The sequence below is a fragment of the Sparus aurata genome, chromosome 1 (assembly GCF_900880675.1).
Source record: "Sparus aurata chromosome 1, fSpaAur1.1, whole genome shotgun sequence".
Lineage (NCBI taxonomy): Eukaryota > Metazoa > Chordata > Actinopteri > Spariformes > Sparidae > Sparus > Sparus aurata.
The window spans coordinates 21,662,719-21,733,747 of NC_044187.1; the positions used below are offsets into that span (position 1 = coordinate 21,662,719).

The 71,029-nt window shown below is 40.5% G+C and overlaps 6 protein-coding genes across 7 annotated transcripts in view; 3 read left to right on the plus strand and 3 right to left on the minus strand.

The window, feature by feature from the left end:
* Positions 1-1,027: 1,027 nt before the first annotated feature.
* pane1 (proliferation associated nuclear element) lies at positions 1,028-6,110 on the minus strand. Its single transcript, XM_030431416.1, has 6 exons — positions 5,899-6,110; positions 4,835-4,911; positions 4,094-4,192; positions 3,296-3,375; positions 2,959-3,050; positions 1,028-2,055 (listed from the first exon to the last, which is right to left on the minus strand). The coding sequence occupies exons 1-6, from the start codon at positions 5,953-5,955 to the stop codon at positions 1,906-1,908; spliced, it is 555 nt and encodes a 184-aa protein (XP_030287276.1). The 5' UTR covers positions 5,956-6,110; the 3' UTR covers positions 1,028-1,905.
* Positions 6,111-7,552: 1,442 nt separating this feature from the next.
* On the minus strand, positions 7,553-16,187 carry LOC115585975 (putative RNA-binding protein Luc7-like 1). The gene is made up of 10 exons (XM_030424681.1): positions 15,590-16,187; positions 15,017-15,111; positions 13,655-13,753; positions 11,401-11,511; positions 11,068-11,211; positions 10,568-10,744; positions 10,268-10,446; positions 10,152-10,181; positions 8,993-9,148; positions 7,553-8,648 (listed from the first exon to the last, which is right to left on the minus strand). The coding sequence occupies exons 1-10, from the start codon at positions 15,648-15,650 to the stop codon at positions 8,423-8,425; spliced, it is 1,278 nt and encodes a 425-aa protein (XP_030280541.1). The 5' UTR covers positions 15,651-16,187; the 3' UTR covers positions 7,553-8,422.
* Positions 16,188-17,159: 972 nt separating this feature from the next.
* Positions 17,160-19,295, plus strand: smdt1b (single-pass membrane protein with aspartate-rich tail 1b). The gene is made up of 3 exons (XM_030424694.1): positions 17,160-17,377; positions 18,691-18,849; positions 19,046-19,295. The coding sequence occupies exons 1-2, from the start codon at positions 17,216-17,218 to the stop codon at positions 18,826-18,828; spliced, it is 300 nt and encodes a 99-aa protein (XP_030280554.1). The 5' UTR covers positions 17,160-17,215; the 3' UTR covers positions 18,829-18,849; positions 19,046-19,295.
* Positions 19,264-31,468, minus strand: LOC115585969 (rootletin-like). Its single transcript, XM_030424669.1, has 18 exons — positions 31,383-31,468; positions 30,864-31,012; positions 28,946-29,106; positions 27,698-28,827; positions 26,682-26,818; positions 26,111-26,264; positions 25,949-26,026; positions 24,985-25,017; positions 24,704-24,772; positions 24,436-24,525; positions 24,130-24,224; positions 22,700-23,321; positions 21,860-22,094; positions 21,587-21,692; positions 21,268-21,427; positions 21,001-21,114; positions 19,685-19,771; positions 19,264-19,582 (listed from the first exon to the last, which is right to left on the minus strand). The coding sequence occupies exons 3-18, from the start codon at positions 29,028-29,030 to the stop codon at positions 19,436-19,438; spliced, it is 3,342 nt and encodes a 1,113-aa protein (XP_030280529.1). The 5' UTR covers positions 29,031-29,106; positions 30,864-31,012; positions 31,383-31,468; the 3' UTR covers positions 19,264-19,435.
* Positions 31,469-43,159: 11,691 nt separating this feature from the next.
* LOC115584807 (ATP-sensitive inward rectifier potassium channel 12-like) lies at positions 43,160-54,393 on the plus strand. Its single transcript, XM_030422622.1, has 3 exons — positions 43,160-43,553; positions 50,471-50,649; positions 52,007-54,393. Exons 2-3 carry the CDS (start codon positions 50,558-50,560, stop codon positions 53,643-53,645), a joined length of 1,731 nt encoding a protein of 576 aa, XP_030278482.1. The 5' UTR covers positions 43,160-43,553; positions 50,471-50,557; the 3' UTR covers positions 53,646-54,393.
* Positions 54,394-70,318: 15,925 nt separating this feature from the next.
* LOC115591783 (transcription factor Sox-10-like) overlaps positions 70,319-71,029 on the plus strand; it is a 4,158-nt gene continuing 3,447 nt past the window's right edge. For both annotated transcript variants that reach the window (XM_030434097.1, XM_030434106.1), the window contains exons 1-2: positions 70,319-70,454; positions 70,843-71,029. The exon at positions 70,843-71,029 is cut by the window's right edge and continues 475 nt beyond it. The gene's annotated coding sequence lies outside the window, so the exon portion shown is untranslated. The remainder of the gene's footprint in view (positions 70,455-70,842) is intronic.

Sequence of the window (71,029 nt, forward strand, 5' to 3'; positions counted from 1 at the left end):
AGCCTCTTGTGTGAAAACAGGGTTAGTATTCTGTCCGAGGTAGTAAGTCTTTAAATTGCCAAGTTGCACAGCAATAAAGCATCCTACATACATAGATACAAACTACACAAATATGAATATCTTACATCTTTCTTCTGTCAACAAGGGGGACAAATGTTTTAAACTGTTCTGTGGAAAAGATGCACTGAACAGAAGGAAACTAGAGGGTTATTTTAGAGTAGATTAACATTTCCGTAAACACGTCATCTGTCCATCCATCTATTCAAGGCAGCCACACGATGACATAACTGAAAGAACACTTACTGCAACATTCTAGTGGTGTCAATAAAAAGCAATTGGGTCAATGTGCCATATCACAACGTAGTCTTACAATCCCACACGAAGGCACAAACTCAGAATTAGCAGAACAAAAACGATGCATCTCAGTTATACGCTCCATATACGTTGGCAAACAGACTTACTATATCTGCCAAATCCCTAAATTAACATCTTTTGGTGAGAAGGCTCAATTTGGAACGCATCACACCAACACCACGGTTGGCATTCGAGGGTAAAATTAATTGCTTCAGATGCACGTGCTTCCTCTGGAAGTGGCAGCCTTATTTGCACAGAGAAACATTCAGCAGAAGTAATGGACGCACACACAAAATAAGGCCCCCCAATGACTGCAGTCCTCAATCTCATCTAAGTCTCTCCTTGTCCCAAAAGCCCTGACGGATCAGCCATGCACAGAGGAACAGACACAGGTAGTGAGAGCAAATTGGACTGCAGTACAACCTAGAAATATGAATGGGAAGCATTAAAATGATGGGCTGGATGCAGAACAATGGGCCCCACCCTAAACAAATGGCATGCTACTTCCTGCTTGGGGAACAGGGGAGAGGGAGAAGAAAGAACACAATATTACAACCTGACAGCAGACGTCTTCATATAAATGTATGAATTTACATTCCAATTAGAGGTGTGTTAAAATTTTATGTATGTAATGTAGAAGTTGAAAGTGCAGAATAATAACAGTCCAGCCTGCTTTTATTGATCACGGATATTTTTTATTTCCTTGTTTGACACTAAAGTTTTCCTGTTAAAGCATCATAAAAAAGCAATACATAGAAAGCATACAGTATTATAACTACAGACATTATGTAAACCTGCAGCTTTGAATGGAGCTATGCAGCATCATGTTTATGTTGGACAGCAGGAGCCTGATATGTGTTGATATCACAGCACAGTGTAATTACACGGCCCTGCACACCCACACAAGTGTTTTCGGTTTGGATGATTACACCTCTGCTCAGGTTGAAGGTGGACAGAGCAATGCTGAAAATTATATAAATGTCACCAAGCTGTCGATCGAGCACAGACTGTACACACCCACATAGTCCTGAGACGAGCAGCTGAAAAAACTAAAATCACCTGTGTGGGTGCACCATGAGTGTCTGTAACTGCTGAATTATGCAGAACAAAAGGACCACGACGAACCAGTAAATCAGATGACTGACAGTTACAGCTCAAAGGTCAATGTTCTCCCAAATCTTGTGCTTCATCTAAAGTCATCAGTGTCAGAGGTCTGAGAGAGCTCAGCTGAGTCTGAGTGTGATTTGTAACAGTAGAAAAAGCACAGGTTTTATCAATAACATTAACCATCGCTGCTGTCGCTTTCTTTCTATATCAGGAAGGGGCACAAGACAAATGATTCCAAATTTGAACTCAACAAACGGTTAAGAAACTCGTTCTCGTGATCTGGAAGGAAAACACACCATTACTGCAGCAGCTAAAAGTCAGAGCACAAACATGTCATGTAAAAATAATTCGTGAAAATAACATGCTGACGTGTTACATGCATACGCACTACATATAAATATATACATGAAAACATCAGAGAGGCATTCCCCTCAGAGAAGACAGTTAATCAAAGCTCGGCTGCTCGATGTCTGGCGGTGCCGTTCTGCGAGTCAGGTTGGACAGGTAGAGAGCAGTAGCCATGGGAACAAAGCCGGCTGCCACCTTCAGGATGGTCAGCAGCCTCTCCGTAGCATTGGTCACACCGTCCGGGGTCTGGAGGGGAGGAACGTTACACAAGACTGCTTTTACAGAAACATTTAATGAAGCACTCAGGTACTTAATCTACACAATAAGCTTTCTTTGGGTTTCTGCAGGGTTACATTTAAGACTTTTCTAAATGCAACTATTTGAGAGGCAACTTTCATCTTCATACTGGCCACAAACGTAAGATGGAAAACAGGAAGGAACAATGTGACTGAGAATTATTAATCACTATCTTATATGGCAGTTCTTTAGTACTTCCAAGGAGTATGTTACAATAATACCTAAAGATAAAATCAATTACATTCATGTAAAATATTGTTTAGTTTAGCATTTAATGTCTGCTGACAGGCCTGTCGGATACAAAATGTATTAAACCTGATAAAGATGCAATGATTAAAACGATCAACAGAAAATCACTACAGTTTTGATCATTTCTACAGGCACACTTTCACTTTAGTCACCTTGAGCAGAGAAAAGCTTAAAATGTACTGCTTTCAGCATCTCTGTGCTTTAAAATGTGACAACTTGATGCTTTTCTTCCTTAAACCAGTAGTAAAATTAATCTTTGGACTTTGGCTGCCGTCACCAAATTTTTTTTTTTTACCAGACAAAAAGATTGACTGAGGAAATGACCTACAGATAATGACAAAGATCATAAGCTGCAGCCCAGATATCTAACATTACGGTCTTTGTAGGCACAGGAGAAATATATAAGCCCTCTTAAGACATCCCGAGGGCTCATGTTGGAATTTCTTCGTTTGTTATTCAAGTTTCCCTGTCTGACTTTGGCCATCAATAGCAAAAATCGATGGCTTGCCACCACGTTACATTTGTGGTTCTCATGAGATTGCTCTGAAATTATGTCTCTGGTTTAAACTGTCTGCAAAGTTTGTGACAAAAATGTATACGAACCTGATCCTCTGCAAACAGCATGGGGCAGTGGAGCGATGCGGCCAGCTTCCTGACAGCGTCCAGGCGCTCTGTGGGAACTGAAGCGTTACGAGCTAAAAGAGACAGATGCACAAGAGGGCAGCCAGTCAGAAAGAGACACACAGAAAGGGCTGAGCTATAAGTGAGTCATTTCACAACAATAAAGGATTGGACAAGGTATATAAAGAGTGAAAATGGTCAATCTTTGACAATTCCTGCTCCATTTAATCCCCCTGACTCCTGTTTTGACCTCCTTTATGTGATTCACAAAGCTGAGGACAGAAAACAAACTCTTACAGAATTTAACCCATTGACATACCATTAGTGACCATAAAGCAGACTTTTCCGAGGAAATATCCAGGGTCCAAATTTTTCAGGGACACTTCTGCTGACTGGAAACTATGACAAAACAAATAACACAAGTCACATATTGAACAGTGAATAACATTATTATGAATAACTGGAGAAAGCAGTGATTAATAAAACACACACGAACCACGCTTAACAAATCAGTAGTTCTTCCACACTCGAGGGCAGTGCCATTGTTAGATTATCGAGTCCTGATTTGTAAAGGTCAGTTTCACGGCCTGACAAGTGTCATTCAAATTTCATATCCTTCTTAAAAAAGTTGACCAGTATCGGTTGGATGATATTATTGGCTGTCATTGGCCTAACACTGACATATAGGTCCCTGTGAAGTTTACTGTTTCAGTTCACTGGTGTAATTTGGTGTAGAGTCGTAAGGGCAACTTGTGGGTCGTTGACCCAACTGGCTTTCATGTCAGCGACCCACAAGTGGCCCTAACAACTCTGAAACTCAGAGCTCACACACGTCCTGAACTACTCTGTAAGGACACTCCCACACAGAGTTTAAAAGCCTGCAACTCCCCTCCAGTTAGTTAGAAATGAAGAAACCTCTTGGATGAAAGAAACTGAAACAAGTTAAGTTGCCTACGATACAGCATTAAGAATTACCATGACTGAGAACCTTCATCAACATGCTTATGTCAGAACAATACATACACTGAATTAAGTCTCATTCAGACAAACCAAAACTACAATACAATATAATGTGTAGTATTTATTATATAAAATGCATTGAGGATTTAAAAGATACCTGAGCTCTGAGGTGAGGTTGATGATGAACACCACCAGGTCTATCCTTGGACGACTTTCCTCATTCTCCATGGGCAGAGGCAGACTCTTGGCTAGTCTCCTGATTGAAACAATTACCATGGTTATTGTTAATGTGAACATGATCAATGATATGATCATAATCTCAGGTGGTAATTTTGTTTGGCCTTCATATGGGATAGATGAAATATTCCCATGTTTTCAACGTGTTCATGTCATCAGACGTCTCCCGACAACTGGATGAGGTTTAAAAATACTGTGCATTGACAATAGAACACTATACGTGTATTATTAAGCTTTACGCTTTTACTAAGTTTCAAGTCTGATATTGAATCTTTCTCAAAAGGTTTCCCTGCTGTAATAATAACTCAGTGTGAACTGGTGATTACAATAACTCTGATATAAAGTGAACGCAGCTTCACTAATCTTGAGCCAAACCTTTAATTTCCTAAAATATGCATATACTCATGGTGATTATACAGCAGTTCCAAAGAAACAAACGGAAGTAAACAGACAACATGTTCACTGATCACAAGGTGTTTGATTAAAATCAAACATTGGGAATTTGGTGCTGTTGTATAGGTTAAAGATAATATTTAATAAAATAATAATCCAATTCAGGTCTAGTTCCAGTAACAGAATAGAAGATGAGGTTTCCAGTTGCCTAATGACTGTCTCCTGTAAAGCTGATTTCAGCACTTTAATGTGATGGAGCAGTACTCACACATTCACAGTGAAAGCAGTCTCCTCCACCAGAGTGTCGGCTAAACTCTGCTGAAACTGTTCCTCGCTCTCCACCAGCTGCAGAAAAAAGACTCGAAGTCAGTGCAAAACATTGGAATATGGAAATTAAATTAGCTCAAATTCACTCAAGCACTTAGGGTGCTGGTACTCTCCTGCAGAGTTTACAATGAAGTAAGGAAAGACTAAGTTCTTTAATTACAATGTATTAGCATGATCAGAAAAGTTATCAGATGTCACTGGGATCACGTAACAAATAAATGTTGTACCTGTGGTACCCATTGATCAATAAGTCAACCCTCTAAAAATAGCCACTCTTAAAAACGCATTCTTGGCTTTTTATTCAAAATTAGTGTAATTCTATCTACCTTGTGAAAATCTGAATATAATACCTTTGACTCTACACTGTGGTGTTTTGATTAAACACAGCTTTGATACCATTAATTGTCAATAAACTTTGGAGTCTGCAGTCCACTCCTGATACGCTGAACATGTGAATGTACAACCATAAATTTGTGTGTTTGTATGTTAAATAATGTTTTTAGAGATTTTTATAGTCTTAAAGAGGTTACACTTCCCATCCAGACTTATGATGGAAGGGGGGGGGGGGGGGAAACTAACCCCGGGTTGGGACCCACTGACTAGTGAACACGTGAATGATATCGTAATGCTTTTGTTTTGAAACTTTGAGCCGAGCTTTGTGTGACATAAAGTATTTTAACCTTCCCTTCATCATTGTGTCAGCACAAGAAAAAGTTAACTGTGCTTTGGTTGGGCAAAATAAGTCTTTATTACTGACTAACGTTACAAGAACAAGGAAATAAGACACTACACTGACGACTGAGCTATCTAAACTTTGGCTCAACCTAAAATACTTTAACTTGACTGCTAGCTCCTCCTGAAGGCAGCTGAAACAGTGACGATGTGACCCAGCTTTTACATAGACACCGACACAGTAACCGTTGCTTTATCTTTAATTAGGCTAGCTAACGTTAACTATGGTAATATCATGTCGTGTCTGTAGCTGTCAATGAAACGCACACTCACCAAGATGTTCGCTGTATTCAAACACGGCAGCTTGCTAAATGGCTTCAACAACGCCATCCCAATTTAATCACTTAAAACCTCCCCAGTAACATGAATTAAATCATTAATCCACCGTAGGGTCAACTCATGTTTACTCGCGCTTCTTTTCCGAACATGCGTCTGACGTCATGACGTCTTTCCTGCAGTTGACGGCATGACGTTCTCCTCTCATCTGAAGTTACTTCCTGCCACCTACAGGCTGATCGGTGCTCTGTGATTGACTCCTCGTCATCTTTTTGCAAGTACAGATTGTACATTTTGAGCAAAACGCTGTTATCAGTAATTTATGATTGGAGTGTAGCAGTTTTGAAGGTAAGTATCAGCTGCAAACGAGTCACAGCAGCAGGAAATAATTCTGAATTCTGACACTTCGGCAGGGCAGGTAGATGAACACCTCACCTTTATCGGGAAAATTTTTCATCAAGCTTAACCAATTTTAAAAATCATTGAAAAAAATGAATTAAGAAAACTATTTTAGTATCAGTCTAAGCGCGAGGATCAAAGGGAAAAAACCATGTGTATGAAATGTTTATTTAGCTTATGGGTTTTGTTAATTAGGCATGGGACAATTTAAAATCAAGATTATCCTGATTAAAATAATTGCAATTAACGAGATTATTCCGATAATTATTCAGATATAATATAATCATGTTGATGGAAAGTTGGGTGAAGTTTTGTTGTCGACAAAACATTTCTGGAGCTTCATAGTGAAACAGTGTTGCAGCAGTGTTGTAAATGATTCAAGTAGATTGGGATTTTGAAATGTAAGAAAATCAATAGAAAAATTAACAAAAATTTCTCCATAAATTTTGTCCTGCGTAGTCAAAGCCTCTGTAAGCCAAACTGATTTGAAAAGACGTTATTTAGACACTTTTCAAAGTCAAATTCACTGTAGCTGCTAAGCTTAAAGCATTAGAGAGCACCACCGCTTGCAGGAGGTATAAATAACATAACTCCATTTTAATTTGGGATTTCAAGCTCAGACTGCATCGAGCCATTTTCTTTGTTTTCCCTGTTGTTTAAAACAAGTCCCCATCTACTTTAGTTGTTTTTGAGAATGCTGCAACACTGTTTTCCTGTGAATCCCAGAAATGTTTTGTGGACTATGTTGATGTAAAGTGATGTAAACATACTTGAATGTATCTTTTTATTCCATCACAAAGAAGTCACACATAATTCACTTAACTTTTTTGTGGCGGCTGCGAAAGGCAACAGAGCCTTTGGCCATGTTGACAGGGTTACAATTTTGTAATTAGTTGAAAAATGTGGCCTACCATTTCAAAATAAATCCTGAAATAAAGGGCTATGGGTGTTGATCTAGACAGCTTTTTCAAGTCACTTGTGAGGATATTAATGATTATCCTGATTAACAATTATCCCGATAATGGAAATCCGATCAAGTTATCCTTGTTTTTATTGTGATACATAACATCTTGTCTCCTCCAATCACTCGCGTCAATGTTTGGAGGGAAAAACTGTTACTCGGGCAATAGCAGCAACTCTCAATATTTTTGCTGTGACTCAAATGTAATGTGCTGCCTGCTTTGACATTAATGTAATTCAGTGTATGCATAAACAAGTGAGGTTAAAGAGAAATATGTATAAACACAATCCATTTGAATCGAAGCAGAACATTTTATTCTCTTAATGGTGGCACAGCAAAGTAGATTTCCCCAGTACATCCAGGTTGTATCACAGCAAACAGGACACAAGTCCCTGGGCCTTTGAGTGTCAGTATGCAAAGATGCACATCATCTATATGCATTCAACATGTCAGGAACTTAGGTGGAAATATGTGGAGGACTTCTTGCAGGGGGACAAGTGGAGTTTATTTACGAGCTCATCACTGCATCCTGGATTAAGAGAAGGCTCAAGGAAGTGTAGCCTATTGGATTTTCCAAATGAGATTGTTATGGCTTGAAGGCAGCGAATAAAACACAAACATCAGAAGTGCCTTCAGTCATTCACAGCTCATTTCCAACATTACTGCAACGGTTATGCCACATTAACGAGTCCAACCCGTGTAAATGAATCTACTGCTCGATTAGTAATAGAACCGGAAAAACAGTATTAACATTTAGGGTCCAACTAATGATAAAAAAATAACAGCAAATCATGAGCGAAATGAAAAACAGACTCAAATAAGGCTGCTGTCTCTTCACTCACTCATCCCTCATCACTGCCAAAAAAACTCAGAATCAATGACTGTACATAAGATTGACAAGATGGCATAAAAAATGACTATACTGCTTCCACTAGCCTCACTATTATCTTATAAAAGATGGTTTGCGTGTTCCTTGACCGCCACCACTCAGGCTTATCCCCAATCCCCAAAGTTAAGTTTCCACTGTCCACCCCTGCTAATGTACATGTCCCACTTTTAACATGAACACACATACAAAGCCGACACACACACTCGCACCAACACACACTCATCTCTCCATGCTCCTCTTGCTAAACAATATATCCAGAGACTTCCTCCTGTTCATATCTCCCCGGACTCTCGCTCCTCAGAGCTGGAGCGTCGGTCCCGCTCGCATGACAGGGATCTCTCTCGTTCCCTGCCCTTGGCTGTGTCCGCACAGGGGGACCTCTCCCTGTCCTCCCAGTCTCTGAACTCCGCCTTGTCATCACGCCACCCCTCTCCACATTTCTCCTGGGACGGCGAGCCTTCTCTTTCACGGGTATGAGATGTTCTTTCTCTGGAGGACCTGAGAAAAGCAACAGCAATAGATTAAAAACATCAAGGGAAGTAAATTCCCAGCACTAGATTGAGGACCTGATGTCCTTAAATCTGGTTTCGCTAAAGAGATGAAAAGCTAAGGGTTAATGTCCACATGTAGAAAGATGGCTCTTAAATCAAATTATATTAGTAATCTCCTCTAATCTTAGGAGTAATGACATTTTTTGCAGCTGAACTACAAGTATTTTCATTATTGATTCATCTGTCACACTTTTATGTGATTATTTGATCATTTCACTGTATGTAGTTAAGATACTTATTTGTCATATCCCAATGATGCTTTATTAAGTTTGATGCTTTTAAAAGCCACACCTCTTCCTTTTGTGCCTGTGAGAGTGGGAGCGTGAGCGATGTCTTTCCTTGTGACGATGTTTCCTCTCTCTCTCACGATCCCGGTCCCCACCTTCTTCTCTAGAATGAGAGGAGCGATGGCGTCTCGAACGATGGGAGGATGAACTGCCTCCATCCCTACAAACAGTTTCACAGGGAAAATACAAGTTTTTAAAGTTTAAATAAAAATAAACAAAAACAGGTAGGCTGCAGTGCTTTAAGCTAGAGATCAGATACTTTAAAGCTGAATCATCCTGAGGCATCTTGTCTTGTGACTGGGGCTGGACATAGATAGACAATTATTGTGATATGGCCAAGTGCATTATCCAAATCACAAGAAGCTGCAGGTTTTTTTGCTAAATTGAAGGTAAAATGTGGGACAAACGGCATTAATATCAAGCACTGTAATGCAGCAAAGATGCCCTGGCCTACAGATATTGTGCTCAAGATGTAAGAAAACATGTTTGTTTGGTACAGACCCAAACAAATGTCACATCATCATGATTTTTTTTTGTGGAAATGAAAATTTTGATGCAAAATTATCAATGACACTAATAACGAATCATGTCAAAATAATCACGAGATAAAATGTCTCATAATCCTATGGTGCAGCCCTACTCGTGACCAATTGAATTAGTAGATGATGGCCTTTACCAGTCATCAAATACTAATGACGTTAGAAATGGTGGTACATCAGATCCACGTCAACCTCTGAACTGTTTGTCACCACACAACCTAACTGCCTTTACACCTGCTCACGTTATCATCATTTTTAGAGTGTTCACTCGGGCAATATTTACTAAATATGTCACAATTTTTCCAATATATCAACAATATATTTCAACAATGCTGTATCACAGCCGGCTTTGTGTACCATTAAAGTCCTGTGTTTGGATTTGACTAATGCTAAAAAATACTTCATACAATATCTGACTATTATATAGATAGCGACATCGGGACACACAAGTGGCCTAACAATAGACACTCGCTACATAGTTTTGTGTGTAATTTACACAAATATTATCAAAAATCTTTATTTACGAGTATGGACCCCGAGTCTGTGGTTTTGTGAAATTATAAATAACTCACATGACTGACAGAGACTTAATGTATGAGGTGGTTCTGGTCAAAGCGGACATACCTGTATCGCTCACCACTTCTAGATCTTGACCTGAGACAGAAAGACGAATCAGTTTCCAGATGACACCAAACTTTTTATTTGAACACACTAACAGTCCAAGTCAGACTGTTTCTTACCTCCTACGCTCCCGCTCCCTGTCTCGTTCTCTCTCCCACTCTCGCTCTCTCTCGCGTTCCCTTTCCCGCTCTCGTTCTCGCTCCCGCTCCAGCTCCCACTCGCGCTCTCTTTCATCTTCTCTTTCGCGTTCCTCTCGTCTTCTCATTCGCATTCTTTCTTGTTTCTCTACAACTGCTTTCTGTATGAAACAAAAATAGCAAGAACGTCCAAAGTTGAGTACAATGCAAATAATGTACCGTCAAAAAATGTCATGCAAGTTTAAGTAGTTCTGTGAATGCCTGTTACAGCGCAGCCCGTACCCGTAGCTTGTCAAGCTTCTCCCGGATTTCAATGAAGCCGAGGTGCAGTTTGCCCCCAAAGTGGTCAGCCAGACGACGATCATTGTCATGAAGACCCAAGTAGGCAGAGCACACCTCACACACCCGTAGTTTTTGTTGTTGAAAGCTTGAGGCTGGCATTGAGTTCCTGTACACATCCTGCAAGAACAAAGGTTATGAGACTATGAAGCTGGAGCAAATAAACTCATTAAAAGATTTAAATTTGTTTTTCAACAAGCCTGCATTACAGAATATCAGCTATTCTGGGAACTACGAGACCTATCAAAACCATTGCTGACTCTAGATAGACGTTACAGAAGGAGAATCAATTCAGTTTCCTCTTCCTGATTTCTGTCACTGAATTTTGAGAAATCAACCTCTGTAACCAGTAAACCTACATCTTCATGGCGCATAAATAATATTGTAGATAAAAATATCTTAAAATAAACTAGTCACAACAAAGAAATTATTTAAGTTCTGACCTCTGCTTCTTTTTTCAAGCCCCGAGTCTTCTCCACCATTTCCAGCAATTGCTGGGCCTCGTCTACGTTCCCCTCGCCCCCGAGCTGCTCGGCACGAGCAAGCATCTTCCCAATCTCTTCATTCAGCTCGTGAACACGTTCAGCCTTTTCATTGAAGGAGAAAAAGAGACAAACAAATGAGCTCTAAGCTTTTAAAAACATTTCTTTGCAAAGAGTCTTGATAAGAAGATGGTGAGAATTTTAATTTTCGCAGGAGATTAATTATCCCATTACAAAGCATTCATAAAGATCTGATAACGATCCCACTAGCAGTGGCAACAGTGAGTTTATCACCTTTGCAGCTACTTCAGCGCTGATCTCATCCTGCGTCTCGGCTAGTCTCTTCTTTGCCAGCTCGGTCCTGCGATCGCAGTCAGCAATGAAAGACTGAAGGTGCTCAGCAGCCTGCGAAAAAATACATGAGATAAATGCAATTTGTGGGCATAAAATGAACACCAACATCTCTAGTGGGAAAAGAAAGTTTACAATGTTACTGTACTAAATTAATCTTAAATTAAAAAAGATTCTGGAAATGAGAGTAACACAAGCAGAAAGCCAGAGCGTGTCTCTAAGTTAGACTCGTGGTCTAGTCAAGTCAGGGTCATCAGTTTAAATTTTTAGCCCATCTTCTTTAACTATCCCATCATCCGGTGAAACACAGAGGAGATGGCAACCATGTCAGGTCACTTTTACACAGTCAATTAATTTACCGTCATCCAACGTGATATCTTTAGTTTGTCACGAAACTAAAGACTTTCACTTTCTCCAACACTGGATTTATTTATGCCAACGGTTTTACATGAAATCGGATTTTTTGTGAATATAAAATAACTAGATGTTTCTGATGCTCTTCAACTCACCGTAACAGTCAGTCATAGGCGACATTTTTGTCATTTTGGAACTAATTCATGGCTGCTTCGGAGCGGCACACAGACCCACCATCTGCCACCGTGTGTGTGTGTGTGTGCGCGAGTGGAGGAGCCTCTGAGGGCGTGAAGCGCACTACTCCAGGTTCGAAAAACAGCTTCATATTTTTTTTTTCACTAATACAGCCCTGAATTAGCAGTACTGAAGTCATTAAAAGTAATGCAAACAAAAGAGACTGACTGAAACATTGGTATGCATTGGAAAGGCGGAAATATTTTTACACAGGCCGCCACAGTCTCGTCAATGTATCGGAAACACTGTTGGTGATCTCCAAAATAGACAGAGGAGGATATGCACTATTGGAATCATCAGCTACTGAGACTGAAAATAAAAGTGTGAGGAAAAAAAAACAAGGCGCTGCGTTGGTGTTGTTTTAAGTATGGGTGAGAAGATGAAATATGATCCATGAAGTAAAGCTTGAGTTAAAAATCTGAGTGTTGAAACACTGCACAGTGGTTTATAATAGAGCCCCACCAATGCTCGATCTTTGAGGCTGATGCCGGTAAAACATTGGGATGGGATGGTTTACTATACACACATTGTTTTGCAAGATCCCTAAAATGTGGCTCTTAAACATTTGTGACAAAGATATGTAATGGAGGCACTAGGGATGTCCCGATCCGATCTGTAGGATCGGGATCGGAGCTGATCTGGGCATTTTTCCGCTGATCGGAATCGGCAATTTTGAACGTGGACCCAAGCCAGTTTTTTTTTTTTTTTTAACGTCAGAGCACAATTTGTGGCAGAACGCAGACGCGCGTGGCGTTACTCTGGCAAACCTGTGAATAAAGAGTCTGCAGTGTGGAAATAACGTCAATTAGAAAGCGAAAGCAGTCCAACGGGGACATGTAACATCTGCTATATGGCCGTTTCGCGGAGCTGCATTTTACTACTCATTTGATACAGCATATACAAAACAAAAATTCAAAGAATACAACGTGTTCACTTGAGAGTACAGGCAAGGAGACCAAAGCAGCAAACAGTCGCGGATACTTTCAGTTATGAGAAATATCCTCAGCGACATGTCCACAAATATTACAGAGAGGGTCATCAAATTAATCGCTCTGGAAAACCAGCTCATCTCCATAGTAGAGGATCAGGGTTTTCTTCGTTACCTGGAGTTTTTGAATCCCTGGTATGCCCTACCATCTCTGTCGGATCGGGACTCGGTATCGGCAGATACAAAATATTAAAGGACTCGGATCGGGATCGGGGTAAAAAAAACCTGATCGGGACATCCCTAGGAGGCACGGCATCTTATAGTTTGACAAAAACCTTTATCGTTATAAAAGAGATCAACATTCACAGTGACTCAAGATCATGTTGGCTGGCAATCAGCAAGGCTGACATTAATCATGCTCGTCCAAGACCCTCATCATGCTTGTCCCTCTCATGACCCAGGGCCCAGGACTGCTGACCCGGTGTTCCCCCCTGTTGGCGGCCAGAATTTTTTTTTTTCTAACCCCATTTTTATGTGGGCATTCCACACTTGACAAGTATTGACTTTAAACGTTCTTTATGATATCAAAATTTCTGTATCACTCAGTGTTCACAGTAAACAACAAACACTTCTTCAAAAGCTATACATGATTAGCTGTTACAGTGCATGCGTTTGACTCACATCAAGTTCGAAGAAGTACTCCTGCTCCTTAGAGGCAATCTCGTAGTCTGCTCTGAGAGCCAAGTCATGGACTTTCATACACTCTCCCAGGTCCATCCTCTGCAGAAATCAGAAAGACAGCAAAGTATTGTATTGTAGTATTGTCTGTGTGCTTCATCATTTCACTCATCTGGATATTCCCATGACAATAATTTCCTAATGTTAACATGTCATAATGTCTTACATGTCTTAGCATTTAAATGACATCATATTAGGGACTCTAAATGAGACATCCTTTCAGTCACAGTGCTGCAGGTATGACTGCATTGCTTTCTCAGATTTTCTGTCTCATTGTGAAGTGCAGTGACGGTAATGAAACACAAGTACATATTTTGTGTTAGTTTTATACTCCTGTGTAGTTTAATGGAAAATAAATAGTGATTTCAATGTTATAGTGCTGACTCTCAGTTATGATTTAAGGCCCATTACGTTCACATCAGAGGTATTGTGTTGGAACTAGTCATATAATCTCCTCTTTCAATTTGCCTTCCAGTTTACATAAAGTAATTGAAGTTAAAAGCTACATTCAGTTGTTTACAGGCAGAGATTGGCTTAAATACATCACTGAAATACAAGTTGTCAGTACCGTTCCTTGTGATGCTACGTCAGGCTTGTACTGCAGCCATCTTTTGATTCCTGGGCTTTTTGCCTTCGATCTGATTATAAAGCTGGGATATACCTGCATGAAGGTCAGATGAAAAGAACGCTTCTCGACGGTGTACAAAAAGATCAGTCCTACACTGCTCGTACAATATAAGGGTAATCTTGTAGTCTGCTCTGAGAGCCAAATCACGTCGGTTTATACACTCTCCCAGGCCCATCCTCAGCAGAAATCGTCTTCTTATTGTCCTTTATTGATTCTACTCTTTAATTTATTTCAATTTTTTGCATGACTTTTTTCTGTGATTTTGCCTGTTTATCACTTTTATACCCTTCACTTTTAATGGCTCATATTGACTTTATGTGTTTTTATATTTTCTGTCTTATTTTAATTCACCTTTGATAAGGCTTCCTTGTGTTTGGCTTGACTATTGAGTGTTTATTCTGTGGTCTGTTTCCTGCTTTTTAGTGATTGTCAAAGCATTTTGTAAACTTTGTTTTTTAAAAAAAGGTGCTATATAAATGTGTTTTATTGTTATTATCATTATTATTGTTATAAATGTAAATTCCCTTAAAAAAAATAGCGTGACTTCAGCACTTCATGCTTATATTCATTGTATCACTTCCAGACCTCATGACTGCATATATCCTTCTACTTTATAACTAAAGTCTTTTTGGTACATGATAATGTCCTGTACGTGTGTGTATAAACATTATACTCACGGTGCCAGACAGGATGTCATGAGGACATGAATCCAAGAGGTGACTTTTGCAGACCCGCTCATCTGTGAATTTGATTCTCTGTCTCATGGTATCTCCTAAAAAAGAAAAAACAGAACAAGAGCCAGACATAATAGGCTTGTTATTTAACCCAGCCAGTCCTAAATAGATCAACATGAACCAAATCGTGCAGACTTCCAATGAGTAAGTAACACATCTGTAACATTACTGGTAAAACCTGAAGTTAGCTGCTCAGATAGTGTCTGGTAACATGACAGAATCTGGTAGCACGGAGAAAACCACATACTGACCATGACAAAGCAGCATGCTAACCTGCTATCAATGTGTTTTTTTGGTTGTATATGTTCGCAACATTTTAACTTGCCATGTGAAGTCAAACTCAAAAAACAACAGGTAGCTAGTCGGCTGGCTATCCTCATGTTGGCTAGCTTGGGTTGCAAAGCGTGCCTCACTGTCTGGAGGATTGGTTAGCTTTCCGGCTAATGCTAGCAACAACACAAACTCCTGTCTTGATCAGATCAGACGCCGATCTCACCCACAGCCAGTTGAGCTCACCGTCTCTCCCCGTCCCCATGAGCTGGTCCAGCATCGCTCGCATCTGTGCCTGGGCCGACATGTTTCTGAGTGTTCAGCTAACGTTGTGTGAGTCACTCCTCGCCAGCTTCGGTCCTCACACATGCAGCCTCCTCGACTGCAGGCCTCGTCGGCTCCACCACCCACCACGACAACCGCGGACAACTTTTGCCACAAGGAGAACAAGCTCGACTCCCTGCGAGCCAGCGAGATGATTGTGTGTAGCGTTAGAACAATTGTCTAGTTGTCAGAGTACTTTAAACACAGCTAAATGTGACTTTGTCACGGTTGATGACTTCGGGTCGGATGAGCAAGTGCAACGTCTGTTTGAAAACTGCTGGAGTCCCCTGGTCGTGTGTCGAGTTGAGAGGTAGGTGACTGAATGTAGACAGGGCGTTTAGTTAGCTAACTAAATCTGTATCGAAATAAGCAAGCAGTTATTCTGTAACATATTCTCTAACTGTATTTCTAGCCAGTTAGCTAGAAGTTGGCAAGTTTATTCAACGTCCGTCCTTCCGTCTCTCCACTTCCCCTCCGTGCGCGTCACCGCGAAGCGCGCTCTCGTGCCTTTGCTTCTAGGAAGTGCTGCAGCCTCGCGCGCTTGTCGGTTTGGTGACGTTTCACTTACAGATCAAAATGTCAGGAAGTAAATCATTTAAATTTTCAAAATTATTTTTTCATTATTACAAATATGTATTATTATAAACTAATTTAATTGTTTACACTGTTCTAAATGCTTAATTATAACAAAGGCTGCTGTCAAATTCCTTAACGACCTGCCTAATCACACAGGCAAGCTGCGGTATATTTATACAATTCAGTAGGTTGGTCAATTGATAAAGAGATGTGGTTAGTGATATCATCATTTCAGAATTTGCTGAAATAACCTTTTTCGTTGGAGGTTCAAAAGCAAGCATAGATTGTGCTGTAACGTTGCAGAATGGGAGACCTGCTTCTATCCACGTAATAAACTGACTTCTGTGCAAAGTGTCACTCTGCAATCGTCAGATTATGAAAAATAATAAATAATTACGGATCCCACAAATTTACAAAGCGTTTTTACCGGTCAAATAGCATAAAAATTATATCTTTAGAAATACATTTGGAAAACATATTTATATTTATGTTGTGGTTGTTTTTACAAAAAAAAGGTATCAAGTCAAGTCAGATCAGACTGGGTAAATTCAACAAACACTAATCTGGCTCAGAGGTTATACTATCCTTGTAAATATAACCCCTCAATTTAACGTTTGAAGAACAAAATTAAACTTAAAATTCAATATAAACTTCAAATGGACTAGGTTGATGACACTGTTTTATATCGTAGTGACTTGTAAATAAATGGTTTCTGAGAAGGATTTCATTTTTTAATTTGTGAGAATTAAATACATTACACAGCATCTGGGGACGTCAGTGATCGTTATCACGCTACGTACATTTGACGTAAAATCTCTTGGCCATACAACACAGTTTAATTTGAAAGTATTTCATTAATTTAATTGATGCATCAAATACTGCTGGTGTTTCACGTCAAACGTCACGACACGCCCATAAAAGGCATCCCAGTCCAGCCACAGAGACGTCCCACCCATTAGATATACTGGAAAAATGGCGACTAGGTTACTGCGGCTCCCACTGCGCCTTTCTACCCAAAATATGGGGGTTATGAGCCGTAACACCGGCTTGAAAACATCAAACATATCCAGGGCGACTCAAAGCAGGACGGCGGTATCAACGCCATCGGGGGCAATCTTACCTAAACCGGATAAAGTAAGTTTCTTTCTGCCTCGGTTACCGAGTGAAAAACCGACATGAAATATGAGTGATACCGTAGGCGGGACTTGTCACTGGATTGACACAAGCTGCGGCGAATAGAAATGCAGGATACGAGCTGTTGCAGTCAAGTCAGCCAATGAGCGTATGTTTACACGAAGCTAAAGGTACTTTCAGGAAGTACTATATTACCGCTGATATAGCCAATTCAAGTCAGATTCTGGATTGAAGTGGAGATTTACAAAAGCACTTGAAATAATGTATAATTAGAGGATTATCTTGTGATCAGATGTTTTGCGTGGCGTGTAAGTAAATGGCACAAACGTTTGACATCTTGGAGTGCATAGTTGTCAAGAAAGGTCGAGGAAAATGAAGGGTATATGTTAATAAAGCCTTTAACTAAGGTCCTCTTTTTTTAATACTGTAACTATCCAACGCAATTAAATTAATTTACAAATGAACAGCACGTACACAGTTGGCTGTAGGGGAAGCTTTCCTAACATCTGAATGTTTTAAGCCAATGGAGTGTTTCTGATGTATGGGTCAAGTTCACAATCTTGACTAAAGGGATAGTCGTTAATTAGCCTCTAATTCACCTTTTCTTAGACAGTATAGTATAACTGGAACAAACAGAAAAATCCCTCTCAAGGCCCCAGCCAAGGTCCAAATTGGAATATGTTGTCAAAAAAGCTTAAGAATTGTTCCACTCATGGCTGGATCAACCTGCTGTGGTGCCCAAATAACACCCCAATCCTCCCAACGTATTTCTTTATTGCTCTGCTGAAATATTAGCTTTTCAAGATGTACTGCTTAAGTTTAAGAAAAAACAATGTAGGAATAAGTACTAAGATGATAAAGTTTTTTAAACTAGATTTTGGCAGAGACGCTCTCAAAACAGCAGGACCCATCATGAAGGCCCCATCATGTCTGTAGCTATTGTGTTTTAATTTATACATGTAATATTACAACAATTCTTTCCTATGATAGAAGATTGTCGTATGATTGAACCTGAAAATGTATGTTAATGCAGGACACAACCTTTGTGGTCTGCTGCCAACAAATTTTGTTTTTTGTTAGGGGCTTCTGGATCTGGCTGCATTGCAGCAACAGTAATGGTTGGCTCTGCTATAATCTCTTCGAAGATTCGATTTGTATTTAGGTTCTGTTACATTTGCTCATAATCACAAATCTGGATTAAAATAATCTAGAGCAAAATGAGGGGAGATTAATAATGAATATTTTAAGTAATCTGAACAGTCCATGCGTCTCCTCCCTTGAATAAACACTTGACAATTCCTCGTGTTTTCCAGACACCCTTTGGTCTTATCCGTATGACAATAGTGGTGGTGCCTTTCCTGTATGTGGGAACTCTGATCAGCAAGAACTTTGCCGCTCTCTTGGAGGAGCATGACATCTTTGTCCCTGAGGACGACGACGACGATGACTGAGCTAATGACAGAAAATAAAAGGTAAAGTCAAAGTATACATTAGCCGCGCCTTATTTAACCTTTTAACACTGTTGCTCCAATCTCTTTTATGCCTGATCTTGTGTAAAGGGTGTGTCAGCTCCATTTCAAAACATGTAGTTTGTGGCATGTTTGCAATCAAGACAACTGGTAACTGTAGAAAACTGATGAACTGTTTTTTTTTTATTTACCTCAACAGAGTGAATACTAGCCAGCACAAGGAAGGCAGAGAAGATGGGACAATTTGACTACCAAATCCCTGATCTCAACCCATCTCCTTCCTCTCTCCTATGCTGTTTATGTTGTTTACATTAAATTCATTTATTGAAATGCCATATCATGTGAGGCTATCAAAAAAAGGTTATGCCTTCACTCTTGTTTGCATGTTTGTGTCTGTCACTCAATAAACAGAGTCGATTACACACGAATAAACACTTGTTGTTATTGAACATGAATATGTTGTTATTGAGTCTTTGCATGGTGGTTTCCAAGTACACAATAGTGATATCCCGTCATGTCAACAAATACTTTATATTGGCTTGATGTCCCTGTTCTTCAAGGTAAGTTTCTAAACACTTGTCCTTATTGGTCAGGTCTGCCTCGCTCCCTCCTGCAGTACAGCGTTGGCCAGTCTCAAGTGTTCGTTGAGGGAGCCCCTCTCCAACTGGCTACGACCCCTCATTTCATTCAGCTCTACATACGCCAGCTTGTAACGCTCATAAGCTGCTTCTTTCTCCTAAAGTAAAGGTTAGATAAAACAGGAAAGTCCAAGTTGTAAAGGTACAACATATAAAGTGTAATTTTTAGATAATATAGGAGATCAGATCATAAAACATACCTTGGTAAGAGACTGAACTTCATTCTGTAGACAGCTGATTTCTTTTTGAAGATATTGCACCTCATTGTCTTTTGCCCTTAGTATTGTCTGAAAAGAAAAACGTGACATCTTACTATTATCCAGTTAACCTTAAAATGTTGTGAAGCAGTGGTGGAGACATTTACTCAAGCACTTTACTTCACTTGAGCATTTCTATTTCCTGCTGCTTTTCTCCCACCCCACTACATATTTGAGTCATATTTTGTAAGTTTTATTCCACTACAAGTATTTGATAACTTTAGTTAATAGTCACCATCCAGAATGCTGCATCAGAGCCAGGGTAGCTCATTTAAAACAAATGTATTTTATTGCTAATTATACAGATAAAGCTAAAAACAAAACGGCACTATTTCCGATAATCAGAAAAATGCAGAATGTCTGATCCAACAATAAGCTAGGCAACCATAGCATACAGTATACATATAAATATATGTGATGTTTGGGTGACTTTCACTTCTACCAAACTAATATTTTAACACGATATCTCTATTTTTATTCAAGTATGCCTTTTGGGCACTTTTTACAACACTGCTTGTATTTTACTTAAGTGGTTCTTTTTCATGCTACTCCAAACTTTACTCCACTACCTGTTTTTTTTAACATCTACTGTAGTTACTTTGTTGATTAAGTAGAATGTATGTGCAAAACATGATCACCTTATAAAATATGTACTCAAAACATGACTTAAAAAAAATGCCACAAGTTTATATACATTCATGTATGATTAACAATTAAACTATTAATGTCATAACATAACAAATACACTTTGAGCGAGGTACTTATGTAATGGAGTATTTTTACACTGGTATATTACTTGTACCACTGATGTTGGACTTCATGAAGTCTATCTGTTAAACCTTTAACTTTAGCACAAGCGACGTGCTGGATTGGTATTCTCAAACACGCACTAGATGGCAGTATGTGCTGTGTGAGAATGTGACCGACCAGAGATGCTTAACACAAATGAGGGCACCAGTAAAAAAAATGAACAGGTGACAATGTTGCAACAGGGAGTCGTTAAAGAGGTTATGAGACAAAACAGTAACAATTCTTTGATTAATTTGTTTTACTAAAGTGGGTCCAAACTCTCACAGCACATGTGTCAAATGTTGCTCTCTGCCTTCCCATGATGACAGTAATGTCAATATTTGTCCTTCAAGTCCAAGTTATTATTCAGCTGCTGTACATGAAACTGGGTTGGGATGCGGAAAGAGGTTGAGTTGAGATTATGTAGGATCTAATTTAGGGACAACCATTGAACTTATTACTATCAATACCTCCACTTCTGACGCAGAACGCTCAGTGCTGCCAAGAGATACCATGTCCGCCCTCTGGCCTGTAATGAAGTATCGCATGCGGCTGATCTCTTCTGCCAGTTTGGCCTTAAGCTCCTGAAAAGAGATTTTTAGCACAAGTATTAGGTTAATTTGATGTAGCCAATTATGTGTCCTTTGTAATTTAACCCTATAAGAACTAAACATGACCTTTGATGGCAATTATTGAAACAATCTGTAAGTTGGTAGAAATAAGGCATGTATGTAAACCTGGTTCTCTCTTCTCAGCTGCTCCAGCTCTCTCTCCTTGCAACCAAGGTCAGTCTCTCGGCCCCTGCTGCTCTGCTCGGTGCGGCTCAGCTGCAGGCATGTCTGAGAGTAGCGCTCTGACAGCACATCTAACTCACTATGCAAGACATCCGCCGGTGGCCTGACACGCACAAACACACGAGTTATGGAGTGAATTTTAATGCACTATCATGCAAGGGGTCATGGCTGGGTGGAAAACATCTTGAGCCTGCAGCGAGAGCCTGCGAGATGGAGAACCGGATCTCTCAGTATGATAACAGAGTGACTGTGATATACTTACATGTGGTACGAAGTATCCACATGTTCAGCTCCTCCAGCCAACCTCCTGGCCTTCTCCACCTCTCTCTCCAGCTCCTCTCTGTGAGCCGCTCTCAGTGTCTCCATCGCTTTGATGAACAGAACAAAGTGTGATTTTAAAAGACATAAAAACATGTAATACAAAGAGGGATAGGTTACAAGATTTATTTAGCAAAAGAAACGTAAGAAGGAAATCCATGTAACTAACGTGTCAAATTGTCACTCCTGAGCCACCGTTGCTCATCTTCTGCTTTACCTTTAGCAGCTGTCTTGCTCTCCTCCTGCAGCATCCTGTCTCTCTGTTCCTCCAGTTCCCTGATCTCCCTCTTGTGTTTCTCCTGCAGTTCTTGCAGTGCTTTCTGATGGGCTGCTTCCATTGCTTCTAGTCTGGCCCTACAAGGGGCCCCGGGGCCACACGGACTCTCAACTTCAATCGCCATGGCCGCGCGCTCCCTCTTAATGCTCTCCACTTGCTTTCGAAGAGAGAGGGCCTGGAAGATGGATGTATGGAGGGGGAAAAGGATCACTTATGGAGGTTTAAATTATTTCCTTTCATTAAAAACACTTAAAAGGAATGTCACTTTTTTCAATGGAGTGGCTCTAAAGGGTAACTCCACTAATTCTTCACATTAAACTGTGTTGACATGTGTTGGGGAGTACTACTACATGTGTGAAAGAAGTAGTATAAAGCCTTCTGTGGCTCCAGAGGAAGCTGCATGTAATCTGATTAAGTGTCTCATGTGATGTCATTCAGTGGCTAAATTGCATTGTGGGTAATGTAGGCGGCATGTTTTGAAAAGGAAGAACAATGCAAGGAATATAAAGGTGATTTTGATAAATCGGGTTTTTTTTGTTTTTTTTTGTTTTTTTTACAGGATTTCAAGGCTAGACCAGTGGACTGCTTTTCACATTACCCACAATGCAACTTCACCAATGGGTGACATCACAGGAGACAGTTTATCAGATTACATGCAGCTTCCTATGTAACCCTGAAAGGCTTTATGCTACTTTATCACATATGCAGTACTCACCAAGACCACTAAACACCCTTTAACGCTTAGGAATTGGTGGATTTATCCTTTAAGTTCTGTCTTACCTCCTTTTGAAGTGCTTCAGCTGTGTTGGTTTGAATGGTTTGGGCTCCATTTATAGTTGGAAGAGCTCCCTTTGAGTTCGATATATCAGTTTCTGACACAGTGACAGACTGTTCACCCTCTTCAGGGTTCGACTGATACGCCTGCTGTGATGCCTGCTGGGTGTTTGACTGATCAGCCTGTGCTCCAATGAGAGACTGCGCGCTCAAGTCACTAAAGGACATTTTCTCAAGTTCTGCCCACTTTTGGCTGACCTCTGAGTCCATGGTCTCTATAACAGGCACAGGCACACTCCCCCTTTTCAGCTCCATGGAGTCCCACCTGCTGCCCATCTCACCTAAAGGAACCCCCTCCTCAAACCACTTGTTCCTCTCCTCCAATCGCTTTGCTTGCTCGCGGTCCCAGCCCTCCCCTTCCTCTCTCTGACTGGCTGGAGACAAGTCCAGATCCCCGTCTACACTATGGTGGTTGTGGCCAGCCCGACGGGAGTTTGCAGCTGTGGCGATGGAGGTGGAAGTGGCGGGTTCATAGCCGGAGTTCTGGCAGGTGAACCGAGCAGGGGGTTGGCATGACGACGGTCTGCGGGAGAGGGGGTTCTCTTTCTCGCTGCCGGTGTCTGATTGGCTGAGGTTAAGAATAAGGGAAAGACAGGAGGGTAGTGTTACAGATGAGAAGAAAGATGATAGAGGGGTTCACTACAGACAGACCACCCAATCACATCGTCTGGATTTCTCCACAGTGTTCAGAAATTTTCAGGTCAAAGCCTGTTTGTTTGAGTCGGATTGTGGATTTTAATATCATTTTTTTGCAGGAATAACATTTTAAACGTCACATGATCACCATGTGGGATGCCCTTTTTTGTAATTAGTACAGTGCTATACAGTGATGGAATGTAACTTACTACATCGTCTTAAGTACTGTACCTAACTACAATTTTGAGGTACTTGTGCATTAGCTAAGCATTTTCATATTCTGCTATGTCATACTTCTACTCCACTACATTTATTTGATCATTTTGGTAACTAGATATTTCGCAGATTGCTTGTTGCATCACAGCTAAAGTGGTGCATTTATGTTTATTGTTTTATCTGCACATTATTCAGATAATCTGAAAAATATTGAATATCAGATCCGTTAATGAGCCAGGTTGATCTATAGACAGTATATACTGATAATACATGTAAATATATATATAATTTACTAATAGCTGTGCTTTTGTTACTTAACCACATTTAATATTAGTTACTTTAAGAGTGGCATCATAAATCATAATCAAATCATTTAATATATAATAATCAAACAGTCTTAACTTATCTTATCTGCAGTAAACAATGTAAATTTGTATGCTTTATTAAAACCGTTGTACTTTTACTTAAGTAGAGGCTCTGAATGCTTCCTGCAGCACTGTCTCCCAGCACAAAGTCAGACTCACTGCGTGTTGTTCTGGATCGCCTGCTTTAGTAACTTCACCCAGTTCCGCCGTATTCTGGAGGTCATAGCAGAGAGAGTGAACACTGCTCTCTTTGTCTGGACGAGATCAAAAGCAAACACACACACACACACACACACATACACACACACACACACACACACACATACAGACTGTTAAACAGGAAGCAGCAGCCACACATGTACTTGATGAGGAAATTGGGGAGGGGGGGTGTCTCTTGACTGTCCATCTGTCTGATGCTCAACTGTACAACACACTGAGCAAAACACATGAACAGTAAACACATACTTGTATTTGGAGTCCATAGTTCTTCTCTACATCACAGTCTGACACGTTCACACAGGACTTCAGGTGGATCTCTCCGTCTAGATCATCTGACTGCATCACATTAAGAAGAGCTTAAATTTAGTCTAATAAGTTTGTCACCCAAAACACCAAAAGATGAACAAGTCGAATCATTTGTGAAAACCAACACAAAACCCTTCAAATTACTGCGTCTAGACTGAAAGAAAAAAGAAAATCTGAAGTCATTTTAATGTCATGAGTCAGGTCTTACCTCCTCAACCTCCGAGTCTCTGTAGTACCTCAGGGAAGTTTCGCCCAGAACAAACCAGTGTTTCATCCACTGAGCAAAACACAGTAAAGAATATTACATTAATTTGTTGTGGAAGTGTCACACACATCGACTGACTTTACTGTTGTGTGAACTTCTTTATATTGTAGGTAGCCTAGAGGTTGAGTCTAGTTGAGGATGCGAGAATGTGGTTTCAGCAGGAATCAGAATATTTATGACATTGCCTTTTTAAAGATTACATCGGAAGAACAACTACTATTTACCTTGCCATGTTCATCCAGTCTGGACATCCATCCCTTCACATATCAACAACTGAAATTAAAGTATTAAGAAGAAGCTGTCGGAGAGCATTCTGTAGTGGTTTCTGTCTCACACTTCACATCATGAAACTACAGGAAACGGAAACTGTCAGATGCAGACAGACGTGATGTGTGATAACCACTTCACCCTGAAGCATGCATAGAGAGTCAGGCAAGACTTTAAAGGCTGAGAACTGGGAAATATGCTGCCGAATGGGAACGTAAAAACGGAAGGGGTGTCGTTTTTGAGAACTGTGATCGTTATTGTTAAAAGGGAGGGAATGGGGAAGAGAAAGAAGAACAGAAAAAAACGGAATTTAAAGAAAGCAGGTGCTATGAAAGCATTTTAGCTTTTTAAAATAACGTAAAATACTTACCGTGCATGCACCATATTGTCCAAAACATATTATGTAGGGGACAGAAAAAAAGAGACATTGAGGGAGAAAAACATGCATGGTGTGCAGTGAAATGAGGAAGTCACATGTGTAGCCTTTATTATGCTCATTGGAAATGTTGTCAGGGTTTCTGATCTACTGCAAACGTTTCCCGGTTGCATGTGATTCATAGCTTTGCAATAACAACATTTTGAATGTTTCATTGTGTGACCATCCATCCTTCTGTGTTTGCTGAGTCAGAGGTTTGAGGCATGACACAGCAGCGCTGACACTGCAGGATACAGAGGTTTGAACCATCCTAGAATCTATTAATAAGATGATAAATCATATGAACATGCTGCCCTCAAACATAAGAGTGCTAACTAATGGGTTTTTTTCTCCCTGCAAGGTGCTTCTGTGAGAGGAATGCCTGAGGCAAAAGAGCTGAAAAAAATATCAGGGAGCTACTTTAGAATGAATGTATGAATGACCCATTTTCCTCCAAACACTCATGTGATTTATACGGATGGAGAAAGTAATGGGACCGTTCTCACCTCTGTCTGCGGGCGTTCAATAGGAGATCGCTCCTTCACCTTTAAGGATCTGTGTTTTCCACTTTGATTACCTGAACTCTTTGATAGAATGAATAGAAGGATTACAAAAGGTGCTGTTTCAACATGGATTTCATTGCGATATCTGCAGTGACAGCATCGTACCTGTGTGTGAAGAGATGAGGTTGACTGTCTTCGAGATGATCGGCCGTTCTCAGAGTCCCGACATTTCTCTCGTCTGTCTCTGCCTCTCTCTCTGCCTCTCCCCCTCTCGTCTGACTCAATCCTCGAACTGTAGGTGTCTACTTCATCTTGATACCTTCAGAGACGAAAACATGTGTAAAGAAAGTGAGTAGAGGAAACATAGATTGTGTTTAAATCGTTGACAATCACATAAATTATGTTTATTATAAACATTCAAAAGGCCCATTTCACATCTGTTTCTTCCTTCTGATTCTTCTAGATTTTCTCATACCTCTGCAAAGGCTTCAGGGACACTTCTCTTTTCTCCAGCCATAACTAAAATAATTATTCACGGTCATATCAAAAGCAACTTCAAAGTATTTTCTACTTGCTACACTACATTTATCCTAATTTTACAGCCACCAAAAGAACACTTTAAAGAAACGCACCACGAGGAATGCATGAACGTGGGACTTCTGTTATCTCTTATCTCTTATCCATGAATTGATTCTATAACATGATACCGTGCAGTATCATGTGTCATACCACCAACCTGTAAGTCCGAAGCTGATTCCTACATGGACTGGGGCTCTGGTTCCTCCTCCTCAGCCCTGGAGGCTCCTCTTCTGACTCTAGCAGGATCTTTGGAATATCAGCCAGAACGATGTAGTCATCGATCGTCATCCCCACCTTAAATTCAAAGAGATTAATTATGTGATGTGTGGTACAGAGATTCTCCAGCTAGCAGTTCTGTGAGGCTACATTGAGGCACAACGATGCTTTGAGATGAATTCTAATGTTAGCATGTCAACATAGGATCTATGGTTAACAATGATACTTTAATGCTAACCCTAACCTTTTTGAACCCAAACCATGTTTTTTTTTAAACCCAATCAATTATTTCTGTTACCCAAACTTAACCAAACAGAAACAGAAAGCTGAAACGAAACAGTAAACAATAATTTAACTTAAAACAGTATGAAACTTTGTTCCAATCGGGAACGGGCGTGACCTGCAGCAGTACCCGTTAATAAATCACACTGTTACCGAAGTCAGTTGGAAGAAGAACTGATATATCTCTCCATCCAGAAAAGCCATCAGTGCTGTTCTTTGCCCTTCTTTGCCCCTCTTACAATGACATTAATAAATGTTTTTTTTATAATTGATGCTATAGCAACACATGTGCTAACCTCTGCTATTGTTATTTTCAAACAGTCTCTTTTCATGTTTGTTTCACATCTGGCAGCACCTAGTTCCTCTTACAGCACTGACTGGTTCAAAGCCTGTTTGCTCAGCCACAAGAGGGATTTGTGCGCTCACGTGATCTTGTGAGGTAACAATAATTTCACTGTAAAACCACAAATGCTCAACCTCAAGGTTGCGCTATAGGAAAAAGTCAGGGGTTCACAAAAGCTAGTAGGCTTCATCCTCTGGTGACCATGAATGTTTGCTCTAAATTTAATTGCAATCTATACAATAGTGGTTTAGATATTTCAGTCTGGTCCACTCTAATTGACTGAGTGACAGAGCTTTGCTGCTAGCTTGGCTAGTTATACCTGATATACGTACCTGGTCCACTTCCACCGCTGCCTTCTTAGGTTCAGAGATCAATAAGGCATCCATGCCTCGCCTCATGCTGCTCCTGCTTCTCTCACCGCTGACTGCATCATTCCTCTCATTGCCTTTATCAGTTTCTGTGACTGCAACATGTGACAGCAAACCACCGAGCACTTGAGAGTCCACACCTCGCCTTGATGACGAGGACCCACGAGAGGGTGGGAGGCTGAGTAAAGAGTGAGCGGACCCCTGCCAGGAGCCTTGAGAAGGACTCAGTCTGCTTTCTCTGGAGTAGGTCTCCCTCTGAGGGCTGTGGCTGTGAGTGCTGTAGCCGTTCCTGGGCGGGGATACTTCGCGGCTGTTGCGAGACCGAGTGTTGGCCGAGCTGTTGACAGCGGTTCTGGTTCTGGGAGATGCTTGAGATCCCTCATACGAGTTTCGCTGGATGGCTGAAGATCCACGGCGTGAGATTGACTCTAGATTCCTGTAGAGTTTCTCAGAGTCCAAGCTGTGTTTGTTTGACGCTTGTGATGAACTCCTCAACTCTGGGCTGCATCCCCTCTGAGCATCATATTTACCGTTCTGTAGATGCAAAGAGTCTGTGCGCCTGTGAGAAGAGCTGGCCCTCAGGGGTGAGGCAGTCCGAGCAGCAATGGACCCCCTCCTGCGGGACGGACTGGATCTGCCGGATGTATGCCGAGAGGGAACATGTGAAGGAATCTGAGAGGAGGCGTGAGACCGAGGCTGAATCCGGGAGAGGGAGCTCCTTCTCTGGGTTCCAACAGGAGATCCAGCAAACTTGTAGCGATCCGGGCTTACAGAGCTGTGACGTGTTGGTGAATTCCTCTCTGAATCAGTCCCCCGTCTAAAGTTGGAGTGATACGTGTATCTTTCTGGGGATTCACTTCTCCATGCTTCCTGCAAATATGTATCTGGGTTCCTCCTCTGTGATGGCAAGCCGAGGTTGACGTTCCTATAGGGGACACAGGCTTTGGGCTCAAGAACATAGTTGCTGGGAAGAGGATGCCCTCTTTCGTAGTAACGATACATTTGTTTGTTGACTTCCTCCGTTTGCTGCTCTCTATTGCCTCTTCTGTCTGGAGAGAAGTAGCCACTCTCTTTTTCCCTGTCACCTCTGGAGTCTGAAAATCATACAAGAACAAATTAATTGCTTGCACAAGGCAAGGTCAAGATCAACTTATTCTCCATACATTAAGGAAGGAATACATTTGAAGTTGCTGGGCACACCTGTGACTGTACCTGATGCCCTGCGGGACCTGCCCCTCCTCTCATCCATCCAGGAGCTTTCAGTACCACGGTGGGGAGCAGGGTCCAGTCGGGTCATATCTCTTTGGGCCTCGCAGAGCCTCTCTGGGCTGAGGGACCTGCTCCTCTCTGGACAATCCCACTGTTTTGGAGAGCTGGTGGAGGGCAGGACAAAGGTAATCAGTGATATATGGACAAGGAAGTTAAAAATATGGACATTTCATTTAGTGAAATACTGGACTGTAAGTTGCCTTGCTGACGCACCTACAAATGTTAGAAGGAGTGTGAAAAACGATACTTTCGTCTTACAGGAAGGAGCACAGCTGTGATCCACTTGCAAACTATCATGTGGAACCACTGAGCAGTCCATCCAAAGAACAATACTCGCTAAATTTAGCTGGCGCCTCTGTAATCCTTTGATACATCATGAACCAGCTTTATTGGTAGTCGTGAGTGTGCAGATAAAAATGTAAAGCTAGGCACAGAAGAGAGAATCGTTCACGTGCCCGCTTCTTCCTACAACTTGATTTGTGCTGAATTGTGAATTTGCCTAAATGAAAGCTTTAAACTGAATGATTTACTGTAACATGATCAGAACATGTTCTGAAGGAGAAATTAGACTTCATACACACAATAGAGAACAAGGCAGGATAAATGTGTTTTTTGACCAGTCTGTGGCAGCAAAACGACCTGCAAACACTACAGTGACAAATTATAACTTTATGAAGTTGATATGGCAGACCTGGACTGGTGTTCTGGCCAACTCATGAATGTAAGTCCAGTCTTAACTCCTTTTTTAGCTCTGTGTTTGATCTCCACAAGGAAATATGTGGTTCTTCGGCTGCTAATTGCTCTGCTGTGTTCACAGGCTAGTTGCTCACAGTCTGTCTGGGGCTCGACAGGTAACATACACCAATAGTTGCCTTCTCTGGCCAGTCCTTACTTCCAACACATCAATCACAGCAGCCTGGTCAGTGGCCTTACACTTCTAAGCCTGACACTCTCATTAGCATCACTTCTTAAAGCACCCCTCTCGTCAATTAGTAAAAAGAGCAACAAGTTGCCTAAGTTGTTTGGTGACTTGATGGGTCATATGCTAGACATTCCTCCTGGAGGCCAGGGTTCCATCCATAAGATTGATTTGTTTTTAAGTTAACGTACGTAATAACGCAATGTAAATGACATGACTGAACTTAACTATTTCAATCCAAACTATGATATTTTCCTGAACCTAAACAAGCCATTTTTATGCCTAAACCTAACTAAACCGCAACTGTTTCACAACCTTGAATAAACTACAAAAGTCATATGTCATATGTATGTATTATGTTATTATAGTGACGTTGACTGCAGAGCCCTTGAATTAAGTGCTCATGAACACACAGCGAGCAGGATCCTGCCGTGTACCAGCAATGGCAGACCAGGTGAAGGTACCAGTTCCAGCACTCCCGGTTATGGCTAATACTACCAAGCACAGCAAGCGACGCAAAACACTGATGGAAAAAACGCAAAAAGAGCTGCAACGAAGAGAAAGGAGTCTTAGTGTGGTGATGTAGAGGGAATGGAGAGGACTGCTAACTGAAAAGGGAACAGGAAGTTAGCGGAAAAGATGACCATGCTTACAGCAGCTTTAAGGCCACGGACCAAGCTACCTTAGTTGACGAGCTGGGAATGAGAAAAGTTGGAATGGGATGGGGAACCAAAATTGTTAAGGTGCATCTTAAAGAAATGTTGTGGGTTTGTCACAATGTGCGACCTTATTCAAATGACACATTATCATTTTATCCTTTGTAATCATAAATAAAGTGATTAGTGCATCTAAGTCAGCTGTTATGCAGCTCATAAAGTGATATGCTCAGCTTGTTTAAGGTAAAAAAAAAAGAAGCTGTTTCTGGATACAGGATACAGTCACCTGGATTGTATGTCAGTGTCACAGATATTAAGTTCCCACTCAGGACTCAGACTGTGGACCAGACTCCACTCGTAGGTCCAACCACCACTGACATCATCACTACTGGCACTTGTCGCCTCGGACGGGGGACCGGTATCAACATCTGCCTCCTAGTTTGTGGAACACAGAAACGTTTTTTTAAGCATTTGTGAGTCTGAGCTGTCTGGTTGTTCGTTGACGTTGAGGCAATTTTTCTAGCAATACAGTGTGTATAAATGAGATATTTATTTAGTTTCAAAAGAGCATGTTTTGATGCTATTACGTCTGATCTTGTTCTATATTATGCTGAAACAAAACCACATACATTGCATTCTGGACCTGGAAAAAGCTTAATACAGCAACTACCTGTTGGCTGATACAATTTATGCCATATTTTTTAGAGAAGGAAACAAAATAAGACAACATAAACTTACCCCGCAGACACTAATACATAGCCAACAAACAGCCCAAGTCTAAACATTTAAACCATATTTCACTTACTGTGACTTCTCGCTGTCCTTCAGACAAATCTTCTGTCAATCCTTTCAGCAGCTCTCCTCCTTCCCTGCTTCCTTCTCTCCATTCGTTCTGGCTAAGTCAATACTTTTAGACTGTACAGGACGTAACTTAAGCTAGTCTCTGGTCAGGCTCATCATTATTTCATTGCTCTAGTGCTTTTGCATTACCAGAACCGCCCACTCAACTTCTTTCTCATCGTTATCTTGATCCTTTCTCTGGTTCTACCTCACATTAAGAGACAAGGTCACAGAAGTTTTTGCATGTTTTAGCTCTCCATCTCTTGACTAGATGCAAGGTTTAAAGGATGTAAGTGTTGCCTTTTGTTTTCAGATCATAATAAAGTCCGTATTACAGGTAAAAAAATTCCTGTCTTGACTTTTTTCCACAGTATAGTTTAATTTAAGTGGGACAGTGCTGTGTGAGGGGGCATGTTTGCATGTGTCATGTAGGCGTATCAAATTACACCCATTCTCTGAAGATTTAAATGAGCTTTCATTAATTAATGATAAAGAATCAAATGCCACCTTGTTGCATTCTCCCACCTCCACAGTAGTTTCACTTGGTGATTGTGTTATAGATAGGCATCATCACCTCACTGTGCAGCATGTGCAACAAGTATCAGAAAGCACTTGACCGTCTTCATTCTATATTCTCTGGTCACAGTAACTTGGCCGTTGCTGATTGTGAGCATCAGGGCCTATATTTCAAATTGTGGACTTAAGTTAAAGTTAGGTGGCTTCATTGGTTGCTTTCTGCTTGACTTAAACTGTTAACTCACACAGTAGCTCTGGTAATGTCTGTTTTCGGCAGTAGTTTGTGGGTAAACACACCGACCTCTTCGGCCTCTCTCATGGTTTTCTGCTTTTACAAACAAGAATCAACACTAAGCGAAGGTTCCTTGTAGCTGCTTTGAGTATAGAAACTTGCCATTCCTGAGCTGCCATTATGCTATGACTCTCCTGCTGCTGCACATCCTGTGTCTGTATACATGCATAGCAACAGCAACTACGAGGGGTGGGTCAATTGTAAAATGACTTCAGAGAATTTTGATGAATAGCCTACAGGCCCGGATTGTTTCACAAAACTATTGAATCTTTCATGTACATACCCACTCTTGTGAGCCGTCCTGTTGTGGAGCAGCAGCAGTGGTGTTGCTGCTCAGGTGCATATGATCCGGCCGCAGGCAGGAGCCACAGCGGGATGGGTCAAAGGTGTTGGGCTGGAACTGACGGCAATAGTAGTCCTCAGCAGGGGGCGCCATGTTGATCCTGCTGCCCTCTGTCATCAGTTGTGTTCGACTTGATATTCTCAGGCACCTGAGCACTTAAATAGCCCTTGACTAATATATTCTCTATATAACTGGTGTAACTTATTTCCCAGGAGACTCTAGACACAGCTCATTAGCATAACTTAATAACAAATATAATCAAAAGATGAAATCTGATTAGCTATGATTAGGCAGGCTCTAAGAGATTATTTGTTAATTCTTTAGATGTCTATATTTGAATTGCATATGAGCAGAAGATCACAGCTAATATATTTTTCAAAAAGTGTATTTGTAATGTTATTACTATAAATAGAGCTTGGTGAGTCATGTCACTAACAAAGGAATATCTTTTCAGGAGAGATACTGTAAGTGTGAGCACAGTTACTCAAATATCCTGTTGACTGAAACACACACCACTATTGATGGGATACCTTTACACCTCTGAGCAGAAAACTGTAACAGTGTATAACCATTACATAGAGGGAATCCTCCCGTATTAGCTATCTGTGTCAAGGTTCACACAGAAACATCTTTACCTTAGGAATGAGTTCCAAAGTCTTCATTGTCACAGAGAAAGCAGTCCTTTATGTTTTATTTCCAAAAGAAGATCCTGTATTGAAAGCTCAGGTTCTTCTCACTATGATAGAAATCCTCTGGAGTGATCATGGCGGCTGTGGCTGAGGTCTATTATCAGAAAACAAACATTCATTGGTTCTCATATTGGCCAAGTGTGGTGACTGTGTGTCCTATCAAGTATCATCATCTTTAGAAAGTGAAACGTAGCACTGACTCCTCTTGACAGATGTCTTATGGTGGTGGGCTTGTTCCACAGATGGTTACTCAGTGAAGCCACGAGGAGGAGAGATAAAAGAGCAGAGCAGAGATGAGCTGGGGCACTGTCTATCTGCTAATCAGGATTAAGAAGTGTAATGAAGAAATGAGATGTCGACTTTGATCAATCAATACAGAAAACTAAAAAAATATAAGTTAGGCAGCAGCCAGCTAGCTATCTTGCCATAAAGAAAGGAAACAAACCAGTGTTGGACATGGTGGACCCCTCTAATCTGAACTTTTTTCCTATCTGTTTAATGACAATAGAGCTGACAGCATATCATAGTACCTTGAATGTAAAGGTATTAATCCGGTGGTGTGTATATATATATATATATGTATGTATAGATTGATTTATTTATTTATTTATTTATTTTTTTGTTTTGTTTTGTTTGTTTGTTAGTCCTGCTGTATTTGTGTGTTCTTGTTGTTAAGGTAGTTCAGTTGAAAAAAACAAAAAGGAAAACGGGGTTCTGTGTATGTTGAACTAAAATGTGAATATGTGTTGACAGAACTCAATAAAAAGAAAAAGAATGGAAACAGCTAGCCTGGCTAATTGTCCAATAACTTGGTCAAGGAATTTTGTTACTTTTGGACTGGTAGCTGGTGGTAACTTACTTATAGACACAGAATCAAAGGTATTTCCCACAATGTGAAACACTCATTCAAATTTTGTTTGTATTCACCACGTTAGACCAATTTAGGCTAAATGAGGGAAGGCCATGTCTGTGTTTCCAGTTTTTCCCTCAGTGGCCTTTGGGGCTGTGATAAAAGTGGACAGTGTTGGCCCGTTAAATTTTTTAGGAGCCTATTAGTGGTTAAATATCCGTAAAATGGTAATAATGGAACATGAATGTCATGATATAAGTGGTTAAAAGCACCCCAAAAAGGAACATCTCATGGAATAACAACGAAGTGAGTGACAGAATGAACGATTAGAAGGTAATAATGGGGGCAATGTTACAGGTGCCTGCAGGGCAGCCAAAGAATGTACCTTTATTTTGAAATCGAATAGAGATGTTGCAAAATACCTTAAATACGTCAGGCAGATTATTCAGGAGTATAGGGTTAGGGGTTAGGGTTAAATGTATGCAAGGCAACTAGACCCTAGATGAGGAGCTGGAACAACTGAAAGATGTGTAACTGTCAGGCAGTATAATGAGGCTATTAAATAGCTCACTTCATTTTCTGCACTGAACTCCTGCGAGCAAGTGGAGTACATCTCTGAAAACTGTTGACATCATTAGTTGACTTAATTCCTGTCGGATGACAAAGTGCTGAGGCTGTTTTTCAGGAGGGATAACAGTGTTTGAAAAAGCCACAAGAGGGGGCCGTTTGTCTCGGCAGAGCCTCTGCACACACACGCACACACACACACACACACATATACACACACACACACACACACACACACACACACACACACACACACACACACATACACACACACACACACACACACACACACACACACACACACACACAAACATCAATTAAACCCTAACCCTTTAAAATAAGCTCATGAAACATCCACAGATATGATATCTATAAGTGTACCTTTCAAAATGTGTGTCTACCTGCATGCATGTGCTTTTGTGTGTAAACTTGTGTAACATGTCCAAGTCCTGATGATAAATTACAGTTTTGTGAGCCTACATTATGTCATGCAACAACGTTAAGTGAACCTCTAAGACACTGGAGTATTTTTAAACATCTTTGGCACGCAACATGACAATTAAGGCGAGATATTTTTGTCGTGTGACATGCATACAGAAGCTAGATTCAGCCTCTCTAGCAGCTCTTGCTATAACGGGAGAGTAGAGCCAGTATCCATGGAAATGCAGTTTGAGAAGTTCAGATCACACAACTTGAAACAAACACGAAGGTGACACAGTTATGACTGTGAGAGTTTATACTGAAGTCTGAGCTTAACTTTTTTACTGTTTTTACTGATTTGACAAATGGAATTGTCAAATATTGGGTATGAAGTCATCATGTACCTGCGTATCACACACTTATCAATCATCTTCATTTTGCATCATCACTGATCAGTGTGGTGTCACATGACACTGCATCTCTGGACAGTAAATTTAGTGCAATGTAGGGATTTTGGACATGAGCTGTTATACGTTTATGTTGATGTTTCACTTGTAGAGAAAAAACAGGACGAAATTATCATCTGACTCTCCAGTTCCTCTCAGCTCTACGGTGAGTTTGAACACCTTTAAGCTTTTATGCACCACCAAAAGGCAGACAAACTGAGTCAGCAGCTACCCTTCGTCCCAGAAAAGTGTGACGTCATTTTAAATCAATTCTGGGACTTGGAGTTTGTTTTTTTTACGTTTCAAAACATGTCCTAATTTATGTGTTACTTGCAATGCTGTTTTGCTGTGAAGCTCCAGAAATGTTAGACAAAACTTCACCTGACTTTCTACCGTCAAGTCGGCAGGTGTGGGTGAGCAGAAAATGACTGAATTTTACTTTCTGGGTAAACAGTTCCTTTAAACTTCTCCAGCAGTGGCCTGTAGGAAGTGTCCGAATGTTCTACACTAGCGCCTTTTAATCCCATGTTTAACTCTCAAGGGATAACACTGCAAACATGGGGGTAACCCTGCTAGGGGTAGTGCCTACCATCCACCTGGGCAGGTGTCTTTGAAAGTTTTAACTGAGTCTTTTACGTTTTTCTTCCTTTCAAATGACTGTTTTCACCAGCTCACAGAGATTCATGGACATCTGTGAGAATGTGCTGCTGTGTGCTAGAATTGTAGGTTTTATGTCAAAATTAGTCTCCTGGATTCAAAATAAGATGAAAATAATTGATAATACAAAGAGTCTCTCATAATAAGAACAATCAAAGATGATTATTAATTAAACCTCTGTCAGAAATCACTGCAGCGTCAAGGGCAAACATTGATCCAGCACTCCTAACCTTGATCCTACCCCTGACCCAGGGCCAGTATTGATTATGACCAGTGCTCCTGCTCAGTACAACCTTCTGAACTCAACAACTTCTACCATCCTTTTCTCTGTCAGATCAACAAGCCCACACATTTTATAAATCTATATTCTATGTTTTATTTAAAGCAGTGGAGTTGCCTCAAAGGTGCAGCCTGGACGTTTGGCTTTTACATGTGAAAATTGTATTCTCTGCAGCGAAAATCGTTTTTATTTTTAAACTGTTTATTGACTCATCTCTGGTGTTACAGGCATGCTTTGACTGGCTTTATATAAGTTAACCATAGATTCTATCAATTCATTTTAACTAATTAAACAGCCACCAGTGCACCAGATGAGACTGCTTTATGTTTTAAAGTCACATTAAATTGATAACTCTTTCCCATTGAGTTTATATTTATATATTTGTCAACAGTTTTCCTATGAAGCATCCTCAATGGCTGTTTAAACAATTGCAACATGGTATAGCATAGCATATTATATTCAATAATATAAAATATTGAATTACACACACTAAGAAACCCTTATGGCGTGTGACTGAACACTAGTGCACTGCCGGTTAAAAACCCACTGCACAGATTAACTAGTGGCGTGAGAGCATCTCAAGCCTCCTGAACCACCCCAAATCTCCTCTGGACTGCCACAATAATATCAAATATGTGTGATATCTATAATTTGAAATCTGTCTGATAACATCCGTACTTTCCCAGCTGGACCACAACAACCAATGAGAGAGGAATCCCAGAGCAGCTCACCTCCAGTTCTTTCTGAAGAGTAGAAAACTCCTGCTGACTCTGCGCTCATCCGGACTTGTGTAATCGTCTGCTTTTGTTTGTTCCTCACTGCCGTGCCTTTATACTGCAGGTAGTTGCACCACGCTAATCTCCATTTTGTATTCTGGCCCTTGCGGTTGACATAAGATAGCTTACTACTGTTGACAGAAACTTAAAATCTCACCTCCAGTTCTACCTGAAGAATATAAAACCTGTGTTGACCATGTTTCCCCACTCTACCAGACTCATTTAACCTCCTGCCTTTGTTTTTTTTCTCTCACTACAACACGTTACTGCAGCAAGTAGTTGCACATTGCTAGTCTCCAATTTGTTTAAGTGTGCTTCTCCGTGAGATCACGTGAGATGAATCACATGTGAGCCCAGCTTCAGTCTGCAGAGTCATGAAGCTTCTACTGCTGCTGCACAGAGCGCTGTTCGCTGATCATTCAAAATGTATTAACACTGAACATGTTGCTCGTCCTAATGGCACCAAAGTCAACACTGCGCTTTACTGTGTCCTCAAGAACCAATCTGCCAAGTGTGAAGCAGATCAGATAAACAGGTCTCCAGATATGTGAATAACAGACAGACATGCAGACAGACAGACAGACAGGCAGACAGAGATCCCTTGCTATATGGTCAGTTGTATTAACTGCTGTTGTACAAATCATTGAAACCTAAACCTCAGATGTATTCAAACTAACTGCGGTAAAATGGTAAGGGCACACATAACCACACACTTGCACAGCCAGTGTGCCGTTGCTCGCTAACTTTAGCTTACGGCTAGTGTTCAGTAAATCTGGCTGTATGGGGCAGATAAATTCTTGCATGAGTAACACTAACAAACAACAAATGTTCCTGCTGACAAAGAACCATCCGATGTGACTCATTTACATATTTTCACACAAGGTAATGTTCAGAGTTCATTCACCTTTGTCTCCTTCATTGACTTCCCTATCCAGGAAGTACCTGATGGAACACCTCCAGTCAACTTCTCGATTTCACTCAGTTTGAACATTGTTGGAAACATTTAGGATAATGTAAGCACACAGCTATACAAATTATATAAGACAGGTCCAGTTGTTTTTAGAGATTTTAATGCAGAATTAGCACATATTATACTAAATATATATACTATGATAGTGAGGGTAATAAAGCTTTACTGCACGTGTAAGTTGACACACAAGAAGTAAAAGTCTAACTTTTAAAATCGTATAAGAAACAGTGTTCAGAGTTGTTAAATGTCAGCACAGATTTCTCAGCCTTGTCTGGTTCTTTCTGTTGTGAATAACTATATTGTTACGTAAGCCTGTCTGGAGAGAAATTAAAGCAATGCTTGCAACACTTATTTAGTCAAAAGGTGTCAAAGAGAAACCCTGCCAACAATGAGCTCAGGTCCTTGGAGTTGTTTTGTGATAAATTTCATAAGATGTTCAAAAGCAGTCTATGTTTAGGAAAAGCCATAGGTTAGGAGCCAAACAAAATAAAGAGAATAAAGTGTATGTGGTGTGTTGGTATAGAGCAATGCTGTATACGGTTTTTATTTAGAGTAAATTTATTCAAGCGCTGGGAGTGATCGCCCCCGTCGGCCTACTTTACTGAAAACATGTTGACCTGGATCGGCTCTGAGAGTGAGGAATGAGGCGTCCGCCTGCTTCTGAGTAAATTGGCTCTAGTGGCGTTCGAGGGGGAGTCATGAAGCAAGGCCACAGAGACGGCCGGCACTACAGAAAATAGCTCCCATCATCTGCTTATCAAATCCAAAAAGGACTGAAGGGAAGAGTTATTATAGTGGTGTCGAGAGCTTTTGGTGGTGATTTCTGTCATTGACCTCAACAATAAGGTTTTTTTTTCCTGTGTGTGCCCGTGTGTGTGCGTGCTTTGCTGTGTCAAATGATGGATCGTCCTGATGGAGACAGTGCCTCCAGCAAATTATGCCACCGAAACGCATTAATATCTCACTGCCACCTAGATCAGGGCTATTTCCACACACAGATGGCCGTGTTGGCAGCGAGGACGGTCTTTCCTTCACCTCGCTCAGCTTCATGTCCCGCTGCATGACTTAACACTCTCTAATTAGAGGGTTTTTCTATTAGCCACACACGACACGAGAGTGTGGCTGCAACACGGGCTGTTTTCCTCCTCATGCCTCAACAGTATTGATTTATTATTTATATGTTATTGTACTATCTTTATGTGCAGCCCACATTCACTTCTCAAGTGTAAGTGCCACCTCGTGCTTGATTGTAAAACTTTTTGTACATGAATCATCAAACTACTGTCTTCGCTGGCCAACACAACAAAAAACGACTTGTCTTTCATTTACACTTTTTACTCGGAGGACATTATGTTCCCTCGCCTGTGAGTTATCCTCAGCCCACTCGGCCCCTCTACATGCCCACTTAGTTAATCCCCTCACCTCTGACCTGAGCCTACACCTGCTCAGTCCTGTATCACTGAACCCCAGCCTCCCTCCCACACAATGCAGCACCCACCTGTTGTCTCACGAAACTAAAAAGGAACGAGCTGTAAAAATAAATGGTGCAGAGAGAGAGAGAGAGAGAGAGAGAGAGAGACAGAGAGAGAGAGAGAGAGAGAGCGTGTACATCATGTGTATTTATGTGCGAAAGAAAGAACAGAAAAAATAAGGTTTCCATGGAAACTAAAGAGTTGTGTATAATTGGCAATAACACCTCAAAGAGATCTCAAGAAAGACACCATAAAGCCGGCCTCAAGCGGATGTGGCTGACACCACGCTGCCCTGCTCAATCAACACTGCACTTTTATGTATTCACAGAGACTGATGGCGTTCAATCTGTCCAGTGCAACAAGTACAAAACGCTTTTGACCGCAGAAGCAGCCAGTTCTCTGTTGGGTCTATTTCTGGGATGAATGGTTACCGGAAACTGAAAGCAGGGGAGATTATTTTGGCACACAGGTAGCCGTCCAGATTGATTTCAGCAGCGTCCCACACACACACACACACACACACACACACACACGCTTGCGCGCACACACACACACACACACACAAAATCAAACATCAGCCACGCTGCCAAAAGAAAATCCCTCTTTTCATAAGAGCTATTAAGACTGGCTGCTTCACATGCCATCTCAGACATCCCAGAATACATTTCTTTTTCAATTAATTGTTTAGTCTACAAAACAGTTGTGAAAAAAAGTCCATCTCAATTCCCAGAAACCCAAAGGTGACGTCCTTAAATTGCTTGTTTTGTCCGACCAAAGATATTTCACTCTGTATCGTACATGACACTGTTCAAACCCAGAGAAATCAGTGAGTTTATTCAAGGTAAAGGATGCGTTTCATTTGATCACCTTCTGGAGGGGACTCAGAGTGAGAGCGTAATGTGAATAAAGCCTCTAAACATTTCCTCCCTTCAGTCCCATGATCCTCCACTAACTATCGCTTTAGTTGTGTTTTGACTGAGACCTACATACGGTGCGGTTACAGCTGCTGCCCTAGATTCTCTGTGACTTGCAGGTCAACGTTTGATTAATTCCTCATTTTAAGAGTTACTTGACAAAATTAAAGAAACCAGTAATTGCGGAAGGACATAAACACAAATCACGATTATGTAAGCGGATATAAGACATCAGTGTTACTAATAACTAACTTAATCACTTCTCCTGGCATGGGACCGCATGACGGTGAACCCAAAGAGGTCAGAGCCATTCAACCTCTCAGTAAAAGTGTCACCACTGTTGAACTTCTCATTTTTACCTTTCAATTATAACTCATCAGTGCATCATGAATAGTTGCAGTGTGGCTGTGGGTTGCTGGGTGCTGCCGCTCAAGCCGGAGATGCAGGACAAAGAAAGAGGAGGAAGAGATTGTGGCAATTACTTTCTTCCGCCTCTATGATTATCTTCCATAGACTGGCTGTTTACGCATCATGGTTGGCAGCGCAAGTAATGTGTTTCTTCCAAAAAAATACAATATTGTTTAACCTTCTACTTGACCCAAGTTAAGTCAAAGTCATAATTCCTAAAGGTTGTTGTTTTGATTACTAAACACTGGATGAACCATTTGATTTTTTTTGTGTGTCTTGTTCCTGTGTCATGGTTCAGATCATTTCCAAATAGTTTTCTTTCTGTAGTGATCAGTGTGTATCTCGGCTGAGAAAACCCTGCAGCAGGTGATTTAAACTTCCCAGGACATCACTGGTACTCATCTCCTGAGCATCAGAGATATAGGTGAGGTGTCTGCACCTAAAGGATACTGAAAGATAACAGCAGCTCCCACCACAACTTATTCAGCACGTTCTCACTTTCATTTCGTCAAATACAGCAGCTTGGTTGGTGACCACTGACGCTGCATCACACATGGGACTCGATACCTGCGTTATTAAGTCCTGTGTACCAACTGTCAACACAACCAGATTTTTCTTGTGCATTATACTACAGTGCAAAAGAGGAGCTTCCAGAAATGATGCTCAAGGGGTGACAGCTTCAAACTTAGAGGCACTGACAGCTGGCACCTGACCAGGCTGCTTTATTTGACAAGCTGCAAGTGAGAACAGGCTGGCCTCTTCACCGTCCTGGTACAGAAGTAGCCGCTGTCGTTTCACCAGATTACAGAGCAGCTTCTTTCCTCAGGCTGAGAGACTGCTCATCCTCAACGCCCAGCTGAAGTTTATTTTCTTGACTTAAATATTATTTAATTCCTTAGTTTGTGAAGTTGTTTGTGTGCACAGTAGTTTAAAGAACCTCAACCGGAGTGTTTTGTGTCGTTTGAAATAATGCTAGTCTGTAGGCATTTAGTACGCAGGAGAATTCTAATATAGAAACTGCATTATGGGAAACTAGGAATAAAATGACAACAACTCGTCCTCTGCTGCTTTGACTATGTGTGTCTTGTGAGTTTCATAAATTTGAGGAAGTGCAGTCACAGAAAAGCAAGTTAAACAGCAACAAGTAAAACATGATTCTCACCGGTCATGCAAAACTGTGCAGACATAAATTGTAGAAACTAAATTGAAGTTTTAATCATGGAATTATTCTTCTTTTGGGTCCAAAACTATTTCATATGTAAACAATATATTTGGTATCTGAATTACGCTGTTTTTATTTCTGATAAACAGCAATTATTGAAGGAAAGAAAAAACCTCCATATAGCAAGTTGAAGCCTTCAATCTGTTTTGTGTATCTTTAATAAAAAACAAAACAACAAAAGAACAAAACAAATGATTTCCTTAAGAAGGTTTCACTTCTCATACACCCACCATACAAAGCACCAAGTGCACTCTGCCCTTGTGTGCTTTTGTATCAAACAGACAAGATATAATGGTTTCTGAATTAATTTTAAAATATTGATCTTCAGTTTGATTGTATCAGTGGCTGAAAAGCTTCTCAAGTTGCCTGACCATGGAAAAGCAAACATATGCTCCTAAAATCCACCTACACCTACATCCCAAAATATATGAACATGCGTCATATTACTGACTTACTAACTTACAAAGCAACCAACCAATCCTGTACTTTCTGATAAAGAAATGTAGTTTATTTATTATTGTATAAGTGTTTAATGTCTTTATACGCGTTTCTTTTTTTTGCTTCTTGTATCCTGATTGCCACAAAAATGTGAAAAATCAACATATACTTACATACAAATAAAGCAGAACAGGTTTAAAAACACTCAAGATTACTATAAACTCATACTAGATTATCGCAGCTCTACACTAAGTCTATTTAACATTGTCATTGTGATGTAATATGAAACCAGAAAAATCCATTTATGCACCACAAAGTCGATATAAACACACTGTAAAATGCCTCAGAGACTCTTCTGAGTCTCTACAGGATTATAATAGTCCTCACTGGTGTTTTTGGATGTCAGCACAAGTATCTGTCTGAGTGGGCTGAAGTCTAAATTATACAATCCACATCTCCACACTCTGGGGAAAACAATAGCATATATAAATAGGAACATAATCAGATATCTCTCTCTCTCTTCTCCTCTCTCTTCTCCTCTCTCTCCCTCTCTCTCTCTGTCTCTCTCCCCCCCACACACACTCACACACTCACACACACACAGACTGGCAGGGATCGGGGCAGATGCACAACCAGCAGGCAGGAGCGACTCCGTTCAGCGACTATGGCGCAACAAGACAAAGCTCAGACTGGAGACCAGTACAAGTTTGTGCAGGAGAAATCTGGGAGCAGATTGATGAAAAAGGTGTTCGTCTGATGAAGGAGGAAGAAAAGAAGAAGAGTGGACGGTGCCAAGAGTGAAGCTACTCGAGCATCTTTTAATGAGGATGAAACCTATGTTGGTCTTCAAGTGATTCAGTCTGCAGTCACACAAAGGTAAGTATCTTTACTATCCTCTTTTATTCGTGTTATTTCTGTTTGGAAAAGTTCAAAAGAAAAAACAACAATTATATAACAAAAACAAGCTTTTTTAAAATGTTGTTATGATCAAGAATGAATAACTCTTGCCTCCAACTTGTTTACTTTCCTGATTTAACTTTGAAATCTTACAATTTGAAAAAAAAACAGCATTTTAAACAAACCTTGCTAAGTCCTGCAGTAGTTCATCTGTCCCCGTAATTAACCAACTACTGAGAAATCCCAATCAATACCTAAACAAAACGTTCATGTGGCTGAGTAAGTCGACTGTAAAAAATGAGGGTAGTGTAAACAGATAGAGGTAAAGATTTTAAAGGCCATAATCATTTTCAAGGTTAGGGTAGTATTCGGCTCTGCCCGACCAACACCCCTGCCACCACCACCCCTCCCCATCCCAGCTGTCGATTATTCCTGCAGGCTTTGGATTGATTTTCAGCACTGGACAGCTCCTGTGGCCTCAATGAAACGAAACTCACGTCACAGCTGCTGCTTAGTTTGCAAACTGCCCCGTCATAACTTCTGGTTGCGCTGTGTGAACCATTGATCGGCATTTAAGACTTCCTCCTGCGCTGATGCATGTGCAAAAATGGAAACTTCACTTTTATCCACGTAATTTTGAATTGGCATGACACAGTTGACAGGCCTTTTAAAGCTGAGACAACCAAAATTTTGAATATTAATGAAGTACTAGAAACACCAGACTGTTGATGTACCCCACTGCTAGTAAAAGTCCTGGTTTCAAAGGTTTTCCACAAACTTAAGTTTCAGTTTATTTTTTATTTTAAAACACAGCGAGATCAATTAGTTCATAGCATGATTACATGTACATAAATGTCTTATTTTCATATGTTATGCAGTCATAAATGATGAAAAAAACAGTAAACGTTTTTAAATATGGAGCATTAATGTCCACCAAGATATAAAAATGTCTGTGACAACACCTTTGCAAAACACAAGATGATTTAATCGAAGTGCCATCTTAGTGATATCAAAAACCAAACTCCATTTTGTTTTCTATTTTTCTCTTTACCAGGAAACACACAACATGTGGTAAAGGAGCTTAAAGGACCCATAAGGGTGTCGCGAGTTAATTCCCAGGTGTGGCCAGATGGTTGTTGAGACAAAAATGAAATAATAATAATTACATAGCCTGTGCACCAGATATAATTTGTCTTAAAATACGTCTTACTGAGTGTGTTTGTGAAAGATTGTATTAAATAATTTGGCACCTTCTGAATGTTGTGAATTACAACTTGGCTGGTAGGGGTGGTTGTGAACACCGACCTGATTTTTTTGGGCCTCTAAAATGATGTGAAGTAGATACAGTAATGTAAAAAGAAGCAGCAAATAAAAAATACTTGTATTTGAGTAAATTAAAATAGTTATATTCTACTACTCGATTTGAATTGCTTTCGTCCCGTGAATGGATTATTGCTAATGTATAACTGTTAATTTGTTTTTATGTCTTGTAACACTCGTTCCTCTGCTATAAATAAGTACCTTCCTGTTGTGCACACAATTCCCTGTTTGTGTCTCACTGTGGGACTGGGACACTGTGTGGACCCGGTACTGTCCACAGGGACATGTAGGTACTTCTTAAATGTCAGATTAAAGCGGTGGCGTCAGGTGAATCAAAAAATTGGGGAGGACAGGAGGAAAAAAAAAACATGTGCTATTTTACACTTGCTATTTATACGGTATTTTAGCTGGAAGAATCTTTTTATACATCATAGTGAGATTTGGTTTTATTTCTGTCAATAAGTATTTCATCCCTCTTGCCTCTCAAAAAATAGAGAAGGAGCAGCGTCCTCTGCCTCTGTGGACCAAGCATGTTGCACAGAGATACCGAGAGAGAAGAGAATCACCTCTGAAAAGCATGATATGACAAATTCAACATTTTCACACATTTCTTTTTCACTTTTCGAAAAAGGCATTTACACAACAAAGAGTGTAAACTGTGATTTTTTGCACTTTCAGTGTAAATCCTCTGCTTTTGGGAAAATGGCATTACATGTTGTAGTAGCATCTCCTGACATCATAATCTCTTCATCTTAATCTGTATCTCTCCTCACACCATGTCCAATGTGTCAGACGTCAACACCTGTAAAACCTATTAGTTAGGTTTTTCTTTTTTTCTTTCTTTCTTTCTTTCTTTCTGTCTGTCTTTCTTTCTTTCCTTCTTTCTTTCTTTCTTTCTTTCTTTCTTCCTCTCTTCGGCCCCTTCTTTCCTTTATCCCTTGTCATATCATCAGATCACAGATTACACCAAAGGCCTTAAGCCAGGCCATGCAGTGACATCCACCTTTCATATTGTTGTTTGGATTTGGAGATTAAGGGATGTCGTAATCGGGGATCCGATGAGGGCTTCCTCCATCCTTTCTTTTGCATTGGATTATGCTGTAATATACGTCAGTTTGGTTGCAATGACATACTTGAATAAGAGCTACGTCAGACACTGAGCAATCCTCTCCAGCGCACTGTAATGATCATCTTGCCTTTGTAGAGTGCTGTAGGTTTGTGTGCTTCTTTATGAGTTACAGGATACTTGGTAAACTCTAGGGAGAGTCCTATTTACCTCTCTCCTCTCCTCCTCATCCTCCTCCTCCTCCTCCTCCTCCTCCTCACCACGTTGTCTCACATGATAAACCATCACCACATAGACACTGCCACGAATCAGCCCCACAGAGAGACAAGAGATGTTCCTATGGAGACGGCTAAAACAGTAACTATGATCAACCATTAATTACTGCCGCTCTCCCCCAGGGCTCCCATCAGCTGAGAAGAAAAAGTCATACAGACGAATACAGACAAGAAAAGTATTTACAGTCATCAGCATTAATACAGCAACACATTTACAGCCACAGAGACATGAACAAATATCTTAAATCTATGTTACTTTGAACAGTAAAACAAAACAAACAATGTAAACAAAACTAGGACAGTGAGCATGTTTGACTGGGGAGGCATGAAACAAATATAGATTTTTGATGAGTCATAGATATGAAAACAAACATGAAATGAGTGAAATGGATCGCATTACAGTCAAGTGCTACATTTGTGACGCTTATAATGATTTATGTCTAAGAGGAGGTTGGAAAATCATAGTTTGGATTGTGACAAAACAATCCCAACACCCAGTAAACATAATAGCTTTTGGAGTTTCCTGCTTTGTTTTCATGGAGATGGGTCACCAGCAGGAGCACTTCATGTCCATGTGGGCCCAAAAGTCACACTACTACTAAGTTCATGGTCATAAATCCTAAATGTCTTTTCATAAACTCTTCGTGCTATACAAAACATAGGATATATATATACAGATTATTTATTTATATACAAATATACGAAAAAAGATTTTTCAAATTTGTGTCGGGTGATTGTAAACATAAAAGTGGACAGTGAGTGGTGATAAACTTTGACCCTTGCTAACTTTTGTTGTTTGTATACATTTCTGTCATGTTGTCAAGGCAACAACACTTTAATACATACTTTACAATTATTCTGTGGTATGCTATCAGGTATCCCCTCTGTTTTGACCAATAGGACCAAATAAACATAATTTCAAAATACAACAACTGAACATCACATTTTTGGACAGTTTTTATCTTTATTGTGTCCCCTGCTCATCAATCTTGTTATTAATGTTTTTAATGAGATTTGGAGCTTTGGTGAGTGACACTGATGATGACAAACACAAATATCATTCTTGAAAAGTAGCACTGCTCCCTTAAATTGACACAGATTAGTAAACAGCACCAACGTCATAATACATTTCACCCTTTTGTCATGATTTATTTACCATACGATCGTCCAAAGAACATGAAGGAACATGATGAGTCCACCAGTGCATGGACCCCCATTTGATAAGAATTTCGCTTTTAGATGTTGTTTTACAGAAAATAGTCATAAGTAATGTAATATACGTATGTTATGAATGTTGTTATAGTGAAAATTAATTATTCCTCTTTTTGTTGCCTACCCATTTGAACCCCTTTAAGCATCCCTGGGTGTCAGAATCAGAGTTTTAGCTGATGACTTTTTCTTGGGAGAATGTAATAAAGACAACATAATACAGTGAATGTTTATTTTCTACAGCACAACAAAAATAAATGTTGATAACATCTCAACAAAATACAAGCAGATTTATTCGATTAATTTGTCTCCATTACATATAAAACAAGTTCCATTTGGTTTTGTATTGTCTTCCTTACTTGGAACCACACAATGCTTTGATAAACTATAATGGCACTCAGTAGAGTGCATACCTCCACCAAGGCCCCCATTAATTAAATCAAGCCTAATCGAATATCAAATAAAACGTTTTTACATCTGCTAGATCCAGATTTGTTTTCATCAGTATGCATCCCTGAGAAATTTTAAAGAAAATTAGAAAAGATTCCTGGATCTGTACCTTTATCCAGATCTGAACCAAAAGTTAATAGGGTCTATTCTGTGCCATGACCAAAGTATCATGAAAATCCATTCAGCATTATTTGTGTAATCCTGCTGAGGAACCAACAAACAAACAAATGACACGGATGAAAACATAACCTCCTTGGCGGAGGTAAAAAGATAAAAAGGTAAACTTGATTTTTCAAATGTAGATGATGCCCAGAGATTGGATTAAAGTTGGACAAAAGGTTTTGTATCATTTATTTACTTTCTTATGCTCTAAGCTAAGGCACATCCTATTTTAACACATTAAACATGCCATTTAAAGTTACGTAGAAGAACATGTTGAACATAATGTTTTTGGTTTTGTGTAATGTAAGGGGTTCTCTACTTCTGATGTTTGATGGACAGCGGTGTAATTCCATGTGGGATGGACAATACATGTAATTAAAATCGAACAGATAAAAAAAACGGCATAGATAAAGGACAAACAAGCGACACTGATGTGAAAACCACAGGGTGCTCTTCACCAGTTGATATGAACTGGAGCAACAGACTGACATGTGGACTGTGTGTTGCCCTGATCCCAAACATGACACCGCGGGCTCTGACACGGGGCTGAACTCTGTGACCCGCCATATTGGCTGCCATCTTTAAGAACTCCTGTAAGAAAGGATGTGAATTAACATTGAGGAGACAGGCTCCTCCAGCTGTGGGGGTTATCAAGGTGATGTAATCATCTGCCCTTTTGGGATTATCCAGTCGAAAATCACCCTTCATCCAGCCAATCAGCTGCCAGTTCATAACATCTGTCCTCAGTGTTGCAGGAAAAAGAGTCTGGAAGCTTCACACACAAGGGCTGCGCACAGTCCACATGACGTGACATCAAATCCCTTCGAAATCTCTACGTGTGTGTGTATGTGTTAGTGCCTGAGTGTGTTTCTATTTGCTTGTGCTTGTTATCGACGTGACAGGGATATTGAACAAAGGCTTTTAAACTGCAGTTGTCAGACATTTTCCCAAGACAATCCATCTCTACCAATTAATGTCAATTAATTTATGTCATGCAAAGTGATTCATGCACAATAAAACAGGAACCACAAACGTACTTTTGCATTGCGTGCGATTGGTCTTCTATTGGTTATGCAACCTGGTGCTTTTTTTCCTCCTGGTTCAGAGCATGCTGACATAATAAGCCGAGCGAAATTACCCTGCAACCTTGTCATCAGGCCAAACAGCAGATCAATTGTTCCTCTAACAGTAGATTACCACTGATTCATCTCTTTTTAGACCTTTGTCCCTTCCACTGCCTGTCTGGTTTTCCACCCCTGGTTGGCCTGAAGGTCCCTAAGGCTAACCACTAGCAAGGACCTAATCAATAAGCTTTCATTACACAAAACTGTCTGGTCTGCTCCGTGCATTAGGGCAAAGCCGAAATTTTCAGGGTTGGAGTTTTGATTTTTCTGATTTCTAGTCACGTTAGTGACGTGGCTCCATGGACGCTAATGTGAGTCCATCAGTCAGTCCACTGTTACAAATAGCTTAAGCTAAATGACGCTAAATGCTAAAATGCTTGATAAAGGTGACCACGTAGCATGTCACCTTTGTGACTGTAAGCATGTTAACATGTTGACATTAGCATGTAGTTCAAAGCACCGCTGTGTTGCTCAAGGTGCCCACTATGTTCAGTTTGGCCTGCCAGATGTTTCTAGCTCTTTAAATATCTAGGATCCCTAATTATTATTTGTCATAATCCAAGTGTGCTGAGCAGGAAAATAGTCAATTAAAGGGTAACTCTTTTTTGAATTCTTCACCAATTTTGAATGAAGAAGTGTGTTCACAGGTCTTGGGGAGTACTAAATGCATATGTGAAAAAAGATGTATAAAGTCTTCTGTGGCTCCAGAGGAAGCTGCATGTAATCTGATTAATTGGCTCCAGTGATGTCACTCAGTAGTTTAGTTGCATTGTGTAGGCCCCACATTTTTGAAAAGGAAGAAGAATGTGTAGGAAAATGCAGGTGATCCTCTATATCTCTATCTTTGTTTTAAACTGTCAATAATGAGTCAGAAACTGTTATAGGAGTAAAATGCTACCAGTGGACTGCTTTTCAAAACCCGGGGCCTACATTGCCCACAATGCAACATAACCACTGAGTGACAATACTGGAGATAATTTATCAGATTACATGCAGCTTCCTCAGGAGTCACAGAAGACCTGATACAACTTCTTTCACATTCAACAAGACCTGTAAAAACACTTTAACATGTAAAATTGATGGAGTTTCCCTTTAAGGGAACTTGGGATTGTATAACCATTTTTTATCCTAACAATCAGTTTTGGTGCTCCAAGGGAAAGATTCCAGCTCCTCTGCTATTGATTCTTTTTTTCTTTTTTTTTTTTGTTAACTCTTGTATTGTCAGTCTTTTTTTGTCCTGTTCTATTCTGACGATTGAAGAAATCTCCTCTTTGTCCCCTTTGTTCACAGAAAATGAATCATGAGACGGCAGGGCTCGTAACAAATTTAAGACAGACCTGAGCTCATACTGCCTCCCTGTCTAGCAACATTACTTTAATGGTTGGAACTGTCCGCCCCAACCTACATTACTGCCCTCGCAGACACAGCCTGATGATCACCGGTGCCATGGGAGCGGTGCGAGTCAACAGGTAAGAGACAATGGCAAATAAAACTATGTCCTCTGACCATCACTGCTTAGTTGAAGAAAATAAAAATACCTTTTACGCTATTTCTGGTCCTTCTAAAATAAAAAAGTCCACTGAAAAATAACTGCTGCGATCGTAAATGTGCTGCAGATATTAAAAACAGTAAAACATCTTTTTAACTAGAATGGCACTCAGTAGAGTGCATACCTCCACCGAAGCCTGACAGTCCGCTTTAACTCAGTCACGCCTTATTCATTATCAGATATAATATACTTTAATACACTCAACCCATTCTTCATCCAAGTTTTATGGAAATCTGTTGGTTTTTACTTAATCCAGCTGACAAAACCAACCAACACACCGACATGGGTCAAAACATAACTTCCTTGCTAGAAGTCACCCTTTATAAATGGTTTATAATGATTAATAGATTATCAACTAATGCCAAATAGATCAATAAACCCAAACATTTGAGTTGCCAGATTGTCTAAAATGTACACATAGTTCATCAGGTCTACCCTTAAACTGAACATGTAACCTTCTGGAAAATAACCCAATTAACTTAACTTAACTTAATATACTCATTAATATTTATACTCCTATGCAAATGACATACCAGCTTTGGTTGTTGGGACTCATGGGCTCTAACTGATGAGTTTGCTAGATTGTGTAACTGCATTATCTCCTATATATAAATCATCAACATTTATATCTGCTGACGGGGGCAAGGGATACAAGGGATTTTTACAATCTTGCAACCCAAAAGTTGTGGCTTGATTGAGTTCTTAACCATTCATAAAGACAATTATTAAACCCTATTTAAAAGGTCATATATGAGAAAAGTCACATCCCCCCCAACGCTGATTTTCTATTCTGTAACTATATTAGCTCATGTAGAAGCAGTGTGCATGGGGCTGTAGTGAGAACAACTCTCAGATACTGGTATTCATTGTATTTTTTCAGCCCATCCTAAACCAGACGCTCAAGAGCAAACATGTAAAGAATACATTTAACAGTAGGCTATCTTTGTCTACTGCTAATATAAGCTTCAAACGTTAGCATGCCGAGCTACCAATTGTAGCTGCTAGCCAATGCTTCACAAACCATGGAGCACATCATTAAGCATACTTTAGTCGTTTTTGGGGGGTATTACCCTATATAGGGTTAATAACCCTAACCCTATATGTTAAATATGAAAACTGCATACAACCTAAGCAGCCAAATAGGGTTATGTTTTAATTTTTTTATCATATATATGCAAAGTTTGACAGGGTATGTGTAGTAACTTAGCAGGTCATGGCTAAATAAACTGTCACTTCACCTGAACTAATTTTCTCCCTGCTCTGCTCTGCTCTTTCAGATACAGCATCGTTTCCACAGATGAAGATGCCCTGAAGATCTCCAGCCTGGGCCTCCACAATGGCCACAGTCCTCTGACTCAGCAGACACTATCAGGGGCCTGTATGCGGGGCGAAGAAGGAGGCGGAGAGTGTCCGGGAAGTGATGAGGCGAGAGGGACTTTGTCCTTGCGAGTGACAAATGAGCCCATCGTCCACAACAGCTGCCGTGCTTCACCCTCATGTCGTCTGGGCCTGGATCTGGGCACCGGCCGCCTGCGCAGTCGCTTTGTGAAGAAGAACGGCCAGTGCAACGTGGTCTTCAACAACATGGAGGATAAGCCGCGACGATACTTGGCTGACATTTTCACCACCTGTGTGGACATACGCTGGCGCTACCTGCTGCTCATTTTCACCACCACCTTCCTTCTGTCATGGCTGCTGTTCGGCCTGATCTTCTGGGGGGTGGCGCTTGCTCACGGAGACTTTGACCTTCGCATTCCTGTCCAGGAAGGAGATCCTCGAAACAATGTAGCGGAAGGAAAAGACGAATGGCGGCCATGTATCCTCCACATTCAGGGTTTCATTGGGGCGTTCCTTTTCTCCATAGAGACCCAGACCACCATTGGATATGGTTTCCGGTGTGTCACTGAGGAGTGCCCAGTTGCTGTGGTGACTGTGGTGGTCCAGTCCATCGTGGGCTGCATTATTGACTCCTTCATGATTGGAACCATCATGGCAAAGATGGTGCGGCCCAAGAAGCGGGCACAGACCTTGCTGTTCTCACATCACGCTGTCATCTCTCTGCGAGATGGCAAGCTGTGCCTCATGTGGCGCCTGGGGAACATGCGCAAGAGCCACATTGTTGAAGCACATGTGCGCGCTCAGCTCATTAAGCCACATGTGACGGCGGAGGGCGAGTACCTCCCTTTGGAGCAAACAGACATTGATGTTGGCTATGACGACGGGCTGGATCGACTGTTTCTGGTCTCACCACTTGTGGTGGTCCACGAAATCAACAAGAGCAGTCCTCTGTATAATCTGAGCTGCAACGACCTGCAGAAGGAGGACTTTGAGATCGTGGTCATCCTGGAGGGGATGGTGGAGGCCACAGCTATGACCACTCAGGCCCGTAGCTCCTACTTGGCAAAGGAGATCCTGTGGGGTCACCGCTTTGAGCCTGTGGTCTTTGAGAAGAGTGGCCGCTACCACGTGGACTATTCCCGCTTCCATAAGACCTACGAAGTGCCATCTACACCTCACTGCAGTGCCAGGGAACTGAGCATGATGACAGGTCGTGGCAGGCAGTCCTCATCCTCCAGCTCGAGTTACTCCAGGTCTCCATCACCGTTTGCGCCGAGGGCAGCCCGCCACCTACTGGGCCCTCACTCCCCCAGTGCTTTCTGCTACGAGAACGAGGTAGCTTTGTGCTGCGGGGACGACGAGGATGAGGAGGATGTGAAAGAGAAAGCGGGGAGCCTGAGTGTAAGAAGTGACAGAGAGGTTACGATGAGAGATGAGATTCACTTGGGTTTCAAAGAGACATTTGTGGAAGAGCAGACGGTGGAGATGCTGTGTGTTCTGGACTCCGACAATCAGATCAGCCTGGACAGACTACAGCCCACCCTACCTTTATACATCAGCAGAGAGTCGGGGGTTTAATCAATGATAATGGTTGCGTGTCCATTTGTTTTCTCTCTCTGTGTGCATCCAACCAAAGTATTGAACTAGTGTAAAAACTGAACCCTGGAGGACGCGTTTTAAACTGTAAATCTGGTGAAAGAGAAGGATATGTTTCGCTCATAACTTGCTCTGGTTTCAGGTATTGTACACTCTCAGTTGTAACATCAGCATCTAGGCAACACACAGCTCGTCTACTTTTAAACACGGTGACCGGGTACTTCTCTCAAATCACGAGGTATCTTGAAATGAGGTATCTTTATTTATTTCTTGTTTTATTCAATATGACAATATATGATCTACAGTTAAGTCAAACTTTTTGTTCTTGATTTCCATTCAAGTCTTTGTAAATATGATATGCTTTTGTTTTCATTTTAAAAGGATTATGCATCATATACAGATAAATGTTATGAGAGAAAGATCTATCTATGTTAAAGGAAGCATGACACATATGCTCAACTTCAACACACTTATTTTTCTCTGTGTAAAAAATAAATAATTTCTGTATTTTGAATTTCCAACCTCTCTGCCTGAGTTATGTTACTTTTCACATCTAAGAACAAGTTCAGATTAAATCCTGAAAAGAATTCAAATGTTTAGTCAAACATGTACAAATGAGGAACAAGCACTTTATTCTTACTTTTATCAATAGATACAGACACTTTGCAGCGTGTTGTTTTGTATGAATAAAGCACCTAATAAACAGCAGTATACACTGTTAACACTTGAATTGTCTCCTGAATCTCTATTGCAAATGTTCTCAGTTTCTCAGAGGTTTTAGAGTCGATCTAAGATAGTTATCACCTGTTTCAGCCGAGACGAGATAACACACATTTAATGTGTCTTGACTTTCAATCAAAGCTAGCAAAACAGGCAACTCATCCAAGGTGCCAGACCACCAGGAGATTTAAAAACCCCAGGTACACTGTGTGCCAATCTGTTTTCAGCCATGCTAACAGTCTCTCAGTTGGGTGATTAGTCCACAACTTCAGACTGAGATGCATATCTTGTAATACTAAATATTGGATGGACTGTAATGAGATTTTCTACAGACAATCAGGATTCACAAAATCCTCATCATCACTTTGGTCATCTGGAGCCGCCACATTTAATGACGGACTCAAATGTCTTTGCTGGAATGAAAACATGCTCCCCAGGATGGATTGTGGTAACTTTCATCATTCCTTTGTCCCTTTAACCAAATATCTGCAAACCTCATGACATCATCATCAGCCTCAAGTGTACTGAAGATGGTGAACTTCAACAGCATTACACATGTTAAAGGGGCTCCATTTATACAATTTGCAGCAATTTACATGTATTAACTACTTTTTAGTAGGATTTTAACCTTAAGTGGAAAATGAGACCTTCCTGTCTCTCTCAGGTGCCTATATAAGCCTGTGGATGACTTGTTTAAGTTGTTTAATGCTGCTGGACTATGGATTTCTTTGTGAAAGACTTTTGGATTTTATGCAAGTACTCGATCCCCTCGCCTCAGTGCCTCTCTCCGCTCTGCTAGAACAACAGCAGCTAACACGTCACAGAAGTTCAACATGACAGAACTCCTTTAAACATCAGCTTGTTTGTTATGCACGCATGTTAGCCTGTTGACTTTTCAACTAGGTTAAATCCTTATAGAGCCACATGAATGGATTTTGACTCATAGCAGTAGCATTTGTCAGATGAACTGAACCATCCAACATTATCAATTGGGTTCCACATCAGTGTCAAATCCAATTCTGTTTGTTTGTAAAGAAATTAATTTTAGAGGCGGCATGAAAAGCCTATAGGAAGGATGCAATTATCAGAATGTATTCCCCCAGGGGTGAAAATGTTTCAGCTTGCGCACATTGCTTAAGATCCACAGAATGGTTAAAAAGTCAATACATCAAACCTGTCTGATACTAGATAAAGTGGAAATCTGGGAAATCTGTTTGAACTGAGCATGTGAGCACTTGATGATTTGCTTTGTTCCCAGACAAGAGTAATAAGAGTTCTGAGTTCAGTCAGAGGCTGCTTCCCAGGTACATTCCCACTGATAAGGTGATAACTAACATGACTAACATCTGTCCAGCTGGTGAATTACCTGTTTGAGTTGAATAAAACACAAATTGTCGAGCAATCAGCTTCTTACTAGGAGAGATTGGGTCCGTCATGAACACGCTACTTTCTGCCAAGTTAGATCAGATTTGTTGTTGCACAAGAGAGATTTTTTGTTCTTCTTCCTGGTTTGAAGTGGTCACGGCTCAGTTGTAAAAAGGTGATGTCATATTTGTGTGCACCAATCAAGATTCTGGAACATGGGGATCAGTTTCTGGTGGTGGTTTTTGGGTTGTTTGATCACTAACGGTCATAACTATTTGATCAACCACAGAGTCAGATAAATTGAGTTTTTGAGACTTAAATATTAAACTTTAACTTGAGTATTATTTTTTTAAAATCTGGAGTTAGGAACAGTCATTTTCACCTCTATTACCCTGGTACAGGAAACACAGGAAAAAAGAGGGCACTACATTAGTTATTGATTCTAATTATATATTGAATATTTGATGACGCTGGTCACAACTAAGTAAGCCTTTGGGATGGAAACAACAGCCCCCAGGCACCTAAACAGAAAACAGAAACAAGGACAAATACTTCAACCTCGATCTACCTCACCTACAATTCATCTTTAATAAGACCAACATTTGTGAAGAGTAAGTTTAACAAAGCAACTCCGACCCAAATACAAAGATTACTCAATTTCTCTGTCTCAATTAAAATCCCAGAGAAGAAGGGACAGATAAAAATAGATGAAGTTAATGGCACACAGCAACAGCAGACAGGGTTAAAAGGTGAAAAGCCTCAGGAGGAAAAAGAAGGTCAGAATGAGAAGTACTGTGTAGACAGGAGGAATGTCACCACAGAATAACCCCATCAGGAGGCTCGGAAGTCCACCTGACTGTAATGTGGTCGGAATGAGTGTTCCTGGCTGTTGTACAAGCTCCCCCATGTGGTTGAACACTGACACCACAGTGAGCATTTAAATACTTAGATCTGTGGTCAGAGTCTCTCCAAGCAGTAACAAGATGATTTATATTGTACAAAATGTTTGGCCTCACTACCTTCTTTGCTACCTCACATAACTGCAATAATTTAACAATCTCTCATCTTTCCTTTTTATTGTGAATCACTGCATTGTAAGACCTCTTCAGGCTCCAAACAATTATTCAGTCAGCAGTTTTAAAGCTTTAGCAGATAAATCACATAGACATTAGCAACAAGTGACTAGGGTTGCAATCAGATACTGCTTAACGAGTCACAAGCCATGAAAATCGGAAGCATTAAGATATAAACTCGAGTAAAGTGAAAAATATTAACGAGTAGTTACTAGCTTCTGACTCTCAGAAATGATATTTATGTCTTGAACCTGCTTCTCAAAATACTCCGCGTTATGTGTTACTTTCACTAACGGGGCACAAAAGGAGTAACTAACGATTTAGTCACAAGTAATTGATGATTCTACCTTGTAATGACTTAGCATAATGTTTCACTTTAGTTGAGGGGCACAAAAAGAGTCATTTATGATTGAGTAATTAATAACTTAATGTTTCATATTAAATCAAGAATGACTCAGAAAAAAGAGGTCAGTATGTCGTTTCAAAGATGTTTGTGAACTAATCATTACCTAATGATTAATTAATGTAATATCTCCCTGTCTGTACCCCAGTAACCCATCATTATCTACTATGTAAGCCTCGAAACACAGTAATCCAGGAATAGCCAGTACCTTTGTAGTACTTATAATATTCATACTTGTTGATGTAGAGGAAATACCTCGAGGAGAGTCACACCTCCACACAGTAAATACCAATGCTGAGATGAGAACCCGGTGAGCGGCTGTTCCTCATTAACATGATTGATAATTAGGGCGTATCATGCTCTAATTCCCCTCCTGCTGCTCTTTTTTGCCCTCTTACATCTTCACGGTCCTCACAAGACTAAACGTAGTGGAAGATTCTCATCTCACCTTGCATGATGATCAGAAAGACGCTCCCTCCATCATCTTCCTCTCCTGTAATCTAATCGACCGATCTTTGATTTGGTTAAATGTCGTCTCCTGTCCACTCTAACAAGCCATTTCCCCTCTGTGTTATCTACCTCTCTCCCTGCTGTCATCCCATCCCTCTCTCTCCGGCAGTTTTCTGATGCTGGTTAATTAACCGGACCGTCACACCCCCCTGTCATCAGCGTCCATGAAGGAGAGCAGCTGGGTGACCTCTGTGACCTCAGCTCAGGCTGCTAATGGCTGACTAGGATCTGGCCTAATAAGGTGGTGTGTGTTCATCTTCACGTAGGTTAAGTGTGTGAGTGTGTGCATGTGCTTTCATGTGTGTGACACTCTGTATTTCTTCCTGCCCTCTCTGGCCTTACTGGCTGTTTGTGGCCTCGGGCTGTGCGACCAGAGCCGGTGACAGTGAGTGTGTGCTCAGCAGGGGACAGTATTTAGGCACTGGGAGTGCTGGTCGGGGGATCTTTGGTTCCATAATGAGCTGTTGTGTGTTGTGGAGCTGTGAAGCAGCTCGCTGGAGGGACAGAGGAGCATTGTGTGCTGCTCACCACAGCTCAGCCCGGCAGAGGAGGCCTGACTGAATCAGGCTGGGAAGCACCACAGGGCAAACATCTTCTGGATACTTCTGTCTGTCTGTCAGTCTGTCTGTCTCTCTCTCTGTCTGTCTCTCTGTCTCTCTGTCTGAGCTCTTTTATCTTGTATTTTTGTTACAGGCTGTCGTCAGCACAGTCGGTCTACAACTAAACTGTGACCTGTGGTTTTTAGTTAACTAAAAATAGTAATGTCCCACTGATCTAGGTGCAGAAAATTAATGTTACAAAGTAATTTTACTCAAGTACTGTACTAAGGTATAATTCTAATGAATTTGTACTTTAATTTAGTATTTCCATGTTCTCCTACTTTCTGCTTGGACTCCACCCCATTTTTCAATCCACTAACTTATATGATAACCTTAGTTCGAGCTATTTTGCAGGTTGCTTGCTGCATCAGAGCCACACAGTGCATTACTATATTACTTTTTATTAAATTGGCAATCAGATTAAAAAAGAAACCCAGCTAGAAAAAACCTAGATATTACCAAAATAATATTTTAGCACCATATCTTTACTTTGACTCCAATATGACTTTAGCACAACACTGCCTGGGTGACTATAAGATGCTGAGGTTGTAAATACAGTGTCCCTGGAGACATTTGTTACATATCGACACTCATCTGATGTCTCCCGTCATTTCCTCTAATTTCTCTCTGTAGTTTTGGGAAAGATATTGTAATCAGAAGAGAAAGATGCAACAACCAAAATGATTTTGTTTGTTTGTTTCTTTTGCTTAAACAAACTAAATAAACAACCTCTTTGTTTACATGACTGAATAAACAAACTGCCCTGAAAGGACAACACAATTTCATGATGTTTGTTTATATTTGGCGGACCCTTCCACCTTTCTAGCTTTAAACAGTGTTCAGGGGATCTTATTTTCCTCTGAGAGCAGCTTGTTTATTCTGGCATGGAAGAGTTAAATACTTCTGAGTTTGTATTATTACATAATTCATACATTATTCCTAAACTACATAGTGCCTTTTTATTTATGTATATTCTAATGTACTGAACAGATGCAGTATCATGTGGTCAAATTAGTTTTTATAATGATTGGAATATGCAACACTAATTATATTGATTGACATGATAAAGGACTGAAGGGAATAGTTTGACATTTTGGGGAATAGGTTTTTTCAGTAACTTAAGCAATAATAAATAAATGCACAACTTGTCCTTCACACAAGACGCTCTAAGTTCAGTTTGTAAATACCAAGTTAAAATCAACATACTTACTGTGTTTTTCGTTGCAGTGTTTATATCATTTTGAACATCCTGATTGCCTCCTGGGTAAAACAGACACCATGTAACAGCAACATCTGTGGTTTGTGTCTGGCTGTGGACATTTGTCACTCTTTCTTTGTATATATGCTGTTAAATAAACTACAAGTGAGTATCTGATATTTTAGGCAAAACATCGAAAAGCTTTCAGAATTGACCATTTTTCAGAAAAACCTTAAGTGCAGATCAATGGGCAGAAACATGCCTAGAGTTTACCTATAACCATTGTAGTGCTGGATGTTGGCATCATCTTGAAAATTGATTAGCGGTTTGTGTGGAATCCAAAAACAATTTAAGGATTATATTCATTGATTATATATTCTGAATTTTGCATTTGTTATGGAGCTTACCTAGTCAAATGTAACACTGTGATGTTAAATCAGATGGTTGTATGCCTTTGACTTGTCTGTCTGTCTACTCAAATGCATGTCTGTCTATGCCTGAACTACGGTGGCCCTGGAGTCCAAAACACAGCACAACATTTAAGGAAACATGACATTGTTGTTGACAAAGTTGTGGTTCATGAAATGTTGAAATGTTGTTGGAATGTAATTTTTCCAAAATGTGTTTTTTCTGAAATGTTGTTGTCTTCTGTCAAATGTTGTTTTATTTTTTCAAAATGTTGTTGTGTTTTCTGAAATGTTGTATTTGGCGAAATGTTTTTTCCTGTAATGCCACTGTGCTTTGTGAAATGTTGTTGTTTCTTCTGTCTTGTGTTTTGACCCTAAAGGCCACCGTACTGAACACCTGTCTCTGCTCCTCTGCTCCCCACCTGTCAGCCAAGCAGTTTGTATCTGTAGCTGTATACATGTGCAGGCGACTTACTTGTGAATCTGACAACATTTTTACATCTTTCTGTTCTTGACATGCTGAGCGACATGTGGTCATCAGCTATGGTCAAAAAACAGAATGATTAGGTTGCTCATAATCATTTACGTCTTCAAAAACAAAAAAATTTAAATGTGAAGAAGAAATGAAAATGTCTGACATGAGGAAAGGCATAAATCACCATATCTCTCTGCTCCCAAATATCCCATCTGTCTTTCTGTCTTGTTATTGCCTTTTATCTCGTACTCTGCTCTGACAACAACAGACTCTTTCATGTAGACATCTTTTCGTCAGAGCCCTCAGGCTCTCCCTCTTTCTCTTTCGTTCACACAGACTAATTAAATGTTCTGAGAAGAACTCATGATTGGGAAGTCTGCGCGACTTTCTCCCCGTCTATCCCTCTCTGTCTCATAAACAAAACATTCTCATAAAATCCATATTTGAGTTATTTTCCATGGCGGAATTGAAATGTTTTTAAAATGAAGACACAGATGTTTTTGTTTTCAATGAGAAGTATAACTTTATTTGTGGTTTTCGATCGATTGACACCAGACAAATGATAAGACAACATATATTACAGTTATTTCCATGTTTTATGATTGAGGACTGCGTAAGTGGCTGACAGCATAGATCCTTTTAATAACAAGTGTCCCTTCGCTTCATTTGGACGAAGGGCAACTGACCCAATTTTTAAAAACAGAATTTACAAAGTGCTTTTACAGGCAGAAGAAATACTGGAAATATATACAGGCAGAGAAGTTAAGAAGAAAAAGAGAAATGGGGAAAAACAAAGGGTCATGAAAAAAAGTGGGAGGCAAAGAAAAAAACCCAAATGCTTTAAAATGTTTTGTAAGGATCCAGAGTCCTGCAAAGCAAAGCACAAATGCTCATAAACAGTTTTAGACAGCTCATGTCAAACCAATTGAACACACACTGTTGTTGATGCCTTCTACTAAAACACCAGCAGCTTATTTCTCCCCCTTCTGTTTACACTTACTGTAGCTAGATGTGTTAATTAGCCGACAGAAGTATAACCATTTTGACAACTGACTAAACATCTCAGTCATTTTTCAAGCGGAAATTGTAAGCGTTCTCCCTTTCCTGCATCTCAAATGAGAGAATTTCCTTTTTTTCTTTGTCATATATCACCAGAAATTAAACATCTTTGTGTATTTGACTGAACTAAAAAACACATCAAGATACGGTACAGATTTCAACTTTGACTGTGGAGGATTTGATGGGCTTTTGTTTTGTTTTTGTTGTATACACTAAACAATTAATCTACAAACTAATGGAAGCAGGACTTCAATGAAGCTGTCTACAGCCTCTCATATGTGCTCGCTTAATTGCTCAGTTGGATGCTGATTGAGGACCTTGGAGTTCACCCGGGTTCATATGTTCCCAATCTACTCTTCAATTTTACTTTTGTTAATCATCCATGCTTTGAAAAAGAGACAGTAATTAGAAAACCACTGAAGCGAGAAGAAAAGTGACCCAATGTGACCTGAAAAAGAATCATACAAAAGTGATGAACAGTGTCATAAAGTTAAACTGTTAAAAGTCCAATTTCTTATGTATGTCATTACAAATGTACGAAAACCACATTTCTAAATTGAATATAACAGAAAAACAAAATCAGTGGAATCACGTTCTTACAATTAAGCGAGACAACTTTTCCAGCAGCAGAAGTGGAGAATTGTAAGTGTTGCTACACATATGTATGACTAAACAGCGTGCTGGGACGTATGACCGAGGGGCAAAACCGTCATTGAGTCACAATATGAATGCCACCATTGTCCACATCATCACCATCATCCACATCATCACCATCAACACATCTCAACATCCTCCTGCATCTTGAGTCACAAATCGGAGGTCGATTTTAGACTTTCGCTCAGGCTTTTCGCTCATCACACTCTAATTTTTCCCATCTCTCTGTCACATCAGTAATAAACATCTAAATATCTGTGTCTTCATCCCTCTGGTGCTCCTAGTCTCTTCCTCCATTTCTCTCTCCGGCTGAAGTTGTTGCAAAGAGATGCGGACACAGCAAACCAGCGAACAATGGGCCATTCATGATGCCCTGCAATGCAATGATGATCCTGCTCTGCCCTCCACCCCCCAGCCTGCACCAGCCTCCACAGCTGCACAGGAATGTGGTCCAACAAGTTACCCGCTCCCTCCCCTCTTCCCTGCCGCCGCCACCACCATCGCTACCACCGCCACCACCTCACCAGTGCTGCCGCCATCGCAACCGAAGCCCCTCTCTCCCAAATAAAAGAGACGGAGAAGGCAAGAAACTATAGAGGGGGGAAACTCTGCAGACAGAGCACAAAGAGAGGATTCATGCTCGCTCACATACACTCCCAGAGAAAAAAGAGGGGCACCCATTTAAGTGTGGTGCAGCTGCACTAATTTACTGGGTGAAAATGGGTGAAAGGAGGAGCTGCAGAGGTCAGATAGCAGAATCATTTTTTATTCATCCCCATGGATGTGACTGCATCATCATCAACACTTACAAAGTCGGTGTGATGGAAAGAGAAACAGTGATGAATCCAGAAAGCACCTGCAGCACAAGCATCATTTCAAAATAAAAGCAAGATTTTTTTTCAACATCTCAGCATCTTCTCTCGTGAACTGTCAGAAGTCCAACACAGCCGTTGTTTTTCAATCCAAATTTAAATGCTTCAAATCAGATATCACCAACAAAAACAGTCATAAAATTTATTCTACGGTGTCTTTAACATCTGCCCTTTTTTTCGTGACTCTCAACGCAAGTTGAAAATAACACAATGTGTCCATGTACAGAAATCCTAAAGACCACATGTCGTCAATATCTGATTTTTATGAGCATTTAACCAAAATCACAATCTTCCCTGAACTTTAACCAGAATCGATCCTTTAAATGTTTTACATCCTGTACCACCTCACAAAATATCAGGCTCTCCAAGTCCCTCCGTTATGACCGACGTTACGATACTGTAGTGTAGACCTTCTCCATTCATCTTACTGTTTTTCAGCCTTAAAGTGCAAATGTTAGCACCGTTGCTGAGGAAGCCACTCGCACTCAATTCGCTGTCCTCAACTAAAAAGACTTTTAACATAAGCTCACATTGTACACTTACACTTACACTGTGGCTGTAAAATGGTGGATAAATTTTTTTGAGCGTCACAACTGTCCCCTCTGAACTGGGGTTAGTCTAGATGAGCCTATTGAATTATTTCAACCCCATTCCAGTTAACTGGGCAGTAAGCCGGAAGTTAACTGGCTCGGTCGGTGGAAGTCTCCGGTTCTCGCGCTCTACGGGCCACTCAAAACGTCACATCCGAGAATTTTCATACACAGGAAGTCGAGCTGTTTTGGCTTCAACGCCACTGAGCAGCTGTCACAGGAGTGAACAGGGCTCTGCCTCTGACGCTGTGTCCAGATTTAATGTAACATCCCTGGCAGTGTGACCATGTATCAGGATAAAACACAAATACTACATGAGAGACAAAACTTCTTCAAATTCTGCAGTGTTTTGATAGTATTACATATTTTCGTAGAGCTTAATTCATTTTCTGAAAATGATAGCTGGATACCACAAACAAACCCTCTGATGAGGCAGTACTGGACTTTGTATCACCTTCTCTGACCCTGTTCATTAATGTAGTGTTTGAATGGGTCGGTGGTGGCAAAAGTCCACACAGCTCAGTGGAAGTACAGATAAATGTGGGCAAAAAAAGACTGGTAGAATTAGAAGTGCTGATTCAACTTCATTACTCAAGAAAAAGTAAGAAAGTACAGCTCTGAAATGTACTAAGAGTAAAAAGTATCCCTCGGAAGGACTTTTCTACAGGCCACTTCTGTGTGAATCCAACTGAACTGAACGTCATACTGATATAATTCAAAGACTGCTAAACTTAAAGGGAGAATCAGGAGGATTTGACCAAGCTGTTCGTAAACGCACCAGCAGACAGTTGATTGGTGAGTCTCATTCCCAGGACGTCAGATACCAACAAAAGATACTTAGAGTGGCGAAACATGCCCACATACACGAATCCTAATATTTCACTGTTTCACAAGCCGCTGTGGTGTTGCGATGATACTTTAGCTGACCTCATGATACAGAGTCACAGTCTCAGTTCCAGTGTGATCATCTGTTATCGCTGATCACTCTCCGAGGGGTTACAAATGGTGTCTCCATTTTCTTGTGTGTTGTGTGAGCTCACTGCACACCAGACATCAGCTTGAGGAGAGCTACTGAGATATACAGCGCAGTGTAAATGCCTAACTCAAAATATTTGAGTCACATGAGCTTCAGTTTTATTGATAGCCTGGGTCCAGAGCTGGAATTCCCCGCGCTAAAGCAGTGGGCTCAACTGCTTCTCGCACAAACCCTGAGAGAAAATGACCTCTATGGATCAACAACAAACCAAGAAAAACACAAAGTAAATCGTAAACATCTCCTCCGTCTAACTCATTTGAAAATCAGGCATTTTTTTTTTCAAGCTCACGGGCAGAATTTTGGAGGCCAAAATGCGTCTGCGCCTGATAATTTCAGATCCTTTTGTCGAGTTCGTCATCATTCGGAACAAGTGACGCCATTCATTTCAGGCCCAATGTGCCCATTGACATGGGAATGAATGCTTTCCACCAATTATACATCAGTTTAATGCAGAATGTGACCCAGCATGTGAATATTTGACCGCTGTGCATGCTTCCCTTATCTGCATCCCTCTCACACTCGCTCTCTCACACTATCTGCATCTCTCTGTTTTTCTCTCTCTTTGCCTTTTTCCCTCCGTCCATCGTCAGATTTCAGGAATTTCCCCTGGGAGTTGTTCCAGTATTAAGGCCAGAGCAAAAGGCCTCTCTCTCTCTCTCTCTCTCTCTCTCTCTCTCTCTCTCTCTCTCTCTCCCTCTTTTTCTCCCTTCTCCTACTTTCTTTGTCCTTCTGCCAAATGATCATCTGCAGGAGAAAATATCCTTCAAAAATAAATGTTCCCAACTTGAACTCATCAGCTCAGTTTTGTCCCAACGATAGCTGCCCGTGAATAAGCGTGCACCTGAGGGATGACTCCTTGACCCCCTATCGGCGATCGTGATCTTTGACCTCCCTGCTGATCATGAGACCTCGTCCTCCCATCCTCTCCCCCAGGAGCCGCAGGAAACAGGCTCTTGTGACCCAGTGGTCTGTGCAGCCATGGAGAGGCCCATTACTGCAGTCACATGGCAGGTTAGCGCAGAGACTGATGCAACCATGTGAGCTCTATTTTCTAACAAGTTTCACCCCCCAGGCCCATGAGAGTTTCACACAGGACATACACGTCTGAGATGTCTTAAAATGCATGGCGGGGTTAGATTCCAGGCAAAACACAAGATCACTTTGTTGTTTTTCTGTGCGCGTATGAAGTGAATCAGCTTAAAGAAAAGGAACAGGTGGTGTTCCTTTTCTTTAGATGTGGGTAACAGGTGGACTATCCATGACATGTTTCATCTCCTATAAAGCAAGCTGACAACGTATCCTTTAAAAAAAACGAAGAAACTGTGAGCTTGAGATGAGCTTTTTAGCTCTGAGATATTGATCACTAGAATGTTAGCTCTGCCCTGTTAGAGCTGAGATCTACGGCACCTTTTTAAAAGTCTTCTTTGATTAACAAAAATCCATTTTTTTAAAACTCCTAAAGCACATTCAGAGATCATGATTATGGGCAAATGATTATATTGAAGCATGTAATTTTTAAACTCTCATGGGCCAGAGGAAAAAGCGTTATGTTATCATCGATGTTATCAATGGTAGCTATAAAAGTAATAAATTAACTGATTGTCCTTTTATATAAAATCAGTGCTGGGCTCTCATATCACAACTACGGGGTCTGTATGTTAACTTGAAGGAGTTCGATATCCATCTTTCTCATTTTATCAGGTTTTACCTTTACCAAGGTTGAAGTTCACAATTTTGCTCAAACTCAACATTTACAATAAAAAAAATGAGAAATACCCCCCCCAAAAAATATATATATAAAGTTTTGTTTGTAGTTCAAATATTTTAAAAGACATTTATCTGGAAAAAAGAGACATATTACAGGCACCACACAGCTTAATTTAGGGACTATTTTGTGAAGGACTGGAGACCTGCGGGCGAACACGGAGGAAGAGATAATGAATTCAAGAAACCACACACACATATCTAAATCTACATCTTCAGCGATCAATCAAACGTTTTTAGTCTCAGTGCAACGAAAATATAACGTGGCCGCTTTGGGAAACACGTGTGAGGCCTGCTGAGACACGAAGAAATCACGATTAAATTAAAGAATATTCACGCGGGTTGAAAAAAAAAGCGCCTCGTTCCTTGTACTTCATTCGTTTTAAGGAAAATGTTTTAATATGAAAATGTTAAAATAAAAGACACTGAATTATCTTAATCGGACATCTTGTTTAGATGATATCTTAAAGGCCACGACGCTTTTCGTTTCTTCTGCTGTAGTTTATTAATTACAGGCTTGAGTTGCTGTATCATGAATATATAAACACATGCGTGGTATAGTGAAGGATCTTCGAGGTGAAGTTGGATGTTTGTCTGACAAACCATCCGAGGAAAAAAAAAGCTTGTGAAAAGTCCGTTTCATTGTTTTGTGCTCGTTATACATATTTGATCATTTAGCTTCCTGAGCACAAATAATTATGAGAGATAAAAACATTGACCTGAATACAAATTGTATTGTACGCCTATTTTAAATTATAAACAGAAGCTGCATGTTATTGTTTTCATCATAAAATGTTTGTTTTTTTCAGAAGACAAAAAAAAAAGAGTTTTCTCAAGCTTTTTTTCTTTCATTCTCCCAAAATCACCGACAAAAGTAATTGAATACTAAACAAAACATCGATCCGCCTAACTGTGAATTAAAACTTTGAAAGGCGACAATGTAGATTATTTTAGAGGAAAAATATAATAGTCACCGCAGGAAACAAAAAGTGTTTAGTTTTACACAATTTGGCTTTGAATCAACTAAATGCAGAGCCGACAGGAAACAATAATGTCAATAATAACATTGATTTCCTTTTCAAAATCATTGTAACACATTAGTTGACAGCAGAATAAAGATGAGGTTATAAAAAAATCGTTGTATCTGATGTAAAAATATCAAAGCCTACAACTATTCTAGCTCGGCATACTGCAGATTACAGATGCGACATGTTTGAAATACGTACAATTTACGAAAATGTACATTTTTTCGATGGATTTGCTCAGAACGGAAATGAATCCACCTTGCTGTCTGACAGAGCACCCCGGGGGGCCCATCCACATCAAGCTGCACTAATTAAACTCTCTCCGTAAAACCGCACTCTCCTCCGGCCCCGCAAATCAAAGAGCTGCTGAGACGACGCGCACTTTTCTTTTTTAAACACTTTCCTGCTGAAAACAAACCAAGCAAACATCCTCTCATATCATATCAGACAGTAACACTCACTTCACAAGCCTCGGAGGCCTCATGCAGGATCCCAGAGTTGATGGCTGGTCGGTGGGGTGCAGCATGATGATGTCCCCCTGCGCGCGACCCCCCCTCCCCAGCCCCCCCACCACCACACCACCGCCACCCTCCGCCGCCACATCAACCCCCTTCATCCCTCCAACACAGCCCCCCCACCGCCTGCCACCCAGCATCATCAGCACCTCCGAGGCCTGAATCCAGGTGTTTAGAGACAGAGACGTGTCGGAGCGGCGGAGACACCAGAGAGAGATCCGCGCGTCCCGTCCGGCTGCGGAGTGTTTTCTATGTGTGCGCCACTGGTGTCTATGCTCGGACATAAGGGGAGAAAGACGCACACATCGCTCTCTGTTATCAATTTTTTCCATGTTTGCAGCACAGAACTGCTTTTTGTTCCCCATTTTTTTTTTTTCATTTACGAGGGTTAATGGATAGAGGCTTGGGCGTTTGATCACATGGCTGCAATTCACCTGAGATGGAGACAAAGAGAGCAAAGAGAGCGCAGAGGGAGAGAGGGAGAGGCAGCCTCGACATGAGAGGCAGCGGAGACACAGGGGGTATTGTTGACTTCACTCTGTGTGTGCGTGTGTGTGTGTGTGTGTGTCATCAGATGCTGCTCAAGTCGGGTCTCTTCCTTCCCATCAGGCCTCGCTTTAACGACATAAACCCAGGGCTCACAAGCACGTAGGCAAACAAAATGCAATTTACCGATAAATCGCTAAATAATGACTGATTGGATCGACTGATTAATACAAGTTGACTCAAGAAATGATGTTAATCTACTATTTATCTGTTTGATCTCTAACATACATGTTTCCAGGCGTCATTTCAGCCCCAAATCAGCGAGATGAGATTATTTTGATTCAGCTATAATGATGCATCTATTCTGGTATTCTCGTGATAAAACAAAATACAAACTGATCTCCTTTTAAAATGTTGTAGAAACAACCCCGTTAAAGTTGACAGATGGATGATTTCTGAAACAACTCCTGTTGAATTACAGGAGGATCATGGATTCAGTCCAAATTAAAGGAAAAGAAAAGAAAAGAAAAGAAAAGAAAAGAAAAGAAAAGAAAAGAAAAGAAAAGAAAAAATAAAAGTGGAGCATTATACCGCCATTTAACAGAACGGAACAAATGCATCTTTATCCGAAAATCTTGCCACAACACTACCTGTCACTCAGCAGTCGTTTTTACCTGTGTGACGCCATCGTTCTGGGCGTGGTTAGAAATCAAGGAAAGGCAAAAGTTTAGAGAATTTGAGTAGAAACTTTTTTTACATTTTTTTTTATCAGTATTCAGTGAAGTCGTGTTGCGTCTGATCACGTTTCATATTCAAAATGCACAGTGTCATCTTCAGTTGTCTTGGATCAGGTTGATGAGGCTAAAGATTTTTGATTGAAGTGAGTTACATATATAGAATTGATTGAAGTTCTACCAAAGAGCACAGTTGTACATTTTTTTTAAAGTTATATATAGGGAATAATCTGTAAAAGGTTATGTGTTTGTTGTTGTTTTGCTTTAGCTCAGTTGGACCTGAAAACCATGAATGAGGAGAAAGTAAAAGCAGGTCTTGTTGGGTTTGAGAAACTGCAGCTTTACAACAAGAATCAAACATCTTCAAAACTGCCCCAGAAGCATCATTTCAGGGAAACATTACTGGAATGAGTCATATTGGAGTTATATTTTCCCTCCTTACTTTTCCTGAACCCATCCTCTCCTTTCTGATTAAGTATAGGCTATTTTTTTTTTTTTTTTTTAAAGTTGCATTAACTGATGATTGTATTCATCCTGATTGCAGGAGTGAGTTAATGAGAGTCCATGGTTGTATTTTGTTGATTTTTAGAGTATTATAAAGTTTTCAAAGATTGTTTTTGGGCAAGTAGAAAAATATGAATGCTGGATGATCGAAAATATAAAGCCTTTCCAACATGTCTGATTAATATTTTTATTTCGTTGTTTTTCAAAATAAGATTAATTGGCGGAACTTGTGCTTCTCTGATTGAGATTTTTTTTGTTCTTCTAAATCAGAATTGTGAGCTTTCTTCCCTGTATCAGACTGAATCCGGCAGAGTCAGAGTCGAACTTCACTATTTTTTGAGGAACATGACCACACGAGGCAATAACTCTCCTCATGATTGTTTATTTGTTTGATATAACATGTCAACACGTCCAACAAAGCTGGCCTTCTCCTGCCTCTAAATGGGCGCTCTGTAGAGTCATTCAAGCCACTCCGATGTAAAATCTCACCTCTTCTCTGTTGGAAATGTTGCAGTGACGGACAGACGGGCATTAACAGTGTGCTGCTCGCGGCCAATCGGAGAGCGGCGGGATAATTACAGGGCCAATCGGAGCGCGGCGTGGCACCGGGGGGCGGGGCTGAGTGTGTGCTGGAATGCTGCCTCTCTGGGAATGTTTTCCACTTTCAATCACTTTTTTTTTTCTCCCAGTCCTTCTCACAAGGCGCTCTTTAAGCTCCGGTGTTGCCACACAGAGCAGCCATTCATCGGCTCTACAGTCAGCCACACACACTCCCATGTTGAACCACTGGACATCTTAACTGGTAAGTTATGTAATTTTTTTTTTATTTTTTCTAAACTACATTTATAAGATAAAAAAGCGATTATTTTGTATCAGTGCCTGTGCAGCAGACGCATTTGTGTTATTTTTTATTGAGGCAGGTTTAACGTTAATTCGGCTTTGATTAAATTATTCTATCAGCCGAATATTATTTTCTGTATGTGGTTCTTTTCCTCCGAGTATCTTTATTAATATATGTGTTATTAATAATATCGAGCAGGGGATGCAGTTTTTGTGGTCACATTTAGTAAATATTCTTGAAATAAACGCGGGGCATGTCTGATTTACAGGGAAATAAAAACTATAATTTCATCAATTCGTGAACTTTATTAGCACTGAAATGTTTCTGTTATTCTTGATATGATTTTTAGGTGTAACCGGGTTTGCTGAAACGGATTTCCAGCCCAGCGGTGGAAAGGATTTGGACTCTTTTACGCAGCAGTATGGCTTTGCCTGAGGAGAGTCAGCAATAACTGGGATTGCCGTCTTATTTAATTATAACGATTTGATTACAGTGAATAGTTTTGGACTCTCCCTGAAACAAATTTTGCATTCGAG

Excerpts from the sequence above, each read along its gene's own strand:
- pane1 (XM_030431416.1), bottom strand. The coding sequence starts at position 5,955 with ATGGCGTTGTTGAAGCCATTTAGCAAGCTGCCGTGTTTGAATACAGCG. Across the intron at positions 4,912-5,898 it reads TGAATACAGCGAACATCTTG|CTGGTGGAGAGCGAGGAACA; the intron begins GTGAGTGTGCGT and ends TTTTTTCTGCAG. Across the intron at positions 3,376-4,093 it reads AACCTCACCTCAGAGCTCAG|TTTCCAGTCAGCAGAAGTGT; the intron begins GTATCTTTTAAA and ends GTTTTGTCATAG.
- smdt1b (XM_030424694.1), top strand. The coding sequence starts at position 17,216 with ATGGCGACTAGGTTACTGCGGCTCCCACTGCGCCTTTCTACCCAAAAT. Across the intron at positions 17,378-18,690 it reads TCTTACCTAAACCGGATAAA|ACACCCTTTGGTCTTATCCG; the intron begins GTAAGTTTCTTT and ends CGTGTTTTCCAG.
- LOC115585969 (XM_030424669.1), bottom strand. The coding sequence starts at position 29,030 with ATGACCCGACTGGACCCTGCTCCCCACCGTGGTACTGAAAGCTCCTGG. Across the intron at positions 25,018-25,948 it reads TTGAACGCCCGCAGACAGAG|GGATGGATGTCCAGACTGGA; the intron begins GTGAGAACGGTC and ends TGATATGTGAAG. Across the intron at positions 19,772-21,000 it reads GTTCTGCGTCAGAAGTGGAG|ACAATACTAAGGGCAAAAGA; the intron begins GTATTGATAGTA and ends TTTTCTTTTCAG.
- LOC115584807 (XM_030422622.1), top strand. The coding sequence starts at position 50,558 with ATGGTTGGAACTGTCCGCCCCAACCTACATTACTGCCCTCGCAGACAC. Across the intron at positions 50,650-52,006 it reads GGAGCGGTGCGAGTCAACAG|ATACAGCATCGTTTCCACAG; the intron begins GTAAGAGACAAT and ends CTGCTCTTTCAG.
- LOC115585975 (XM_030424681.1), bottom strand. The coding sequence starts at position 15,650 with ATGTCGGCCCAGGCACAGATGCGAGCGATGCTGGACCAGCTCATGGGG. Across the intron at positions 15,112-15,589 it reads CATGGGGACGGGGAGAGACG|GAGATACCATGAGACAGAGA; the intron begins GTGAGCTCAACT and ends TTTCTTTTTTAG. Across the intron at positions 8,649-8,992 it reads CACAGGCACAAAAGGAAGAG|GTCCTCCAGAGAAAGAACAT; the intron begins GTGTGGCTTTTA and ends TGCTTTTCTCAG.